The 70,255-nt window shown below is 45.7% G+C and overlaps 4 protein-coding genes across 5 annotated transcripts; 2 read left to right on the plus strand and 2 right to left on the minus strand.

Moving 5' to 3' along the window:
- Positions 1-8,639: 8,639 nt before the first annotated feature.
- Positions 8,640-15,945, minus strand: GCC1 (GRIP and coiled-coil domain containing 1). The gene is made up of 2 exons (XM_007526282.3): positions 14,462-15,945; positions 8,640-11,485 (listed from the first exon to the last, which is right to left on the minus strand). Exons 1-2 carry the CDS (start codon positions 15,491-15,493, stop codon positions 10,190-10,192), a joined length of 2,328 nt encoding a protein of 775 aa, XP_007526344.1. The 5' UTR covers positions 15,494-15,945; the 3' UTR covers positions 8,640-10,189.
- Positions 15,946-20,054: 4,109 nt separating this feature from the next.
- ARF5 (ADP ribosylation factor 5) lies at positions 20,055-24,101 on the plus strand. Its single transcript, XM_007526283.2, has 6 exons — positions 20,055-20,258; positions 20,807-20,887; positions 21,303-21,412; positions 21,884-21,955; positions 23,382-23,507; positions 23,610-24,101. The coding sequence occupies exons 1-6, from the start codon at positions 20,192-20,194 to the stop codon at positions 23,694-23,696; spliced, it is 543 nt and encodes a 180-aa protein (XP_007526345.1). The 5' UTR covers positions 20,055-20,191; the 3' UTR covers positions 23,697-24,101.
- Positions 24,102-27,244: 3,143 nt separating this feature from the next.
- FSCN3 (fascin actin-bundling protein 3) lies at positions 27,245-40,786 on the plus strand. 2 transcript variants are annotated; one of them, XM_060196525.1, is made up of 7 exons: positions 27,245-27,643; positions 29,701-30,397; positions 31,267-31,385; positions 34,668-34,827; positions 35,723-35,893; positions 36,411-36,616; positions 40,110-40,786. In XM_060196525.1, exons 1-6 carry the CDS (start codon positions 27,500-27,502, stop codon positions 36,614-36,616), a joined length of 1,497 nt encoding a protein of 498 aa, XP_060052508.1. In that variant the 5' UTR covers positions 27,245-27,499; the 3' UTR covers positions 40,110-40,786. The 2 variants fall into 2 exon arrangements, with proteins under 2 accessions (XP_060052508.1, XP_007526346.1); XM_007526284.2 differs by having other exon boundaries at positions 27,246-27,643; positions 40,035-40,786.
- Positions 38,058-52,708, minus strand: PAX4 (paired box 4). The gene is made up of 12 exons (XM_007526316.1): positions 52,696-52,708; positions 52,227-52,357; positions 50,975-51,190; positions 50,591-50,666; positions 47,937-48,059; positions 47,629-47,711; positions 47,296-47,365; positions 46,368-46,423; positions 45,916-46,101; positions 43,221-43,289; positions 40,029-40,154; positions 38,058-38,069 (listed from the first exon to the last, which is right to left on the minus strand). The coding sequence occupies exons 1-12, from the start codon at positions 52,706-52,708 to the stop codon at positions 38,058-38,060; spliced, it is 1,161 nt and encodes a 386-aa protein (XP_007526378.1).
- Between the last annotated feature and the right edge of the window lie 17,547 nt (positions 52,709-70,255).

Here is a 70,255-nt window from a genome sequence, read left to right on the forward strand (position 1 = left end):
GTTGGGAATCATATCCCTTTACCTGGATGTGAGGGACAGGAAGACACTGCCCCCTGCAGCTGAATGTCATTGCTAAAGTTCCAAGATGAGTTTTGCCTTCTTGTGATAATCACTGAAGGTCAGTATTTCTGGGCTCCCTCCACTATGGGTTGATTAGTCAGTATCTTTGTTAGCTAGGGGTTTTAGGCTTTCACTACTCACCCTTACATAAAACTGACTTGTAGCCAAAGAATCCATTTTATAATTTCCACTGTGAAAGAGCTCTTCAGGGCTGGGAAAACAACATAATAGTTATACAAAAGGCTTTCATAAATATCCATCAACAGATGGCTAGCTAGAGAAGTTATGGGATATATATTTCATGGGATAGCATTCCGCAATCAAAAAAAGATGATTGTGTTCTTTGGGACAAAATGGATGGAACTGGAGTTGACTATAATTATGGAAATAAGAGATGAAAGACAACCACTAGATAGTTTCACTCATATGTGTAATCTAGAGAACTGATATACATGAACTTGGAAAAACAACAGAAGCAAAGTGTTTCTAATACATTTAAAAACAATGGTGGTTATGTTTGGGAGGTGGGAGGGTGAGAACATAGAACTCTGGTGATGGGTGTGGTATAGAACCATTATATACTGTAATCTTACAATCTTGTGACCTACTATTCATCACAAATTAAAAAAAAAAAACTCTTAAGAAAAGGCTTTTATGCCTGTGACTCTGAAGTCTCAAATTCAAACCCAAGTACTACCATAAGCCAGAGCTAAGCAGAGCTCTCATCTCTCTGTCTCTATCATTAAAAATAGAAAAAAACAGACAATCGATAGTTAATGTTATCATCACATTATTTGGTAATTGGGTTAACTTTGAAAAGTCCTTTTGTTAGGGTTTGCTGTACAGTATCCAGTATCTTGTATATAGCTGTGCTATTGGATGCTTCTAATCTACTTGGTCTAGGCTTTTGAGAGAGTCCGCATATAAAATATACAGCCTATATATTAAAAAGATTCAGTTTGTGTTTTGAGAAACTTTGAGACAATTAATTTTCTCCCTCTCATATTAATTAACTACTGATTTATATGTCTACATTTTGCTAGGAGTGTACATAAACACCATTCCCACCACCAAAAGACTGTGACCCATCCCTCCCACCCACTCCCACCCCCCCCACTGGCCCAGGAAGCTGCATGTCTACCCCTCACCACAGGGTTTTTACTTTGGTGCCCTACTTACAATTTGATCAGGTCCTGCTTTTAGTTTCCCTTTCAGATCTTCTTACTCAACTTCTATTGATGAGTGGGATCATCCCATACTCATCTTTATCTTTCACAGGAACCTCACATCTCCACTATAGAGCCCCTACTTCCCCCAGTCCTGGAACCCTTGGATAGGGCCCACTTTCCCGTATGTGTCTCCCAATCCATACCAAATAATATTGCATCCACCGATCACAACCTAACCAACGCAACGATTGCCACCTCAACATGCTTCACCTCAGACTGTGTCCAGAGACTTCACGTGTGGAATGACAACCCTTCAGCTTCATTACTCAGGTGAGACCTTTCCTTTTATAGTACACTCTAATTTCATCTCAGGTGGTTCACTTTCTAACAAAGTCCCACAACCTAGATATACACCAGTTTCTGTGAGAGAGAGCTTATGTTCACACGTATCCATAAACTACTGCAAAATATATACCTGAAAGCAGAAGTACACTAGAGTTTGCAGTGAGTACCTCCCTAACACTTCCTCTCCACTATTCCAAGCTTTGGGTCCATGATTGCTCAACAATTTGTTTGGCTTCGTATGTTAACTCTCTTTTCAATCACCAGGTTCCAGATGCCACCAGGATGCTGGCCAGGCTTCCCTGGATTGAAGACCCCACCAATGTGTCCTGGAGCTCCGCTTCCCCAGAGACACACCCTACTGGGGAAAGAGAGAGGCAGACTGGGAGTATGGACCAACCAGTCAATGCCCATGCTCAGCAGGGAAGCAATTACAGAAGCCTGACCTTCTACCTTCTGCAACCTTCAATGACCCTGGGTCCATGCTCCCAGAGGGCTAGAGAATGGGAAAGCTATCAGGGGAGGGGGTGGGATATGGAGATTGGGTGGTGGGAATTGTGTGGAGTTGTACCCCTCCTACCTTATGGTTTTGTTAATTAATCCTTTCTTAAATAAAAAATTTTTAAAAAAATAGAAAAAAACATTTTTAAAAAGGAAAGAGCTCTTTGTTTCGGGGGGGGGGAAGCCTGTAAAAACTTATACAACCATCAGTTGCGACTGAAGAAAGGACCAGCTGGACAAAGGGTCCCTCTTTCCCAAACCCACCCCAGAAATACAGCCCCTCAAGTGTCTCAGCCACCTTCCAACAGGTTTTTCAGCATTCCACATTGCCCTCTGCTGGGGAACAACAAAGGAAGCACAGCAGGCCTGGGCCATCAGGTTGAATCCTGCTTGAATCCTGGTTCTGTTGCTACAACAATTCATCTTGCCTGGTCTTCATGTCCTTATCTGAAAAATTGAGAGGCTTCACATGATTGCTATGAGAAATTATTAAAGCAGGGAAGATGTTAGCAGTTTGCTTCCTAGCAGGCACTTAATGAAAGTATTCTCTAAATAATTTAAAAAGAAAAATTGCATTTCAACCCAGAAGAGTTCCATCTAACTTCTAATCCTGCCACTGAACATTCCTGGAGGAAATTAACGAGTGTTTGTTTTTAGTATTTATTTAGGTCAATGAGATTTTTCTCATTTGGAAGAGGCAGCTCCTTTTTTATACATGTGACTTGGTTCAAGCTGGGTCCCCAATGCATTAGGGAAGCATTGTGCCTGAAGCTGTGGTATCCCTATCTGGAAAAAGTTGGTGAATAGTGAAACTGACAATGAGCTTCCTCCCACCCCATCACCACCTTTTTTAAATTCTTTAATTAGTGATTTAATAATGATCGACAAGATTGTGAGACATAGGGGGTACAATTCCATGTAATTCCCACCATCACAGTTCCATGTTCCATCCCCTCCATTGGAAACTTTTCTATTTTTTACCCCTCTAGTAGCATGGACCCAGGATCTTATGGGGTGCAGAAAATAGGTCTTACTTCTGTGATTGCTTCTCTGCTGGACATGGGTGTTGGCAAGTTAATCCATACTCCCACTCTGCTTCTATCTTTTCCTAGTGGGGCGGGGCTCTGGAGAAGTGGGGTTCCAGAACACATTGGTGAGGTCATCTGCCCAGGGAAGATAGGTTGGCTTCATGGTAACATCTACAACTTGGTGGCTGAAAATGCATTAAGATGTGAAGCAGAACAAATTGATTATCAGGAACCTACAGGTAAGAATAAGCAGAAGATAGTTGGGGTCTTTGTGTTGGAAGAAGCTAGAAGCTACCTTAGGTATATTCCAAGGGGCCCCTGACTTTACTAATTTTTGCCTGTGCCCAACAGCTAATATGCAGGTGAACTAAAGGGAAGATGGTGTCAGATTTAGAAATAGGACTAGAAAACTGGATTAGGGCAGAGAGTAGCTCCCACATATGGGAAAAATATATATGGTCACAGCTGGGGACATTCTAGGCTCCACTCATTTCAAACCCATCTTCAAATGGTAGAGTGTTGACCCAGCCTCTCTACGGAGAATGGGGCAGTTTCTACCATTGTTATTCTACACTGAGGGCAAGTTCCTACAGAGGCCCACAAGAGGGTCTACTATATTGTTCCTGATGGAGATGACCAGTAATGGTGGAGAGAGGGATCTGTTAAGAGGTCTGGGCCCATCGTATCTATGTGGGAATCCCAGGATTCTGTGACTAGGGCCCCATATGATGGGGTGGCCTGGTAAGGACCAAAATGGCCATCATCCAGCTTTTGTAGTCCTTACTTTATCTGACAAAGTTAGAGTGATTGAGGGAAGTGAAATAAGAACTAGCTGAGGAGGATATCTAGGTCTAAGTAGAATGTGTTTAAGTATCTTAAGATGTCTTTTTTTATGTCTTTCTATGTGTCTGCTGCACTTAAGTCACTACAGATTATTTTTGCACTTTCATTGTATAGGTTTTCCCCTAACTTATAGAGACATGTGCACATGTGCCCTACCCCATGAACCCTGGCCTATATCTAGGTTCTATAATTTTGTTAGGAAGCGCACCACCCAAAATGGAACTAAGAAGCCCTATGAGCTAGGAAAGGTCTCACCAGAGTATTGGAGCTAAAGGGTTGACATCCCAGGCCTGGCATCTCTGGAAACAGTCCAAAGTGAAACATGTCAAGTTGGTACTGGTTTCATTGATTTGTTTGAGATCAGCAGATGCAGTATCAAATGGTATGGATCAAGAGAAGCATGAAGGAAAATGAGCAAAGCCCCAGAGGGTCTAGGACTGGAAGAAATACGGGGTTTACCAAGAATGAGGAAGGTTCCTTGCTGTCTTAGAGTTTAACAAGACAATAGATAATTATTGTTGTAACCAAGTTATTTGGGAACTTGGTTTACTTTGAAAATCCATGGTTAGGATTTACTGTACCATACAAGACCTTACCGTGATTTATGTCATTCAATGCTATTAACAAATAACTATATTTTATATCCTGACAAGACTGGTTGTTTCTGGTCTCCCTGGTATAAGATTATGGGTGACTTAATATTTTTTTTAAAAGTTATTAGAAATGCATTAACAATTTAAGCCTAGTGTTAAAATTCAATCAGTTTATTATTTGAAACCTTAAGTGCTTAGATTACTGAGACCAGAGTATGGCTCTAGCATTGTGGTGTTATGGATCAGACTCAGACTTTCACAAATTCCAGTCGTGTTCTATCTGATGATCCCCCTCTCCAGCTGCAAAACTAATGTGGTTTAGCACCCACTTTTTTTTTTTCTTCTAGATAACCTACTTGTTCTAAATGTACCTAATTTTTCTTTAACCGAAGACTATCACCCTGAAATAGTTATTATCATCATAAGGTTTGAGATTTAGGTTAAGCAATCTAAGTCACGTAGCCAGCAGGAGTTTGCACTGGGATTTCAATCCCCTATGCCTGCATCAAATTCCTTACATCAGAAACCATCTGAAATAACCAGCTGCCTATGAATATGCAGGACAGAACTGTAGGAGAGGGATTAATGATGGTCATACACTGGGCAAGGTGACCCATTCACTAAGGTTTGACAGTCACTCCCATTATCTACATTCCAAGCCCCCATAGGATGCCTGAAATCATGAATAATACCAAGCCCTATATATACTATGCATTTTCCTATCCACATATACTTAGGATAGAGTTTGACTCACTAATCAGACACAGTGATTAACAATAACTAATAGTAAAAATCAGAGGACAGGGCTAAGATGGCAGAATAAGAAGAACCCATGTTTAACCTTCTCCCATGATCACAGCAAAGTCACACTGGAAGGTGGACCTGTCTGCATAGAAACAGACCTGTGTCTCAGATGAACCAGCTTTCCTAGCACAGCAAGGGACAAAAAGACAGCATCCAGCTGAGGAGGAAACACTCAATATGTGGTATAAAAAGCACAGAAAGCAACAAGGTCAAATGAAAATAAGCCCTTAGGTTCTGCCTGCCGAGCTGGGCATACCAAGGGAGTGGAGGAAATGAGGTGAAAAGGAGGGAATCCAGTGGATTGTGGTACACAGGGCTATTGGTACTTCAGTGATAGGTATGGTGTGGTAACACACATCTTGAAAAAGTGTGAAACTGTACTTCTGAAACATATATAGGGGCCAGGCAGGGGCTCAGCCAGTAAAGCACACACATTACCATGCACAAGGACCCCAGTTCAAACCCTGGTCCTCACCTGCAGGGGGGAAGCTTCACAAGCAGTAAAGCAAGTGCTGTAAGTGTCTCTCTCTTCCTCTCATCTCCCTACTTCCTCTCATCTATATCATATCAAATAAAATTTTTAAAAGAAGCCTGAAAAATATGTACAGTCTTATAAGTCAACATCATCTCAAAAAGTAGAAGCCTTAGAACAATTTACTGGGGGTCGGGCGGTAGCGCAGGTTAAGCTCACGTGGCACAAAGCACAAGGACCGGCATAAGGATCCTGGTTCGAGCCCCGGCTCCCCACCTGCAGGGGAAGCCGCTTCATAGGCAGTGAAGTAGGTCTGCAGGTATCTATCTTTCTCTCCTCCTCTGTCTTTCCCTCCTCTCTCCATTTCTCTGTCCTATCCAACACCACCACCACCAACAGTAATAATAACTACAACAACAAAACGACAAGGGCAACAAAAGGGAAAATAATTTTTTAAATCTTTAAAAAAATTTACTAAGCCCTATTAAATGTGCGTTATGTCAAAAATTTCATTGTATATATTTTGGGGTTGTGGTTAACTGTTTGTTCTTCTAAGTGCAACTACGGGGAGAATTACTCAAGTTCCACTTCCCAATGCGGTTTCCCTAGCTTTACCAAAGATTAGAAATGGAGTACACTATGCGAACAGCTGGATACTCAGCTGTTTAATTTTGTCTATCCCATCAGCTCCAACCAGAGGAGGTGGGGCACATTCAGGGTGGAATGGCCATACACAGCCCTTCTATTTTATGAGAATAAAAATTCCCATTTCTAAAACACTGGGGGCGGGGGGCTGGGCAGTCATGCACACATTGGTCACATTATCACACATAAGGATCCAAGTTCATGCTGCTGGTCCCCACCTACAGAGTGGAAGTTTTGCAAGCAGTAGTGTTGCAGGTGTCTCTTTCTCTCTCCCTATCTCCCCCTCACCTTTCAATTTCTCACCGTCTTATCAAATAAACAAATAGAAATAAAATCAGCATGATTTAGACCTTGGAAACAGAACAGATTCAGGACTCTTATGAAAAATCCAATATTGCTTGTTCAATTCTCATGTTAGCAACTGTGATAGTATACAATAGCCAGACTTCTCCATTACAACCAACCCAGTTCCTCCTAAAAATGAGTCTCTCCATTCCCAGAAATCATTTATGAGGATTGTCATGAGAAGATAGGAGCACACTCAGATTAAAGGGGTCTCGGAGTTGTTCAGACTTGGTTCAGACATCTATGAGTTACATGGTCTTGAGTAAATTTAACAAATAAAGCCTCTGACTCATCTGTATAAAATTGCAGTAATGGCCATAAAAGGTTTAACTTGGTGAAGGTACATTCAGTTAAAGTTCACCAAAGGGGGCTGGGTGATGGTGCACCTGGTAGAACACAAACGTTACAATGTGCAAACCTGGGGTTCAAGCCCCCCAGTCTCCACCTGCAGGGGGAAAGAATCATGAATGGTAAAGCAGTGCTGCAGTGTTTTGTCTTGTTTTTTCTCTATCTCCCATTCCTCTGAATTTTTGCCCTACCAAATAATTTTGAAAAAAGACAAGGATAACAGCCTTAAGAGTTCTGGCTAATCGATGGGGACTTAACCACATGTGGAAAATGATAGATAGCCATATCTATTCCCCAGATCATGGGTCTCTAATAGGAAACTGGGAAGGAAAACAGAAAGCCTTTATAATTAACTAGCCTTCTGTCCACTTTCTCCCACTTAGCTTTTCTTAAAAAAACCCTCCTGTGATTTCTGTGGCAATGGTTTAAAATAAATTTAGTCATATTACTTTATTGACATACTTTATGCCGTTTTGGGCACCAAGACTCAAGGAAATTTTATTTTTCTGACTGCTTCTGATCTTAATTCTCTCTTCCTTTCCTTTCTCATCCTACCTGCACCCCCCACACACACCAAGAGACAGAAGTCAAGAGGGAAGAAGATGAAAGAGGAAAAGGGATACCTGCAGCACTGCTTCATGACTCATGAACCGTCCCCCCCCCCCCCAATGAGGACTGGGGGCTTAAATCCTGGTCCTTGCACATGGTAGCATTCAGTCAACCAGGTGTACTGCTACCCCACACCCTTATTTCTTAGAGGGGTCAAACCAGTCAAATATTTGGAAATTTCTTAGAGTACAAAGGAAAGGAACTTTGAATGTAAGCAGATCTTTTTGATAATATTTAGGGCTGTTAACTATCCTTTAGCATAGGAAGGGGTCAAGTCTATCAGTCTCACTTGAGAGCATTCAATCTTTATGTATTCTGATGCATGTAATTATTTAAAAAAAGAAATTTAACTGCTGCTTTGCTAAAGTGTTAGCTATCTTCTCAAGGTCATGGCAAACAATTGTGACTGTGGCTCTCTCTCTGTTCTGCCCCCAAACCACCAATAAACAACAATAACCACAGCATGTCCTGCATTTAAGGGGATCAAAGAATGACAGTTAAAGTATTACTCAGTTTAGTTGGATGCCAAGAGCATTTCGGAAATGCCGTAAGTTCTGATTTTAAAACTTTGAATTTTTTTAAAAAAATTCATGAGCATATATCACTTCTAGACCTTAAAGCAATTGTTATGAAAGTTTCAACATTCCCCTTAACAGATGAAACTTTCCTTCCCCATAGCTATCTATACATAAACACATAACCCTAGATGAAGAGAATTGTCTTGAGCTGCAATCAAGGCTACTGAAGCACTGCAGTATTCCTTCCTTGATTCAAGGTCATGGTATAACACAATAAAATAGTATTTCCACTGCTGTATCTATCACTTATACTCAGCATCTGTGTACAGATGTGCCTGTAAGGAATCACACTTCAACAAGGGTGAGTTGTTCAGCTTTAATGATCTCATGGTTTGTTATTATCATACGGACACATCACTTCTGTTCCATTAAGCCAGCTCAATGTTTGTAGGTAGTCTTCCAGCTTCACTCAGCCTCCCAATCACAATATTTATTTTGTCTCTGCAGCCCAAGCCCTCACAACAGATCTCTATGATGAAGTAAGGGAAAGATAAATTATTAGTCCAATTAGTGGCAAAGCATTGGTTTTGGGGTCCAAAGATCTCCAAAAGCATCAAGGGCAAGTTGGAGGGAGAGGTGGACAGGGAAACTAAGTTTGAACGTGACTTTTCTAAGTCCCTCCTATCTAGATTACCTGAACTATAAGCCTTTTTTCCCTAAGTGCAGAATGAATCTCGCTAATGCAAGACTGCTTTTTTTTTTTTACAAACCAGGGGAGAATGAAAATTAAGAGTGACACACTAAGGGAGGATGGCTGTGGACTGGAACCTATTACCTCCATAAAGGCTGAGTGTAGTACCTGGATGACAATAAACCATGAACACCCTGTGGCCAGAACGCCACAGGGCTAAAATCCCCCCAGCCCAGGTTCAGCTCAACTTCCACCACTTTCCTGAGAAAGTCTCAGCAATGGTCTGGAATATTCAGCAGAAAATTTTCTCTGCCCTGTCTCTGTAAAGGCTAAACCATCTTGGGAATATATAGGGAGTGGGGGATAGGGGTGACATATCTTAGAGTTAATGTCTTATATTCAGGTATGATTAGAGCTTCCCAATCAAAATGATTTTTTTTTCCCTTAATGGCAGTTCAACACTGAGGAAAAGATAGTGAGAGCATTCATTCACAATATCAGGCCAAGCTTAGGCAGGCAGGTTAAGGCACGACCAAGGGAAAGAGGTCTATTATAATCCTGTCCTCAGACCATTCAGGAAATCCCTAAGTCTAACTGGTACCCAACGTCCTCTCAAATGGTCCCAAGTGGTGTGCTTTGTTCTAATTAAGTCATGCCCAGACCCTAACTAGCTCAAGCTTCCCAGGTCCAGGATGAACTCATTATTCCTTGGTCTTTCAGACTAGTGGACAATTCAAAGTTTATGGTCCCTCTCTAGCCTGGATTTATGACCCCATAGAATTGGGGCAGCAGCAGACTAGACTCAAATTGTGATTCGGTGGAGAAAAGAGCCTGTCCTTTTGAATGTTTAGAAATGAACTGAACTCCCTTTGGAGTCACATTTATGCCCAGCTCTGAGCTAGGAACATAATACTCAAATAAAAATCTATTCTCACCACTTGCCCAACTTTCATATCTCTCAATTCTAACCTCCCCCTCCTCTCCCGCTGATTTAGACACAACAGAAGATGTTGTTCTAACACTTCAGGAACTTCTAGGGCCCAAGGAAAAAAGTGGCATTAATGGCATTTGGCAGAAAAACCCCAGCCCCACACTGGAGACTCCCTCCCGTCCCACACAGTGAAAAATTAAATGACAATGTAAGAAAAGAGGCAGCAGAAACCAGAGCCTGTCCCTTCCTACACACGAGGCACAGAAATCGTAGGAACAAGTGAAATGCCATCATCTCTTGCCAGAAGACCACCAACCCCCACTGCTTGGAAGCCGCATGATCACTTGCTTTTCCTCTGGACTGAAATGCAAGATAGTCAGGATGGCAGTGAGAGTCTGCTGGCGGCCCAGGGTGTCAGGCATGGTCAAGAAACGGTAGATGATGTTTTTGAGGTATTCGAGGTTGGCTCCCTCCCTGCTCTGGTCCCTGATGTTCTTCTCAATGTGGCTTTGTAGGACCCCCACCTCCTCACGGTGCCGTTCCCCCTCCTCCAGCAGCCGGTCCTGGAGCTGATGTACCTCCACCTCCAGCCTGTGTTTCTGCTTCCGCAGGGATGTGATCTCCACCTCCTTGCGAGCTAACTGCTCAGCGTACAGGAAGAAGGTGGGCTCATTGGTGGCGGCAAGGTGCAGCGCTTGGGTCAGGCTATCTGCAGAAGAAGTGTCAGCCAGGTCCACCGGAAGCCCGCCATCCACGGGGCTTCTGCGCCCCTGTAGCCCAGAAGACAAGGCCACAGAGCGCAGCTGCTCCAGCTCCAAGTCCTTCTCAGCCAGCACGGCCAGGGCCCGGTCCCGCTGCTTGTGCAGCTCCTCCTCCAGCTTCAGTGTGCGGTCCCTGAAATCCAGCTGGCTGCGCTCTAGCTCCTGTCGGTGGAGCTGCTGCAGCCGGGCCAGCTCCTGCTTCCAGTCCTCCGCCTCCTGCTGGTGCTGGCGGTCCAACTCCTCGCAGGAGAGCCGCAGGGAGATGTACTTCTCCTTCAGCTCCGCAAGCTGTTCCTGGGCTTCCTCAAACTCCTTGGCCAGATTGCCATCTTTGGTGTTCTTGCTCTTGAGGACAACCTGAGCCCTCATCTTGTACCTCTCAAACTCCTCCTTCAGCTGTTTCAGCTCCTGTTGGTAATACAGCGTGGTGGCCTTCTCCCCGTCGGCTGCCTCAGAGGTGGGCATTATCTCCAGGTGGCAGAGTTTTTCCACATCCAGGGTCACCTGGCTTTTCCTGGCTGCGACCTGCAGCAACCTCTTCAGCTTCTCCATTTTGTCCTTCAAGACATTGACATCCAGACCAGACTCCTCTGCAAGGTTGTCCAGAGGAGACCGGCTGGAGGCGGCGAGAGCCAGCGTCTTGTTCTCTAGGTCGAGCTGCAGAATCCGGTCCTTCAATTTTTGGATGGTCTGCTGGTCCTTCTGCTTGGCTTTCTCATAGGTGCCCAGCAGTTCGGACACTTCGGATATTTGATTCTCCAAAGCTGCCACTCTCTGCTCTTCCACCTGAGATTGCTGGCGCAGCTGATCCTCTGCAAGGGCTGTCTGTAAAACAAGGGGACATGGAAAAAGCATCCAGAGGGGCCAGGGCAGCAGTAGACCTAGTTAGTGCATGTTACTGTGCTCAAAGACTCGAGCTCAAGCCCTGGCTCCGCACCTTTAGGGGTAGTGGGGGAGCTTCACCAATGGTAAAATCCCTTCCCACCCCCTCTCTCTCTTTCCTTCTCTTTCTCCTTCTCTATCTCCCTCTCCCCTCTCAATTTCTCTCTGCCCTATCAAGTGGAGAAAAAAAAAAAGGTTAACAATAATATATACATATATATTATTAGAAAGAAAGAAAGAGGGAGTTGGGTGGCAGTGCAGCAGGTTAAGTGCAGGTGGCACAAAGCACAAGGACCAGCGTAAGGATACTGGTTCGAGCCCCCTGGCTCCCCACCTGCAGGGGAGTCACTTCACAAGAGGTGAAACAGGTCTGCAGGTGTCTATCTTTCTCTCCCCCTCTCTGTCTTCCCCTCCTCTCTCCATTTCTCTCTGTCCTATCCAACAATGACAATATCAATAACAATTACAACAACAACAAAGAATATTAGATGCCAGGCAAAGGCAAAAACTAGTAAAGTCATGTGCCCTCTGGAATATACCTAAAACAGACCTACTAGCTTTTACCAAAACAGAGATCCCAAATCTTCATCTGCAATATTCATGCCTTTAGGTTCATGATTAGTCAACAATTTGTTCTGCATTATATCTTAACTCTTTTTCAGCCACCAGGTTCCAGATGATACCATGATGCCAACCCGACTTCCTTGGGCAGAAGACCCCACTGTGTGTCCTGGAGCCCTGCCTCCTCCAGACCCCTGCCCCACTAGGGAAAAAGAGAGACAGGCTGAGAGTATGGATCCACCTGCCAATGCCCATGTTGAGTGGAGAAGCAGTTACAGAAGCCAGACCTTCCACCTTCTGCATCCCATAATGATCCTGGATCCATACTCCCAGATGGATAAAGAATAGGGAAGCTATCAAGCTATCAAAGAAGGGGATTGGATATGGAGCTCTGGGGGTGGACAATGTGTGGAAATGTACCCTTCAGCCTATGGTCTTGTAAATGTTTCCAGTTTATAAATAAATAAAAACAAAGAAAGAAAAGCATCCAGAAAAACCACAAAGCCCTTGGGCAAGCTCTGAGAAAAATAAGAGAGGAAAGTAAAGGATCACATGAATGGGATGGTCTGGCAAGAATAGAAACTGGGGGAGGGGGGGGCATCCTGTTGATTCTTATGGCAGCCATAAAAAGGTCACGTGATCTGCTTGGTTCTGCTCTCAGACATACACACCAAACAATATGAAGCATTTTGTTTAGCTGCTATTGCTCTGCTTTAGAGTTTCCAGTTTCTCCTGATATGGACCAGCTCACATATCAAGTGTTATCTTTGCTTATAATGTGATCCCCAAACCCTATTAAAAAATCATAGACATAGGGACAGCTCACTGGAGAATGTGACTGCTTTGTCAGGTGCTCCAGGCTGGAGGCCGGCCATTCCAGCACAGGGTGAAGCTGTGGTGCTGTAGTGTTTTTCCCTCTCTCCCTTTCTTTCTTTCTTTTTTAAATTGCCATCTGGGTTGTCACTAGGGCTTGGTGTCAGTACTACAAATACACTGCTCCTGGTGGCCATTTTCCCCCTTAATTTATTTATTTCTGTCTTATTTGAAAAGACAGATTAATTGAAAGGGAAGGAGATAAAGGAAGAGAGACAGACACTTGAAGACCTGCTTCGCCACTCGTAAAGCATCCTCCCTGCAGGTGGGGAGTAGGGGTTCGAACCCAAGTCCTTCCACTTAGCAACATGTGTTCTCTACAAGGTGCAACACCACCCAGCGCTGTTTCTCTCTTTCTACCTATAAGATCTGTAAGGGAGTTGGGCGGTAACGCAGCTGGTTAAGCGCAGGTGGCGCAAAGTGCAAAGACTGGCATAAGGATCCCAGTTTGAGCCCCCGGCTCCCCACCTGCAAGGGAGTCACTTGACAAGCGGTGAAGCAGGTCTGCAGGTGTCTATTTTTCTCTCCCCCCCCCCCACCCCCGTCTTCCACTCCTTTCTCCATTTCTCTCTGTCCTATCCAACAACAATGACATCAATAATAACTACAACAATAAAACAAGGGCAACAAAAGGGAATAAATGAATACTAAAAAAAAAAATCTGGCTTAGAGCAGGGAAGCCCTGGCAAAAACAGTAACATATGATATTCTTTTCCTCTTCCAATATTTCTGGAAGTTCAAAACTGAATTGGATCACTGTCCCTGTTAACAGGAGGCACTGTCAAATAGCATACCTTTGCAGAGCAGGCAGCTCTTGATGGAAAGCAAGTTTTGTACCGTGTCTTCGGAGGAAATTCCCTTCGCCTACTTCAGTCACCATACCTACAGGTATAAATGCCTCCCTTTGAAGAGGCGTATGCCTGTGAGAATAATTGCTACCTAGTTGTTTACTGTACAGCTGCCAATGCCCAGAAGCTGGAGTTGACTCCAACCCAGTGCACGCCCAGAAACTCCACATCCTGTTGGAAGCCGGCTCTGTAGATACACTGAATGCCACTCAAAACAGGATTTCCCAGAACTTGCAGGTGGAACTTAAAAAACAAAACAAAAAAATACCTGAGTACTAAGCAGCTCTGGCTTAGGTTGGTGCTGGGAATCAAATCTGGGGCCTTCAGTACCTCAAGCATTAAAGAGTTTTTCCATCACCACTATGCTGTCTCCCCAGGCCACACGTGGAACTGTTTATCATCATCAAACGTGGCTTTCAATCCACCAAAGGAGAAAAAAAAAGTCTCTTCTACTCCCAGAAGGATAAAAGAATAGGAAAGCTTTCAAGGGAGGGGATGGGATACCAAGTTCTGGTGATGAGAACATGGCCTTGTCAATATTTCCATCTTATAAATAAATTTTTCTTTAAACAAAAGTCTCTACTAGTTCCAGCTTCACATCAAATGGCTAATATGTGAAAGGGATGAAGATACTTACCTTCCTCATTTCCTGCTGCAACTGAGTCTGGAAATGGTTCTTAAGGCAGACAGTCTCTTCCTGAAGCTCCTCCAGCCGAGGGTCTGGGCGGCTCTTCTCATCCCGAAGGGCCTGCAGCTCACCTTTCAGCTCCTCCACCTCTCGGGTCAGTTGCTTGGTCTGCAGTTCAAACCCTCCCATCTGCTCAGCTGCATAGGCCCGGCCGGCGAGAGCCTCCCGTGTCTCTTCCAACCTGAGCTCCAAGTCCTGGCGCTGGGTCCTTTCCTCCTGCAGCAGTTTCTGGAGCTCCCGCAGCATCAATGCATGGTCGCTCTGCTCTTGGGCCCGATCGTGCTGCTGCGTGATAAGTCGGGCTTTGGTTTCTGCTATCTGCTCCTGCAGCCCCTTCAGTTCTCCCTCCAGACGGCCCCTCTCCTCCTCTGCCTTTTTACTGGCATCCTCTAAGTCCTGTTTCATCTTCCTCTTGTCAGCCAGGTAAGAAGCCTCCATGCGGGACTTCTCCTGGGTGACCGTGGCCAAAGAGCTGGTCAAAGTGGCCAACTGAGTCTTCAGCTGCTGTAGCCGTTTGTCCCCTTCCCCAGCCCCAGATGACCCATCCCCACTGCTACTGCTCACGCCACTCTCCGACCCGCTAACCTCTTCGGATTTTGGAGGTGGTGCTCCACGGGTCAGCCTGTCATCATCTATCCCAAACTCACCCTTCGTGCTGGTGAGGCTGGCGGCAGTATCCAAGCTGGTGGCGGTCCCGGTGCTGTCCTCGCTGTGTGTGGAGCACCGATCATCCACTGAGTCAGGAAACGGGAGACCTGGAGGCTGGACACCCGGGAGGCCCAAATCCGCCTCGTGGGAAACCGACAGCACCTTGATGCTGGCCTCCAGAGCCTCTTTCTCCTTTAGGAGGCTTTTATAGGCGCGGACCACATCCTTGAGACGTGTCTGGTACTGCAGGAGCTGTTTCTTCTGTGTCTCTATCGTCTCCAGCAGGTCTTTCTTGCTCGGGCCGCCCCCGAAATTCATCCCAAACTTCTCCATAGGGATTCAGAACAGGTTACTCCACGTCACTGGTTGGGCCGCCCTGGAGAGGGCCCAAAAGACGCTGGACGGAAGTTGTAAACGACACACAGAGAGAGGGGGCTGTCTGGTGCTGGGCTGCACACCAGCTTTTCCCAGCTGTCAGTGATCTGTGGCCAAGCGAATGGACTGCGGGCCCGGAGGGAGGCCAAACAAGCGACAGCCCAGCACCAGGTTCCAAGCGGAGGCGGGTCCTACGCTGGAGGCGGGGAGACGCCAGCCCGAGAGGCGCAAACGGCCGGGACTCGCCGGCACAGGCCCAGAAGCCTCTCGGTGCTAAGTGTTCACCCGGGCCACCGAAGACCCGGCCGGCCCGTCGGCCCCCGGTTGGCCAAAGATTTCAAGTGAGCAAAAACCATCGCAATTTCCTATCTCCGGAGGCCGCCCAGCCAACGACACTTCCGGGTCCGCCGGACGTGACGTAGCACGTCACCACAAGCCCGCCCCCGCCGACGTGAGATGGGCGGGGCCACACTTTGCCCCTGAGTGGGCGGGGCTCCTGCTGCGGGTGGGTGGTCGGCGTCCTGCAGAGAGCTGCGGTGCAGCGACCTGACCCCTCTTTTGAGGAGCCTAGAGAACTAAAACCGCCAACTGTATTGGTGTCGGTTTAGTGAGAGCGGTAGAGGGCGACATCGCACTGAGTCTTTACCAAAACACTTGAGCCACTGTTTGGGGGCTCAATTTGACCTTTTGTCTCTAAAGAGCAAAATTAAAGCTCCCGTTTTAACCACGGGAACCTCAGCCCTTCCTAGGAAGGTGCTTGGCATTTTATTTTACTTATTTTAATGAGAGAGACCCACCCCAGACCAGAGCACTGCTTGACTCTGGTTCATGGTGATGTTGGGGATTGAACATGGGACCTTAGATCCTCGGCGTGAAAGTCTTTATGCGGGCGGAGGGTAGATGACATAATGGTTATGCAAAGAGACTCTCGTGCCTGAGGCTCCAAAGTCCCAGGTTCTACCCCCCCCCCGCCCCCCCCCCCCCCCCCCGCCTCTCCACCCCCCCTGCACCACCATAAGCCAGAGTAGTGCTCTGGTAAGAAAAGGGGATAAAAGTCTTTATGCATAACCACTCTGCTATCTCCACAACCCCAGTGCTTGGCATTTAGTAAGCGTGTAGTGTAACAGAATAATAGTGACAGACTATCTGGCTGAGTTCTGCTGTGCAGGTGCAACAAATACATGTAGGAGGCACACTACAACCATGTATGTAGCTCATGATCCTAAAACCAACTACGTTCCAGCAGTTTCACAAATTTTGCTACTTAAATCTTTACAATGATTCTTTTCAGAGGGTATTAATGAACACTATTTAACAGGTACAGAGACATGAGGCACAGAGAGGTTATATAACATGCCCTAGGACACACAGTACGTTTAGGAATCCTGTCCAGATCAGTTCCATTTCCAATCACCAACAGCTACTGTAGGTGACCACCACGAGAAGACAAGACCCTGCTCTAAAGGAGCTCACATTTAATGATAAACACAAATCTTGCTATCATCACTCTAGTATATGTGGGTATATCTAGAGTGGCATGGAAATTAAGAAGTTTGTCTAGGAAAGACAGAGAAGGCTCACAGGGAAAACTCATAGGGACTTGAAAGAGTAATGGTTATCCATCAGATTACAAATGTAGGAAACAAGCTTTCCTGGCAGACAGAAAACACTGCAAGAACCCCGGGGAAACAGATAACTTTAAGCATTAAGAATCATTTCAGGGTCGGGCGGTGGCGCAGCAGGTTAAGCGCATGTGGCGCAAAGCGCAAGGACCAGCGAAAGGATCCCGGTTTGAGCCCCCGGCTCCCCACCTGCAGGGCAGTCACTTCATAGGCGGTGAAGCAGGTCTGCAGGTGTCTATCTTTCTCTCCCCCTCTCTGTCTTCCCCTTCTCTCTCCATTTCTCTCTGTCCTGTCCAACGGCGAACAACATCAACAATGGCAATAATAATAACCACAGTGAGGCTACAACAACAAGGGCAACAAAAGGGGGAAAAAATGGCCTCCAGGAGCGGTGGATTCATGGTGCAGGCACCGAACCCAGCAATAACCCTGGAGGGAAAAAAAAAAATCATTTCAAGGCAGTGGCTTAGGGTATGAGGAAGAGGTGGGGCTGTCCCAACAAGAAGAGATAAGAATTAAAATTTGCATTTATATTTCATCTTGTGTGATAAGAAAACACTAAAATGTTTTAATCTCAAGAGTGGCAACATGCACTACAATAGAGCACCATGGAAGGGCACTAGGGGAGACCTGGGAATACGCCACCCCAAGTCTCAGGAGCCATATTAAAAAAAAAAAAAAAAGTAGACTGGAAAATAGTTCACCTGGTAAGGCATGTGCTTTGCCATGTGAAGAACCCAGGTTTAAGCCCTGACACCATATGGGAGTACCACAACACCAAGGGAAAGCTCTAAGGATGGGTGAACAGTACTGTGGTGTCAAGAATTAGTGGAATTACAAATACCTGAGATGTTGGTAATGGGGAGGGGGAGTGCGAGTGGACAGTAAGACTGGAAGCTAGGCCACCCAGTAGAGCATGCACTTTATCATGCACAAGATCCTAGGTTCAAAGCCAGATGGAGGGACCACTGACAGTTTCAGGCACTCTATGAATAATGGAGCAGTACTGTGGTGCCTCTCCTCTCAGTCTCTCCATCTCCCCTTCCTCTTTAAAATAATGGGGGAAAATAGTTAAGGTAAGGATATCACACATGTGAGAGGTCCAGGGAAAGATCCTCAAAAACAAGCAAAACAAAGCAGTAGTATCAACAAGAGTTGAATGATGGGGTGAAACAACTAAGGGACAAGAGATCCATTTCAGTCATGAGGAAGAGAAGATAATGAAATGGGGCAGTGACTACAGGGATGGGGAGAGACAAACAGGAGAACTAAAACTGTAAAGCTGACCAGTTATACATGACTAGTCATGTTATTGTACTCTTTACAATGTACTCATCAACCTTGTAAAAGCTGAGGGGTGTAAGTCTAGGACTGAAGAGTAAGCAAAGATCATGCCTTCACTCATCCCTGGTGTTCAGCGTTTGTTCTTTAACAGACTTTGATGGTCACAATGGAGCAGACCCTAGAGGTCTGTTTTGACTTGGTTTCTTTGCAGCTCAGATAATATCCACTTATAGATGAGAAAAAGTCAGGTTGTAGAGATTATTTAAACTCTAAAAAAATAATAAAAAGATTTGAACTGAGACTTGTAATACCAACACATAGAAGACAATAATAAAATGAATGAGGAGTGAAGGTTCTCTGATTTCCCAACTTACCTATGTCTAGCCCGTAAGCAATCCGTTCTAGAAGTCCACAAGGAAAACAGAATAGGTAGAATGCCTCTCTTTGCTTTACTGAACAATCTTTTAAGGCAAATTCAAATCAGTGTTTGGTCTTTCCCCACAAACACACTTTGGGGGGGGTAATAATTTACAGTATAGTTTTTGACACACTGGTACAACTTCTCATATCACCATGATAGATCAAGACAGCCTTATCCCACCCAACCTAGGTCCTTTTCCTTCATCATGTCCCAGGACCCCAAAGCCCCTCATCCCTTTTCCTCCATTCCCAGAGTCCGTTGCTTTGGTACAGTATACCCCATACAAGTGTTACCCTATGCTTTCCCTTACTGTCCTTGCTTCTTAATTTCCATCTATGAATGAGATCATTTAGTATTCGTCCTTCTCCCGTATTTGTTAAACATAATTTACATTAGGTGCTTGGCATTAACCCAACCTCCACCATAGGAGTAATTTATTTTCTCTCTTGACAGGTCTCTGCAAGATGCTTTCCTTCAGATGCTAAACGGAGTGGTCAAATTACTCGTGAAACCCTTCGAATCTAGGTTGGCAAGAACATGACAAAAGCTTGGAGAGTTGTGCATTAAGAACCCAACTTTCTGGGGCTGTGACAGAGTGAGGAAGGAGTTTCAGCAAGGCTGCCTTGATCAATTAAATGGCATTGTTTCCAGGCCACTGTGGTGAATGAAGAGAGCATTCTCCAGCAAACAGAAGTGACCCCAGGGCTGGGCTGCCCAGAACTGGAAATCTTCCTGCTGGTTTTGTTTTTGTCACTATGAACAAGGCCAGCTGATACTCTCGCGCACTCCATCCTCCGTGCACACTCCTGCAGACCCAAACCACCCACTACATTCGAAGCTCCTTGCTGAGAGCCGAGGGACAGCAGGCAGAGGGAATGAGACACTGGCACCCAGGTGGTGCCCAGAGCTAAACCGGAGTCCACAGTAGATTGAAGAAAGCAACAAACCCAGCGGTCGATTAGTAAAGACGGAAGTAGAGATCCGTGGGGCTGGGGCTACAGGTTCAGCAGCCGCAGAGCTGGCAGGAGCGGCGGGCAGGCAGCATCCAGAGTCCTTTCTAGTTTAAAGCCCGCACGGGACGCAGCCTCCCACCCTTGGCTCGCAGAGCAGTTTCTCCGGAAGTCAGGCTCGGGGGCGGGCCCTCTCCGAGGGGCGTGGTCGTGGTGGGCGGGGCCTCGGTGACGTAGGGCGGGCCGGGACGCGCGGAGGCGGTGGTGGCGGCGGCACCTCCTCCTTCTGCTGCTGCGCCCCATTCCCCGCCCCCCGCGACCGGCCGGTTCCTGCCCGCACCCCGCGTCCGTGCCCGCGTCCCCTCCCCCGGGCCCCGCCATGGGCCTCACCGTGTCCGCGCTCTTTTCGCGGATCTTCGGGAAGAAGCAGATGCGGATCCTTATGGGTGAGGCAGCTCGAGCTCGCGGCCCTCCGCAGCGGAGCGCCGGCCCCCGCGCAGCCCTCCCGCCCCCGCGTCCCTCCCTCTCGGCTCTCGGGGGGCGTCTCTGTCCCGGAGTCGCCCACCTGCTCAGCCACCCACGCCCTGGCCCCTCGAGCCGCTGCCCTCGGGCAGGTGTCGGCCCGGAGCGTCGTCCCCGCGGCCTGAGCCCTGGAGCTGCGGGCCTGGTTTGGGTGACGCTCCCTCTGCCCCAGCCGAGGCGGTAAGAAGGGAGGATTCCGCCCTTACGGGCGATTTTGGAGGGGAGCGCGGCCCTCCTCCTCGCACCCCGGGTCCCCCAGCCCGCCCGCTCAGGGGTCCGCCGTGGGCGCTGGCCACCCACACTGCCCGCCAGGCCCGCAGGGTAGAGAACACCTGGAGGTGCCCGAGCTGGCCGCCCCCGTCGCCATCAGCTGTCCTGGCCGCTCCCCCTCCCCTGGCCTCTAGGGGCGCCCTGGCTCCCGTCGCCATCCGTCCGTGTCCCCTCCCTCCTTCGCGACCCCCCTCTGTTGCAGTTGGCTTGGATGCAGCCGGCAAGACCACGATCCTGTACAAACTGAAGTTAGGGGAGATTGTCACCACCATCCCCACCATAGGTGAGTGAGGCCCGGGGGTCGGAGGTGGTGGTCCTGAGGGACCTCTGGGGGCGCTGTCTGGCTGTCCCTTCCGTGCTTCCAAAGGCCGCCAGCTCAGTGCTGAGAGCCTGTCCCGACACCCGACACAGCCATTTGAGAAGTGGGTCACGGTAGCTCCGAGGGGACGACCCGGGCGGCCGTGGCCGCGGCCCCGTAGATGTGGTGTGGCCCGGCCCGGTCTGTCCACCCCGGATCCTCCGGATCCTCGGGGCTCCTGTTCCCTGGGCCCTGAGCGCTGCCAGCCTTCCGGTTTTGTGCCCGGAGTAGTTTCCGTGAGTTCTTCCTTTCTTGCAGGACTCTGTCCTCTTTTCTCTCTCTCCTGTCCATCTCTCTGTCTCCCCCCTCATATTTTTTTTCTTTACTCTCCATTATCTAGGCTTCAACGTGGAAACAGTGGAATACAAGAACATCTGTTTCACAGTCTGGGACGTGGGAGGCCAGGACAAGATTCGCCCTCTATGGCGGCACTACTTCCAGAACACTCAGGTGGGGTGGGCTTCCCCAAAGGAAGAGGCCTTAGGGACTAGGTAGACTTGAGATATAGGCCAGAGTTGGGCCCCAACTTCAGGCAGGAGCCCTGACCTCCTATCACACACCCTCCCCTTTGTTGGCAAGCCTCTCCTTGAGAACTGGACTTAGGCTGTACTTAACCCCTTTATTCTTCTCCAGAGATGCAAGGCTCTGAATGCCCTCCCTCTATTTGACTCTTGTCACGAGCCTTTTCTGTTCTTTTGACGTCCCTTTGCTAGTCTGCCTTCCTGGGCACAGAAGCTGTATCCTTTTCTGGGTCTTTTCCAGTTTGTGCCAGGAAACCCACAGTGCCTGAGTGGAGGTTTCCTAGATGAGAAGGTTTAAGAGACAAGAAGATGGGAAGAGAGAGAGGACTAGACTGGGGGATATCCCAGGCAAAAGTAATTTTCCATCCTTCCATTCCTTTTTTGCTTCCTTCCCACGTAGGGCCTCATCTTCGTGGTGGACAGTAATGACCGAGAGCGGGTCCAAGAATCAGCTGATGAGCTCCAGAAGATGGTAAGTACCCAAGACCCAGGGAACTGAGCTCTGGTTTTGGGATGAGGGAGATCTCTGTGCCTTGAAGACCAGGGACATGTGCATCTTTTTGTGAATACGTGTTTATTGTCATTGATGTTGTTGTGGGAGGGGATGGGGAGGTAGCATAATGATTATGAAAAAAAAATTTTTGTTGCATCAAGTCCCAGGTTCCCAGTGTCATGTACTGCGGGTTAAAAAACAACAACAACAACAAAATGTTCAGCGGGGAAGCAATTACAGAAGCCAGACCTTCTACCTTCTGCATCCCACAACGATCTTGGGTCCATATTCATAACTTGGGTTAAAGAATAGGAAAGTTATCAGGGGAGGGGATGGTATACGGAGGTTTGGTGGTGGGAATTGTGTGACGCTGTACCCCTCTTATTCTATGATTTTGTCAATATTTCCTTTTTATAAATAATGTTATTTTTAAAATTTAGGGGCCAGGTGGTGGCATGCCCAATTGAGTGCCCACATTACCATCCACAAAGGCCCAGCTTCAAGGCCCCCGTCTTATCTTCAGTTGGAAGTTTTACAAGAGGTGAAACAGTGCTGCAGGTGTCTTATCTCCCTCTTCCTTCTTAATTTCTCTCGTCTCTATCCAAAATAAATAAAATATTTTAAGGTATTATTACCATCAGGATTATTGCTGGCACTTGGTGTCTGCACCGATTCAGCCAATCCTGGTAGCTCCCTCTCTTTTTTTTTTAATTTTTTATTATATTTTATAGAAGGTAAGAGAATTAGGGAGAAAGAAGTAAGAGAGACACTTGCAGCATTGCTCCACCACTTGTGAAATATCCCCATTGTGGATAGGGACCAGGGGCTCATTCCCTGGTCTCCACAGGTGATAGCTGTGCTCTACTGATTGAGTCACCATCCACTCCCCATTGATGCTAATGTTATCTTGCCCTGTTTTGAAATAGTCTCAGGTACAAATTTGTATTGGCTTCCCCCCCCCCCCACCGCCTTAAATTCCCACATCTACATGTCTTAGAAATTGGTGAGAAGAGAGTTTTATGGGGTGGAAAGAGATCATTTTTAGTTTTTTCCATTCAGAAATTTGGTCAGTTGACTAAGACTGGCAGTCTGATTAGAAAAGCACCCTTTGGGCAAGGGAGATCACATAATGACTGTGCAGAACGTCTATGCCCGAGGCTCTGCACTTCCAGGTTTAACCCTCTGCACCACTATAAGCTGGAGCTGAGCAGTGCTCTGGTAGGAAGGAAGGGAGAAAAGCATTTTTCTCAACATAAGGCCATGGTGGCCTTAGACTTCACAGTGTTATGATTACCCCACACTAAGCTAGAAGGTAGAAAGAAGGGCTTCCGCCAACTCAGCAGAGAAGAGGAAACCTAGGAAACTCCCTGGAACCCCAAGACCCACCCTACCACTCCCCTCCCAGCTGCAGGAAGATGAGCTGCGGGATGCAGTACTGCTGGTGTTTGCCAACAAGCAGGACATGCCCAACGCCATGCCCGTGAGCGAGCTGACTGACAAGCTGGGGCTACAGCACCTACGCAGCCGCACGGTGAGGGGCCTGCTTCTCCCATCCATGGAAGCCCCAGGCTGGGGCAGGAAGTAAAGTGGGCTCCCCTCCTTCATGCTGACTTCTCTCTCTCCCCCCCCACAGTGGTATGTGCAGGCCACCTGTGCCACCCAAGGCACAGGCCTGTACGATGGGCTGGACTGGCTGTCCCATGAGCTGTCGAAGCGCTAATCAGCCAGGGGCCGGCCCCTGCTGCCCGGAAGCTCCCGCGTGCATCCCCGGGATGACCAGCCTCCCGGACTCCTCAGGCAGTGCCCTTCCTTCCTGCTCCTCCTCCCCCACAGACACGGCCTCCGCTCCTGCTCCTGCCTGCATGTTCTCTCTGATGTTGGGACCCAGAGCCTTGCTCTCTGGACACGGAGGGGTCCACTCTCCTGCCTGCCAGGACCTGCGGAAGGGGCTTCCAGGGCCATGGTCCCTTCTTCCAGAGGAGGAATGGGGACCTGGGTTTTCTTTTTGATTTTTTTCCATTTCGGGGGTACCCTTGGGGCCAGATGGGGAGGGAGAATTCGAGGGCTCCGGGTGGTGCTATGATGTGGCACTGGATATTGAGTAATAAATTTGCTGTGGTTTGTACACAGTGTGTTGTCTGTAGTTTGGAAGTGGGGGGTGTGCTTGGCTATTAGGTACAAAGAAATTGGGGGGGCAGGTAAGATAGTTAAGGCTACAGAGCCAGCTTCATCTCCCCTTACCATGCATACATATTGCTGTGGTCATCTAGCTCAGCTAATCCCTCAGTGAGAGAGAGAGAGAGAACGAACACACACCTCAGACATGTAAAGCACTTACACTGAATTACACCTCTGGCCTCCCCTCATTAACTTTGGAGGAAAGTACTTTACAGTGGAGGAAATTTCATTCTTCATGTAATTTCAAGGGGCTTTTGATGAGAAGAACCAGATCTAGCTTCATAGTCATGACTCATATAGCTACCAGTTCCTATCCACATCCTAACTATAACAAGAGTGGTTTTTTGTTGTTTGTTTGTTTTAGTTAGAGGAAGAGAGGGAAAGAGACCACAGCACTGAAGCTTCAGTCAGTGGAAGGCCAGGCTTAAACCTGGGTTGCACACAGCAAAGCAGCACACTAACCAAAGAGCTATTTTACTGGCCCTGTTTGGTTGTTTGGTTGGTTGGTGTTTGTTGTTCTTTGTCATGGTTGTCAGGGCCTCACCACTCTGGGCTGACTTTTTCAGATATGCAGCAGGAGAGAGGGAAAGACCCCACAGCACCTCTGCCTAACAGGTGGTGCAGTGGATCAAGTGTCAGACTCAGTGTGAGCTTGACCCCCAACATCACATATGCCAGATTGATGTGTTGGCACTCCACACTGCCCCCTATTAGTAGATTAGACATCTGTCTACACAAGAGTCTAATAAAGCTATAAACTTACAATAGGGTTTTTTGGGTAGTTTTTGTTGGTGTTACCATAGCCTCATGCATGGAAGTCTTGCATAACTATTGTGTTAACGTCCCCTACCCAGTTTAAAAAATAAAATAATTCTATCCAACAATGATAACAACAATAATAACTACAACAATAAAACAACAAGGGCAACAAAGGGAATAAATAAATATTAAAAAAAATAATTGTGATGAAAAATAAAATAAGACACCAGAGGGGCCAGGCTATGGTGCTTCAGGTTTAGGGTACATTGTATGAAACGCAGGGACCCACACAAGGATCCTGGTTCAAGCCCCTGTTTCCCTACTTGCAGGGGGGTCGCTTCACAAACGGTGAAGCAGCTCTGCATGTGTCTCTCTGTCTCCTCTATCTCCCCCTCCCCTCCCAATTTTTCTCTGTCCTATCCAAAAATAAGTAAATACATAGGGAGTCGGGCTGTGGCGCAGCGGGTTAAGCGCAGGTGGCACAAAGCACAAGGACCGGCATAAGGATCCCGGTTCGAACCCCGGCTCCCCACCTGCAGGAGAGTCGCTTCACAGGCGGTGAAGCAGGTCTGCAGGTGTCTATCTTTCTCTCCTCCTCTCTGTCTTCTCCTCTCTCCATTTCTCTCTGTCCTATCCAACAACGACAACAACAATAACTACAACAATAAAACAAGGGCGACACAAGGGAATAAATAAATAAAAATAAATATTAAAAAAATTTTTTAAAAAAGTAAATACATAAATAGATACCACACACCAAAGCACCAGAGAGCTGCTTCCAGTGTAGTAGGGACTAGGCTTGAACCTGGGCAAAGTCAGTGCACTACACTGCAAACTATCTAGTCAACTCTATCCTTATTTGTGTTCCAAATAAGGATCCTAAAGCCCACTTCAGGAAATGTGATTTAATTAATCTGGTCGGTGGCCCAAGAATACACATTTTCAAAAATTACCCAGGTTGGGAGCCGGGCAGTGACACAGCGGGTTAAGCGCACGTGGCATGAAGCGCAAGGACCAGCGTAAGAATCCCGCTTTGAGCCCACGGCTCCCCACCTGCTGGGGGGGTCGCTTCACAGGCAGTAAAGCAGGTCTGTAGGTATCTTTCTCTCCCCCTCTGTCCTCCCCTCCTCTCTCAATTTCTCGCTGTCCTATCCAACAACTACAGCAATAACTACATTAGTAATAACAACAATGACAAGGCAACATAAGGGGAAAATGAATAAAGTTTTAAGTTTTTTTTTAAAAAAATTACCCAGGTAACTCTTAGCAGTAGTAGTCTATTAACCTCATTTCTTAAAACATGAGTTAATGGTCAGGAGACAGCATAAAGGTTATGGAAAAGGCTTTCATGCCAGAGGTTCTGAGGTCCCAGTGTCAATCCCTGGTACTACCATAAACCAGAGCTGAGCAGTGCTCTGTTAGAATAAAAATAAACAAGGACCAGTGAAATAGCTCTTAATGCACTGCTTTGCCATGTGAATGACCCAGGTTTGAGCCTGGCCTCCACCACAATGAAGGAAGCTTTGGAGCTATGGTCTCTCTCTGCCTCTATCTAAAATACAAGTATTTAAATATATAAAACATTGGTATAGATTAGTTTCACATAACACACTGTCCCTTTGCCTACATGCAAAGACACCCCTTGGAGGGGACAGGACTGCAGTTGTGGTTCCCAGTGCCCAGTTCCTAGCAAGTCTTAACAAAACCTACCTAAGAGCACCACCACTAATTTCTCTTTACCCTTCTCCCTTTTCCTTTAGTCAGTTTCTCCAGGTTCTAGACTGGTTTTCATCATGTAATTTGTAGAAAGTGAGTCTCAGGGGCTACTAGACTGCAATTGTGGGAGCACTGGTAACCCTAGGGGCAGACCTGGCCATCAGCCCAGTGGGCAGGGCAGCTGGGAACTAGGAGCTAGGAAGAGGGTTCCATACTCTCCTCACAGTGAGCCAACCCTTCCTGATGAACTTGAGTAATTTCATTCTTGTTGAGTATCTCCTTACAATTTCCTCAGACTTCCTGAAAGTCACCTCTCAGACATTTTGGCCACATCCTTCCCAAGGGCCCTTAAGAGCTCATACTTTTTTTTTTTTTATCTTGAAATCCAAATACCCTGTACCCAAGGAAGCCATATCTAACCCACTTTCCAAGGAGGAGAGAGGTTTCATGATTTCTGGTATCATGAAAATGGAAATAGGGGTAAAGGAAGAGAGGAACTTACCTGAGGTCACAGGTGATCATAGCCTCAGACTGGAGTCCTGATTCCTAGTTTGTAAACTTTCGGTGCAGGGAGTGGCATGGGGATACTGAGTGCAGGAGCTGTGGGTACATTTCCTCTGTGTTGTCTATTAATGTTGCTGGCAAGTGGCTATTGCCCACTATGGTGGGATAAGGGGCAGCCCCCACAGTCACAATGCTCCCGGGTCACAGAGGTGCTCTGCCCTAGGCCAGCTCCTGCCTGGGAAGCTCCCTCTGGGTACGTTTTCTGGTGGGTACTTTTGGGCCTTCCCCCGGCCCTATGGCCTATGGAACCTCACCTCTGGGGGGTAGGCTGGGCCGGAGGGAGTCATCACCTGTGGTGCTGGCCCCATGGATGAGGTGGAGTGGACACAAAGACAACCCAAGCCCGAGGACCTAAGGGTTGGGCTCATCAGCTGGGCAGGAAGCTACTTGACTTTTGAGACATATAAGAACACAGTCAGTGCTACTGCAAAGGGCTTGGGCCGCAGACAGGTAAGCAGACTGCTGGAACCAGTGGAACCAGTTTCCCAGTGGTTAAGTTCCCATAAAACACACACACACTCTCTGTCTGTGTGTGTGTGTGTGTGTGTGTGTGTGTGAGAGAGAGAGAGAGAGAGAGAGAGAGAGAGGATGGGAGAGAGAGGGGTGGGGTGCACTTTCCCAACCTAAAGGCTTCCCAACATCTATCATTGCCAAGAGCCTCTTGTCCCAGGTTTTTGCTTTCCAGCCTTCATGACTCCATCTCTCCATCACTTGACCCACATGGTGAAACCTCAGCTGTGAGCTTGCTGCCTAGTTTTTCTCTGCTGCTCTTCACCCTCCAGCCTAATTCAGAGTGGCTTTGTCTGAGGAGAGTAGCAATGTGTGCAGCCAGGAGAAGTTGTACCAGGGGAGTTACTGAAAGCCTGTTTCTGTGCTGGTTGTTGTCTGTGAATGGGGCACTTGAAAAGTCCTAGGAGAGTTGGCCTTCATTTTAGTTTTTTTCTAATATATTTATCTATTTATTGGATAGAGAGAGAAATTGAGAAGGAAGGGGAAGACAGGATGAGAGACAGAGACAGAGAGATACACTGCTGCACTGCTCAGGAGCGTCCACACTGCAGGTGGGGACTGGAGGCTTGAACCCAGGTCCTTCCACATTATAGCGTGTGTGCTCAACTGGGTGCACCACCACTTGGTCCCTTTGTTTTATTCTTTTATTTTATTTAGACACAGAAAGGCAGAGAGTGAAAGAGATCATAGCACTGAAGCTAGCTTCAATGGGTTGAGGGCGGACTCTAACTTGGGTCATGCACATGGCAAAGTAGCACATTATCTCAGTGAGCTAGTTCACTGGCCCAATCTTCATTTTAGAGAGGGATGCTGCTATCTCTGGGATGGCACCATAGTGTGAAGCAGGAACAAAAGCCTCTAGCATGTAGCAGGCTCGATCACAGATGAACCAGACTGGCATCCCTGAGCCCTCACCACTTGCCTATTAGAGAACTTGCTTCTCTTGTCATGTTGGGAAGGGGACCTTTAAGAATGGAAAGACTGTGTTACTCAGGACCAACAGCAAAAGCTAAGATTTAAACCAGGGACCAGGTGGTGGCATGCATTGTAGAGTGCACATGTTGCCATGTGTGAGGACCCAGGTTCAAGTCCCCAGTCTCTACCTACAGAGTAGAAACTTCACAAGTGGTGGAACAGTGCTACGGTTAGCTCTCCCCCTCTGACTCTCCACGCTGTGTCTCTCTGCCTCTCACCACCTATCAAAGAAAAGGATAAAAAAAAAAAAAAGGCCAGCAGGAACAGTGGTACAGGCATCAAGACCCAGCAATAACCCTGGTGACAAAGAGAGAAAGGAAGAAAGAAGGAAAGGAAAAAAGGAAGGAAGGAAGGAAAAAAGGAAGGAAGGAAGGAAGGAAGGAAAAAAGGAAGGAAGGAAGGAAGGAAGGAAGGAAGGAAGGAAGGAAGGAGACAGACAGAAAGAAAAAGGTTAGACTTAATCCAAAACATTTCATGAGAAATTAGATATGAAATGTTTAGGGGGCTGGGTGGTAGCACACCCAGCTGAGTACGTACCATGCACAAAGACCTAGGTTCAAGTCCTCAGTCAATGACTACCTGTGGGGGGAAGCTTCACAGGCAGTGAAGCAGTACTGCAGCTGACTATTTTTCCTTCTCTGTCTTCCTCTCCCTCTCAATTTCTCTCTGTCCTATCAAATTAGATACAGACATTTTTTAAAATAAGGTATATATGAAAAGTGTCAAGGTAGAGAAAGAAGTCTGCCTTACGTTAGCAGGAGGTGGACGTCTAGAACTCTTTGGGGATCTTGAGAAGTCCCGTAGCTTAGAGGTAAAGGAGCCCTGAGCTCTTCTGGTTGCTCTTGGGCCAGAGGATTACTCTCACAGCATGGTGGCCAGTGCGGAGGAGCAGGTGGTCAGTCTCAAAGAAGGTGCTGGGTGATGCGGGGGGGGGGGGGGGCGGAGGATGGCTATAGGACCACTGAGCCTCACAAGTCACTTGGTAATACTGATGTCCTTCTTCTCCCTCCTGGTGGTTCCAGACCTGGGAGATCCTGGTGAGCAATGAACATGAGGCACAGGCTGTGGTGCGACTGAGGAGTGTACAAGGCCTGTACCTCTTGTGCGAGCCCAATGGGACGCTGTGTTATGGCCGGCCCAAGTCCAGCCACCACGGCTGTTTCCTCCTCCGCTTCCACCGCAACGGCAAGTGGACCCTTCAGTGTGTCATCAGTGGCCGCTACCTGGAGTCAGATGGCGAGGACGCGTTCTGCACCTCCCGGGTCCTCTCCGCTTACCACATGTGGACTCCACGGCCAGCCCTGCATGTCCATGTCATCCTCTACAGCCCTCTCACCCACTGCTATGCCCGGGCCGACCCCACCATGGGCCGAGTCTGGGTGGACGCGCCCATCCCCTGCCACCAGGAGTGCGGCTTCCTGTTGCATTTCCAAGATGGTTGCTACCACCTGGAGACCTCCAACCATTGCTTTGTGTCCCACATCGACCGCCTGGTCTCCCAGCCCTCCTCGCAGACGGCTTTCCATATGCAAGTGCGTCCAGGAGGCTTGGTGGCACTGAGTGATGGAGAAGGAGGCATGCTGTATCCCCAGGGGTCACGACTGCTCCTGGGCCTGGGTTCCAGTCCCCACAGGGGCGAGGAGTGGTTCATTCTGCGGCACTGCCCCACCTGGGTCACCCTCAGATCCAAGGCCCGGAAGTTCCTCTCCATCCTCTATGGCAAGTGCTGGGTCCCACAATCTGAGGGAAAATGTATATGAAATTAGCAAGGATTTTTTTTTTGATAGGACAGAGAGAAGTTGGGGGGGGATAGAGAAAAAGAGAAACACCTGCAGCCTTGCTTCACCATGTGTGAAGCTTCCTCTCTGTAAGTGGGAAAAAGAGACTTGAACTTGGGTCCTGCCTGGCCTCTTAGTACGAATTGTTTTTAAATATTTTATTCAGGGGCCAGGTGGTGGCTCACCTGATTGAGAGCACACATTACAATGCACAAGGATCCAGGTTCAAGCCCCTAGTCCCACCTACAGGGGAAACCTTTGTAAGTGGTGAAGCAGGACTGCAGGTCACACCCTTCTCTCTTGATTTCTGGCTCTCTATCCAATAAATAAAGATTTTTAAAAACTGTAAAAAAATAATTATAGATCATGCCAACTATCTTCAAGTAATAAATTATTTATAAAAATTTATTCATTTATTAATGAGAAAGATAGCAAAAGATAGAAAGAATCAGCTATTGCTCTGATACATGTGCTGCTGGGGACTAAACCCGAGACCTCATGCTTGAGAGTCCAATGCTTTATACACTGCACCACCTCTGGGACCACCTTTATAAGGATTTTTTACCATGCTGATAAGGATGCTCCAACGGCCCGAAGAAGCTCTGTGAAGAAAGAAGATAAAGCAGAGTTGAGGGTTTAGAGAAAATGACCACAAATGTATGAAGGTCTCCAATCCTCACTTCTTTCTCCAACCTACTCTGGACCTACAGAAAGTGCAGACTAAGGAAGGGGAGCAGAGAACCCCCAGCCTGCAAGTGCAGAGGAGAGGCTGAGACTATTCTGCTGACATGTTTATTCCCTTCTCTGCAGATTTTGAGGTGTATGCTGCCTCTGATCACATCACTCCAATGTCCCTGTTCCAGTTTGAATGTGACAATGAGAACCCCTCCTTGCAGCTTCGATCAGCCAATGGCTGCTACCTGGCTCAGGTAAGACCTTGGCTTTCAGAGCATGAGAACTATTAACCCAGTGTGCTTCCTTCCCAGAAAAGACTGTCCTCTTATAAGGTAGAAGACCAGATGGGGAGGCCCTTGGCACTCGTGTGGAGTATCTGGGATATAACTCAGGGCCTCACACATAAAAGGAATGTGCTCTATTCTCTCTCTCTCTCTCTCACACACACACACACACACGTAAAAAATTTTAAAAGAAGTTTATTTTGTTTACAAATATGAGAGTTTCACCTGAGACAGAGAGAGGGGAAAGAGAAGCCACTCAGGCATATGCAGTGCTGAGAACCAAACCAGCAGCCTTGGGCATGCAGATCCAACACTTTATTATTGGAGCCATTTTCCCAATCAGCTATTTATACTCATTCCTTTGGACCACTTTCATTGACAGGGACTGATCAACAAATCAAGACTATGAATCATGATTTACATCTTCATGCACCTTTTAAATTTTATTTTGAGATTTCTATTTTTATTCATGATTATAAAATTACAGGGTATAGTTCCAAACCACTCCTATCACCACAGCTCTGCACCCCCAGCCACCCCAAACCTCCCTTTGCCCAAAGGATAACCACCATAGTTCTCCCAAGGTCTTAGAGACAGGTTAGCTATTTTTTTTTTTTTTTTTGCAAGTTCATGTGTCTCAATTCTCTATATCCAACTGATGGGTGACACCATATGGTAGTTGTCTTTCACTTTCTCCCTTACTTCACTAAGCACAATCATTTCTAGTTCCATCCATTGTGTCCCAAAGACGCCAGGCGGTAGTACACCCAATTATGTGCACATATTACCATTGTGTCCCAAAGGAAACCATCATCTTTTTTTTTTAATTGCAGAGTATTACTTCATTGAGTATATGTCCCATAACTTCTTCACCCAGTCATATGTGGATGGGCATATAGGTTGTATCTAGTACTTTGGCTGTTGTGAATAATGCAGCTATGTACATGGAGGAAATGTGCACATTTGAAATGCACCATTATTAAGTTTTGATTAGGGCACTCACCCATGAAACCATGCAACAGCCATATCGGAAGTTAAAGACTATTTCCATCACCACTTTTGCAGAGCCTAAGGAGACAGCATACTGGCATGCAAAAACAAAACAAAACAAAACAAAACAAAAACAAAACTTTCATCCCTTAAGCTCCAAGGTCCCAAGTTCAGCCCTTCTTGGCACCACCAAAAGTCAGAACTGAATTTAGAAAATCCCTTTGTGGTGAGAGTCATAGCCTCACCACATACAGACCACCACTCATCACTATAGATTAGATTTGTCTGTTCTAGAATTTTATATAATGGGATTATATAGTCTGTACAGTATATATTCTTTCACCCAGCACCTTTTACAAATGCATCCATAATGTTGCATGTATTAGTAATTCATTCCTTTTTTATTGCACAATAGTATGTCATAATAACTGCACTATATATAAAAGTCTCTTGAAGCCCTATCTTTTCATTTATTTGTGGTCTAACTAGGTGTGGAATTGCTGGATCATACAATAAATGTGTTTAACTTTGCTGGAAATTTTCTAAAATTGCTGTGTAATTTGGAGTAGCAAATTCCAATTGCATTTTGAATTGTTCTCACAAATTATGTATGAAAGGTACTCCATATCCTCATCAACACTTGGTATCAGGTGTTTTTTTTTTTTCAGCCACACTAGTGGGTGTTCAGTAGCATCATATTGGGACTTTAATTTGTATTTCTCCTATAGTCAGTATTGTTAAATATTTTTTGTTTTTATTTGCCAGTTATTTATCTTCTCTGTTTGATGTCTACTTGATCATTTTGTTATGTGGTTGCTTTTCTTAGTCCTGAGTTATCAGTATGTGCTATGAAGTTGAGCTCTTGACAATCATGGCTTCCATTTTCATTTAATTATTAGTGTCTTTTGGGCAGTAAATATTTCTTTCTTGGTGAAATTCATTTGTTCATTGTATAAATGGCTAATGATTTTTGGTTCCAAGAAATCCTTGCCTACCTCAGAGTTGTAAAGACTTTATTCTATATGTTTTAATGTTTAACATTCATTTTTTTATGTCTGTGACCCATTTCAAAATATCTGGTGCAGTAATCCGGGTTCAAGTCTCTACTCCCTACCTGCAAGGGGAAGTTTCACAAGTGGAGAAGCAGTGCTATAGTTAGCTCTCCTTCTCTTTCCCTTTCTATCTCCCCTCGTCTCTTAATTTATCTCTGTATTATCAAATAAAAAGAGGTAAATAAATAAATAAATAATGACCTATATTGCACCAAATAAAGAACTCTGGGCCAGGGTAGGTGGTGGTGGGGGGAAGCGGGCAATGTTAAGGCCCTGGAACATGATATGGTGGAGGAGGATCTAAGTGAGGGGTTAAAGTGTTATGTGGAAAACTGAGAAATGTTACACATGTACCAAATACTGTATTTTACCAGCAACTGTAAACCATTAATCCCCCACCACCACCCAGGAAAGAAAGAAGGCCAACAACAACAACAACAAATGATCACCAGGCACCAGGCCCCAGAGATAACCCTGGTGTCAATAAAAATAAAATAAATAAACAAGTAAATATGGGAGAATCAGATCAAGGTTAATTTCTTTCCCTGTGAATATGCAGGTCCTTTTTAGACCTTGGTCTTTGGGATATAGCACAGCCTGTGCAAGTGGAAATGCTGAGGTCATATGCTTTCCACAAATAATCTAAAAGCATAAAGTATACTTTGGCAGGCTAGGAGATAGCACAGTAGCTAAAGCATTGAACTCTTCTCAAGCAAGAGGTCCCAAGTTCAATCTCCAGCATCACATGTACCAGAGTGATACTCTGGTGTTCTCTACCCCTCCTCCTTCCCTCCCCTCCCTCTCTCCCTCTCCTCCTTCTTCCTCTCCATCTTCACAATAAATAAATAAACCTTTGGGAACCAGGTGGTGGCACACCTGGTTACATGCACATTACCATGCTAAAGGGCCCATGTTAAAGCTTCTGGTCCCCACCTATAGGGTGAAAGCTTCATGAGCAGTGAAGCAGTACTGCAGGTGTCTGCTTCTCTGTCCCTTTTCCTCTCTATATGCCTTCCTGCTCGATTTCTCTCTTTTCTCTCAAATAAAATAAAGTTTAAGAAATAAATCTTTAAAAAGTTAAAAATGTTAACATACACTCTGAGGGAATACAAAAATAAACAAGTGGGTAGCAGGTGGGGAGGGAATCTAGGGATAAGAGTAATAGGAAGGAAACTAAGTTCCTCACCTCTATTCTGGATATGCTTACCAGAGACATCATAGGACTGTTATGGCTGATGGGCATCCACTGGAGTCTGACACCTTCTTCCGTGTTCACTGGAATTGTGGCAAGATCATCTTGCAGTCCCCCAATGGACGTTTCTTGGGCATTACAGCTGGTGGCCTACTGATGGCCAATGCCACCATTCCAGGTGAGCTGAGCAGCCCTCTTGCCCAGTGATTCCCATTCAGGGGTTATCAGAGCGGGGGCTGGGATGTGACTGAAAGAGCACTGGAATCAGGGGTGAGATTTGGGGCTGTATATTTGCTGGGTCAGTGAAAAAAAAATTTTTTGTCATCCTTTCAGTAAATGCCCTCTTTAATGCCCTCCATTTCATTGTAAGACTGCCTCTTAGAGATATGGAAAGATCAAACTGATCAACATACATTTCAGTGGAAGGAGGAATATTAAAATTTTCAGGAGGGTGTGCTGGGAGGTGGCACATCTGGTTAAACACACATGTTATTGTGTGCAAGGACCTGACTTCAAGCCCCTGGTCCCAACCTGCAGGGGGGAAGCTTCACAAGCAGTGAAATAGTGCTGCAGGTGTCTCTCTCTCTCCTTCCCTTCCTCTCAATTTCTGTCTTAACAAATTTAAAAAATGAGTAAATATTAAACAAAAAGAAAGAGAGAGAGAAAGGAAGGAAGGAAGCAAGCCGATATGGAGGAAGGTACTAAGCATTTGCCCCGCAAAAAAAAAAAAGTGGAGGGGCTGGGCAATGGTACCTCCAGTTGAGCACACCCAAAACCATGATCCAGGATCCAGGTTCAAGCCTCCACTCCACACCTGCAGACCAGCAAATCTGCAGGTCTCTCTCTCACTCTCTCTCTCCCCTTTCAATATCTCTCAGTTCTATCTAATTTAAAAAATAAGTACTTTCTTGAACATAGAACTTAGAGTTAGACCTGGTACCCAGTAGGTGTTCATTGAATGCTAAGATACTGACAACACCCTTCAGCGTTTACTGTTCTGCCCTGCTGCTTCCCATCTGGGAAAGCAGCTAGAGGCAAGCCATCCAGACAGCTGCTCCTTGTTTCCATTTCAGGCCCAAATGAAGAATTTGGGATCCGACTGGCCAACCGCCCCTTCATTGTGCTGCGGGGTCGTTACGGCTACATAGGCACCTCGTCGGAACACGACCTCATGCAGTGCAACATGGACCAGCCTGACTGTATTCACCTGCTGCCCTGCCGCCAGGGCATCTACCACTTCCAGGGTGAGTAGCTCCTCTCCTTCACTTCCAGACTATTCCACCCCCCAACAACAACCCAACTCAGACCTCAAGACTTGCCACAGAAGAGTCTGGCGGTAGTGCAGCGGGTTAAGCGCACATGGCGCAAAGCGCAAGGACCAGCTTAAGGATCCCGGTTTGAGCCCTGGCTCCCCACCTGCAGAGGAGACGCCTTCACAGGTGGTGGAGCAGATCTGCAGGTGTCTCTCTTCCTCTCTATCTCCCCCTTCTCTCTCAATTTCTCTCTGTCTCTAATTATAAATAAAAAGATTTAAAAAAAGACTTGCCCCAGAGGGTTTGCCCATCATCAAAGGCAGAGCCCTTGAAGCTTCCCCACTCCCAACCATCACCCAATATGGGTTGGCAGAACAGAAGCCAATGCAGTTCTGCTCATCTTCCTGAGTTATGGAGAGAAGAACTTGAGGACACAGGCCAGGGAGGGTGTCCTGCCTCCTGGGTCTCCCTAGAGGCAGCCCACCAATCCCAGCTCTTCCCCGTCCAGCACAGGGTGGATCCTTCTGGTCAATAACATCCTTTGGCACCTTTCGCCCTTGGGGGAAATTTGCCCTCAATTTCTGCATCGAGCTTCAGGGGAGCAACTTACTAACAGTGCTGGCGCCCAATGGCTTCTATATGCGATCCGACAGGAGTGGCACCCTGTTGGCAGACAGCGAAGACATTACCAAAGAATGTATTTGGGAGTTTTAGGTAAGGAGAAAAAAGGGTAGGGACCTGGGTGGGAGGGAGCAGGAGCTACAGGGCAAGAGGAGGTCAGAAGGTGGACTGGATGGGGAAGCACCTCTCTCTCTCTCTCTCTCTCTCTCTCACACACACACACACACACACACACACACACACACACACACACAAACACACACATCCAGACTACTGTCTATTCCACAACTTGATCAGCTGCAAATATTTATTTCAAATCTGGCCTGTCCTCTCTGGGTTGCTAAGCCCGGAGAGAGGAAGACAAATCAGATCTAGACTTCTCACCTCTGTGGCACACTGGCACATGTGTTTGCCAGCATCCCACAAGGGGCAGGATGGAGGTGCACTTGCCGTTTGAGGACTGCCAAAAGAGCTCACCTGGATAGTGTGCTTGCTTTATCATGCACATGACCCAGGTTCGAGCCTGTCCCCCTTCCCTTGCACTGAAGGAAGTTTCAGTGCTGTGCCTCTTTCTATCTCTGTCTCTGTCTTTCTGTCTGAAAAAGTTGGCCTGGAGCAGTAAACTTCAGTGATGGCAAACCAAAACAAAATGCAATCTGGTGTCGGCAAAACAGTTCACTTCAACAGCACACATGTCAGCCACTCCACTCCCACACTGGAGGAAGTTTGAGGGCTATGGTGTCTTCATTACTGCTACCACTCCCATTTATTTATTTATTTATTTATTTATTTGTTTATTTATTTATTTATTTATTTATTTATTTATTTTTGCCTCCAGGGTTATCTCTGGTGCCTGCACTTTCCTGGTGACCATTTTTTCCATTTTGTAGGATATGACAGAGAAATTGAGAGGGGGAGAAATAAAGAGTGAGAGAGACAGACACCTGCAGACCTTCTTCACACTTGTGAAGCAATGGCCCTACAGGTGGGGAATCAGGGGCTCTAATCTGGATTCTTGTGCTGGTCCTTGTACTTAATACAATGCAGTTAGCCTGGTGCACCACCACCTGGCTCCCCACCACTCCCATATTCATCTCCATATCTCTTTTTCTATTTTTTATTAGGATTTTTTAAATTTTTATTTATAAAATGGAAATACTGATAAGACTATAGGATAAGAGGGGTACATTTCCATACAATGCCTACCCCCCAGAGCTCCATATCTACTCCCCTCCCTTGATAGCTTCCCTATTCTTTATCCCTCTGGAAGTATGGACCCAGGGTCATTATGGGGTGCAGAAGGTGGAAGGTCTGGCTTCTGTAATTGCTTCCCCACTGAACATGGGCATTGACAGGTTGAGCCATACTCGCAGCCTGTCTATCTCTTTCCCTAGTAGGGGCAGGGCTCTGGGGAGGTAGGTCTCCAAGATATATGTGGGGTCATCTGCTCAGGGAAGTCAGGTTGGCATCATGGTAGCATCTGGAACCTGGTGGCTGAAAAAGAGTTAAGATATAAGGCAAAACAGATTTTTGACTAATCGTGAACCTAAAGGCAAGAATATTGCAGATGAGATTTGGGGTCTCATTTTGGGAAAAGCAAGTAGCTAGTAGGTCTATTTTAAGTATATTCCAAAGGGCCCATGACTTTTTTTTTTTTTTTTTTTTTTTGCCTGCACCTGACATATAATATGCAGGTGGACCTAGATTATTGTCTGGGGAGATTTTTTTTTTTTTTTTAACCAGAGCACTGCTTAGCTCTGGCTTATGATGGCCTCTTTGCATAACCATTATGCTATCTACCCCCACCCTTTTATTTGGATTTCAAGACTTGTCTAATTTTTATTTTTATTTGACAGGACAGAGAAATTAAGAGGGAGATAGGGTGTCAGAAAGAGAGAAACCTGCAACACTGTTTTACCACTGATCAAGCACCCTCTTGCAGGTGGGGATTGGAGACCTGAACCCAGGTCCTTGTGCATGGTAATATGTCCGTTTAACTGGGTACTCCACCACCCAGCCCTGAGACTAATTTATTTATGATAGAGAAAGAACATGCGATACCCAGGATCAAACTTGGGATCTCCTAATTAAGTTCACTGCTTTTACCACAGTGCCACCTCTCAGGCTATCTATTTCTGATTATTTAGCTCAGGCTTATGGTGGTGCAGTCGACTGAACCTGGGACCTTGGAGTCTCAGGCATCAGAGTCTCCTTGCATAACCATTATTCAATCTACCCCCACCCTTCTCCTCCTCCTTCTTCCTCTTCTCTCTGTCTCTCTCATTTCTTGATAAATTGTTAACTTGATGTACTCTTCCTTTCAAAATCAGTCTCCTCACCCTCCTCTCTAGAACTGAGTCTTGCTATCTTCCCCACAACCACCTAGGACATAGCTACCCTCCAGATGATCAGATTCAAAACCATCCCAACATTTCCTATTGACTACTTTTTGGAGCACTGTTCCTAGATTTCCTGTTTTGGGAAGTAGAGAAGTTTTAGAAAGAGGTTTGATTTTAATACCATACATGTACAGAATCAAAAGTCCTTAAGGTTTAGGTAAGTTGCCATAATAACTTTAGACTTTCATTTTCTTCTCTGAAAAATGCAATTACTATCTACTTCATAAGCTCTGGTAAGGCAAAATGACAAAAATGAGTATATATATATATATATATATATATATATATATATATATATATGCTCACACTATTCCTCCATGTTTTCTAAGTTTTCTTTACTGTTGCTCATCACTTTGGGCAAACTGGGAGGGGGGAAATAAGATGAAACCCTACTGAGATTGTTTTCGTGATCAGTTCATAAGGCTTGAATTGAAATAAATTTCTCAGGTTTCTCCCAAGCCCGGCATTCTGGTAGATATATTATAGTGGTTAAGAGCTTATTGCTGGACTCAGTCCTGGGTTATAATTAAATTTGTACCAGTTAGACTCAATGATTGACCTTCGGCAAATGAACCTCTCAAAGCTTGTTTCTTGTTGAGATGGGAATATAGTGTTTATCTCATGGGACTGTTACGTCACATGATGTTTACATGAGATGACTATAAAGTGCTTTAGCAGCAGCTTGGGACCCAGTACACTCTTACTATATCAGTTTTTTTCCCATTTCAGTTCAAATGCTTTTTTTTTTTTTTTGATAGGACAGAAAGAAATTGAGAGGGGAAAAGGAGATATAGAGAGTGAGAGAAGGGGCCATGAGGTGGCACACCTGATTAAGCACACATATCACCACGCACAAGGACCTGGGTCCCAGCCCTGGCTCCCCACCTGCAGTGGGAATGCTTCATGAGCAGTGAAGCAGGTCTTCAGGTGTCTTTCTTTCTCTCCCCTCTCTATCTCCCTTCCCCTCCAATTTCTCTCTGTCGTGTCAAATAAAAATAGAAAAAAGATAATAAATTTCTATTACCTTTCCTTGTAATTTCATGTGTCCACATTTGCTCCCTGTGTGAGGAAAGGACAAAATCATTCCCTCATTATTCTCCCTTTACCCACAGGATCTTATTGTTTCCTGAATACCAGATTTCAGCAAACGGCTGACCAAAGGTTTTTATTTCATCATCCATCCCCAGACCAAAAGGATGACACTTACCAAAATCCACATCCTCCAGGAGAAACTACTACAGTAAACAAGACAGGAACCCCAGAGTCAAGATCCATGAGAAGAATATCTGTTCCACAACTTTTTCAACCCAGTTTCACAAAAGTACCTCTTTCAAGCAATAATACAACTCAAAAGGCCACCCCCCAAGACTGTGGTGTGCATCTGACTCAGTACAGAGTAGAGGTCTGGACATGGGTAGACACTGAGGCCTCAGGAAACTCTGAGTTCTCTCCAGAAGAGGGGAGACCAAATGGTAACCAGGTCTTCTCTTGCTTCTCCTCATCCCTAGCAAAACCACTAGCTTCCCCTCTGACCTCATGAGGAGCTAGCCTTGCTCTGAAGGATTTAGAATCTAGATATGACTAGATGTCCTCCTGATTTAGAGAGAGTGAAGGATTATTCATTCTATGGGGGCAGGGTGTAAGAATAAAACCTTCTGTCATAGAGTCCACCCGCTCACCTCTGCCCCTGAAGTCTACCCAGTACCTCACCCTGCCATTCCCTTTGACTTAGTCATGTAGTTTACCCCGTTGTTGTTTACAAGAGGATGAAATGTTTTATGCAAGTCCTACAGCTGGGACCTGTGACTCAGTATTTACAACTCTGACATCTATTCTTTCTATCAAAACATGACTTCCAAAATGACTGCCATGCTTGCACTGAATTATTCATCATTTTGATCAACCTAAACTTTTTTTTTTCTTTAAATCCTATGCTAGCCTTACTCATGTATAATGATGCTAAACTGCCTTCCTGGCCCAAATTTTAATTCTCTATCAGTAGAAACAGGCAAAGAGAGGGAAAATGAAGTAGAGTATTTGGTGCTCCTGTGTGGTGCCAGAGAACAAAACCAGGGCTTTATGCAAGAAAGGTATGTGCTCTACCTGCTGACCCATGTACTGGGTCTGTGACACAGGCTGTTAACTATATTTATTGAAAATTGAATATTTTTTATGACACCAAAGCGAAAGGTACGAGCAAAGGAGAAGGGAAAGGGCGAAGAGGCCACTGAGGTCTTGGCATGTGATGGTGGGAAAGGATCCAAGTTGGGGGTGAGAGTGTTATGCGATATTTCAATCACTGTAATAAGGAATCACTTGCCATAAATAGGAAGTGACATAACAATAAATACAATGAAAACAGAGATGTTTTCAAGCCCCAGCTAAATTTTCCTCTTCCGCTCAAGGCTTAGAGCCTAAGACTCTCCTCCTCTCTGTCAAAAACAAAAAAACAGGCAGGGCAGTGGCACCCCTGGTTGAGCATAGACATTACCATAGACAAGGGCCCAGGTTGAAGCCCCCAGTCCTCACCTTCAGGGGAAAAGCTTCATAAGTAGTGAAACAGGGCTACAGGTGTCTCTCCTTCTCTTTCCTCCACTCCCCTCAATTTATCTCTGTCTTATTTTGTAAAAGAAATAAATATTAAAAAAATAATGGTGGGGGAGATAGCATAATGGTTATGTAAAGAGACTCTCATGCCTGAGGCACCAAAGTCCCAGGTTCAATACCCTAAACCACCAGAAGCCAAAGTTGGTAAAATAAAGTTGGTAAAGTAAAATAAAGTATAATATAAAAAACAAAAATAACAACAAAAAAGAAGTTGATGACCATTACAGAGATGCTAAACAACAGATGCAAAATGAAGTCATTCTCCTAGATGTAATCAGGATGGAAATGCACTTGAAAAATGAACATTTTTTTCACTTCTGACTCAAATTATTATATTTAAAGCAGGGTCTGTATGCCTCCTAAAATGTTCCAGACACCAACAGTGATGTCTGTCCCTGACTCTGGGAAGATTGCACCATTCCATAGTGAGTGCCTGGGTTCTAAGTCCATTGAGAAGACAGACTGAAAGCAGAAAATGAGAGATTTCATTTGGCCAGAGGGAGATAACCTCAGGTTTATGGGACTGTGTTTCTCTTCAAGAGATATAAATGAATTTTATGGAAATTTTAATCCAGTAGAGATTACACTAGAAATGAGTGTGCCACCAACTCATAAGGACCTGGGTTCAAGTCCCTGGTCCCCACTTACAGGGAAAAGCTTCATAAGTGGTGAAACTGTGCTGCAGATCTCTCTCTCTCTCTCTTTCCCTCTCTCTTCCTTTTTCTCTCTCTTCCTCTCCCTCTTTCTCCCCCTTCCCTCTCAACTTCTCTCTGTCTCTATCCAAATAAATAAAAATAAAATGTATTAAAAAAGAAATTTAAAAAGTAACATTAGAGGGGCCAGGCAAGAAACTATCATAACTAGTAAATACAGTTTTTAAATGTAGTCATACCTACTCTTTCAAAATAGAGTTTATAAATTGTTATTTGCCACTTGCAAATAACAATTTATAAACTCTTGCTACTAAATAGTCTACTTGCTCTAAATAGTCTCATACAGCTACTCACCAAGTGGTACAACTGTAGAGATAAAGAAACTTCTTGAAGCAGGGGGCAGTGGCACACCCGGTTAAGTGTACATATCACCGGGAGTCGGGCTGTAGTGTAGCGGGTTAAGCGCAGGTGGCGCAAAGCACAAGGACCGGCATAAGGATCCCGGTTCGAACCCCGGCTCCCCACCTGCAGGGGAGTTGCTTCACAAGTGGTGAAGCGGGTCTGCAGATGTCTATCTTTCTCTCCCCCTCTCTGTCTTCCCCTCCTCTCTCCATTTCTCTCTGTCCTATCCAACAACAACAACAACAATAATAACTACAACAATAAAAAAACAACAAGGACAACAAAAGGGAATAAATAAATAAAATAAATATTTTTTAAAAAAGTGTACATATCACCATTTGGAAGGACCCAAGTTCAAGCCTCCACTTTCCACCTGCAGGGGGGACACTTCACAAGCGGCAAAGCAGGTCTGCAGGTGTCTATCTTTCTCCCTCTCTATCTCCTCTCCCCTCTCAATTTTACTGTGTCCTGTCAAATAAAATGGAAGAAAAAAAAAAGGAAAAAGAAATGGCCACCAGGAGTGATGGATTCGTAGTGCCGGCACCAATAAAGCTGGCAGCAACACATAAATAAGTAAAAATTAAAATTATTAAAAAAAAAAAAAAACTTGTTGAAGGACAACTTCTGGACTCGCACCTGCTCCAGAGGTGAGTGAACAAACATGCCCCATCCCATATAGTGCACCACCAGCAATCCATTCCCACCCTTCAAAAGGAGAAGAATTTGGAGAGAGGAACCCCTCATCTGTTGTGTTTTCCACCACATTCCACCACACCCCAGAAGGGGCCTAGAGATTTCTCTGCAGGAGGACAACATTGAGAAGACTTGGGAAACATACCACCAAGAAGAAGATAAACAGGCCTCAAAAGTGAGGTCAAGGGGAAGGTGAGGGGTGGGGGTACAGGTCCAAAAAGGATGACAGAGGACCTAGTGGGGGTTGTATTGTTATATGGAAAACTGGGAAATGTTATGCACATAAAAACTATTGTATTTACTGTCAATTGTAAAACATTATTTCCCCAATAAAGAAATTTAAAAGAAAGAAAGAGAAAAAAGTGAGTTCAAAGGAACAAGCAAAACACAAAAATGGGCACTTCCTTGTTGGCTATAATTATGAAGGACAGTCTGTTCTTTCAGGAGAAGGAATTATTGTAAACTTTGTTAGATGTGATATTGGTGTTGTGATGTAAGAAAAATTCCTTCGTTTGTTTTGGTTTTTCAGGAGCCAGGAACTTGAGGGTGCATGCACATTTCACTGCTCTTGAGCTGACTTTTTCAACTAGAGAGAGAAAGGTGGGAGAGATACCACTCTACCAGAATTTTCCCCACCACATGACACCTCTCATATGAAGCTGGGGATCAAACCTGGATTGCACACATTCAGTGCAGGCACTCTACCTAGTACGCTGTCTCCAGCTTTCCTTTCCTTTCCTTTCCTTTCCTTTCCTTTCCTTTCCTTTCTTCCTTCTTTTCTTTTTCTCCTTCTTTTCTTTCTTTTTGCCTTCAAGATTGTCACTAGGACTCAGTGCTCGTAGTATGGTCCACTGATCCTGGCAGCCATTTTTTTCCCATTTTATTGGATAAGACAGAGAGAGGAGTGGGAGACAGGGAGAGAAAAAGACAGATACCTGCAGACTTGCTTTACCACTTGTGAAGACACCCCTCACTCCTGCAGGTGGGGAATATGGTGGGGGAGCTCCAACCCAGATCCTTGCTAAGGTCCTTGCACTTCATACCCAGTGCACCACCACCCAACCCCCTCTTCTTTTTTTCTCTCTCTCTCTCTTTCTTTCTTTCTTTCTTTCTTTCTTTCTTCCCTTCCTTATTTTTCTTTCTTTCTTCTTCTTGAGCTGCATGCTGATGTATTATGATGTGTATTGTCAAAGTGGGTAAGGACATCCAAAAATCAAGGCAGACATACATATGTAGACAGACAGCAGGCCAATGAACACATAGTTTACATACATACCCAACACACATATACAATTATATATACAGATGGATACATCAGGTAGATTCATTTATATGTACATGGTCACAGATAAGTTGACCAGTTACATAGACAGATACATGCATACAATAGATAATAGTTACACCACATGTCAGATCCCTCCTTGTGATAGATGGTAGGTAAGTAGGTAAGTTAGCAGACATATAAAGCAAGCCATATAGAATCATTAAGGTTATATAGACAAGAGTGGGAATCTGAGCCATCCCGGGAAAATTATGGTGAACAATAAAGTACAGTAATTTGGGGGCTGGGTGGTAACATATTTGGTTGAGTGCACATGTTGCCATGCACAAGGGTCCAGGTTCAAGCCTTCAGTCCTCACCTGCAGAGGGGTGGAAGCTTCAAGAGTGGTGAAACAGTGCTACAGATGCCTATCTTCCTCTCTCCCTCTCTCCCCCACCTCTCAGATTCTATCTCTATCTAATAAATTAAGTACATAAAAAAGAGACAACAGCACATTCTTGAAATGTTTTTATTACTGCCAAATTAAAGACAAATTTTGTGTGAGAGATAGATAGGCGGTGCTACTTCCCCAGCCCTTTCAATCAGGTGACAATAGGAGGGACAGTGAAGCAGGGCCAAACAGGGTCCACTGAGGAGCAGGAGAAGGCAGGAGAGAGGGGGTGGGATCTGTAGGTGCAGAAGGTGTTACACCCTTTTTAAAAAAATATTTTTATTATCTTTATTTATTGGATAGAGACAGTCAGAAATCGAGGTGGAAGGGAGGGGTAGAGAGGGTGAGAGACAAACAGACACCTGCAGCCCTGCTTCACCACTTGTGAAACTTTCCCCTGCAGGTGGGGACTGGGGGCTCGAACCTGGGTCCTTGCACATTGTAACATGTGCGCTCAACCAGGTGCGCCACCACCTGGCCCTGTTACACCCTTTCTAACCCCAGTCCTTCCCACTGAGGCCCTCTTCCCTCGTCCCAGGTCTTGCAGTAGTGGAGGGGCACCCAGACAGGGGAGGGAGGCAGCGGAAGCAAGGACAAGGGTGGCAAAGCAGTTCCAAATCCAGGGAACTCAGCTGTGGGAGACAGATAACCTATGGAAACAAAAAGTGGGTGAACTTGAACTTGTTGCTGCCACCATGCCCATCCAGGTCACTGATGGGGACAGAGGCAGGTCTCGGTTACTCTACCCTAGATAGCTACACTCGAACCCCAATCTTACCCTCTTTTCCTGCTACAACCATAAGAGAAACAATAGTCTCAGTAGTTTCCCCAACTTTATGGTCTGTGCAAGGAGTGAAGGAATTTTGCATCAGGGTTCCTTGAGTGAGCCCAGAGTTCTGTGCCCTCCTACAGGACAAGCAGCCAACCCTCCTCACACCTTGCGGAATGAAGGTCTGGACTAGATTCTCACCACAGCAGGACTTGAGACAGGCTTGAGGTGGGGCATCACCTGGACACCTGTCTGGGACTGTCCCCCAGCACAGCTGATAGCAGGAAGGACCCAAGGATTCCAAGGCAGGCAGGGCTGCTGTAGGCGCATTGCCAGGGGGCTGCTAGAAAAGGAAAGGGGAGACCCTCAGCTGCCAGCGATGCCTCTCGGTTAACATCACCGGGACCACAGCGCTACCCACCACCACACTGTACCATGTACAACCATAATGGGCACTATTCCCATGGTAAACTATAAAGGTGATGCTTTCTGGAAGCAGGCACTTTGAGGGGCCCAGAGCAGTTATGGGTCTAGTTCAGGCCTGGAAATGGGAGAGGCAGTGAGACCACTGCTCTTCCCAATCAATAAATACCCTGTCTTCCTGGATACCTGTGCAGAGATGATCCCTGGGGAAGCACCTGGTACAGTCAGACCCTGAGGAGCACCTACAAGATGAGGATGAATCCACTCAGAGGGAATAAAAAAAGTTGAGAGTAAGGAAAGGGAGGCATTGAGAGGCAGGGAGATTCTAGGATGTCAACTTTTACAAGAGTGGGGAAAGATAAATGTGATAACCCTGTACTGCCCTCATCCCCTGAAGAAGGTCACTGGGAGCCTGGAAAAGGACAGAATCCAAGCAAAGTAAATTGAAGGCAGTGCAGACTTGAAAGGTAGGGACTCATGTATGATCAAAATCTAATAACAGAGGGGCCCAGGCGGTAGCGCAGTAGGTTAAGTGCACACGGCGCGAAGCCCAAGGACTGGAGTAAGGATCCCGGTTCAAGCCCCCGGCTTCCCACCTGCAGGGGGGGTTGCCTCACAAGTGGTGAAGCAGGTCTGCAGGTGTATATCTAATGGATGATTAGATGAATGATAGCTGGGAAGATGAATAGATAGATAGATAGATAGATAGATAGATAGATAGATAGATAGATGGAAAACTGGGTAGAAATGCATGGATGGATTTATGTATACATGAATATATGGGTGTGTAGATAATAGATGAGAAGGTGAGTTGGATAAGTCCACAGATGCATGGCAGTATAGATGATGGATGGATAGGAGTGGCCGGGTGGATGCCTTCATACATGCACATGTGCATGAATGTATAGGTATAGAGATGGGAAGGTGAGGAGTTGAATGGGTAGATAGGTAAATGTACTCATGAATACATAGATGCATGGTCATACATCGATGATGGATGGACAGGTAAGTGGGTGGGTGGATGGATGGGCAGATATATGGATGGATGAGCAGGTGGGTGGGTGGGTGGCCGGATAGATGGTTGGGTGGGTAGATGAATGTGCAAAAAAATCACCTGTGAGCTGCATTTCCCACTTGAGCTTCTCTTGTCTGCGCCACTTGGCTCTTCGGTTGGAAAACCAGACCTGAGAGAGGGCAGAGATAACATTGCTGGCTTGCTATCTTCTGCTCAGCAACTACTGTTCCCACAATATCTTCCTGGCCTCAACTCAGAGCACAGATCTTTCATTAGAGATGACAACATCCCTCCTTGCTCTAGTCCTCGTTTTCTGCCCTCCTTGCTCAACTCAAAAACCTGGCATGAGGGAAGGAGGAGAGGGATCACCCAGACCCAGAGCAGACTCTCTCATTGTGGTTTGTGCAAAGCTTGGAACAGGAAGACACTCACCCTTACCGTGTCCTCAGGCAGAGAGGTGGCAGCAGCCAGCTTGCCACGAACTACTGAGTCAGGATACTGGCCACGCTGGAACTCTGCAGAGATGGGAGGCTCACATAGCCAGAGTGTGGAGAGACAAGCAAGGCAGTGTTCTCATCCTCAAGCCCTGCCTCCCCACTTGGCTACAGCCATCTGCTACCTTCCTCCCCAGAATCCCCAATAGGCTCCACCTCTCAGCCTTAGCCCACTGGCTTCAGGACTGCTGTCTCCCTCAGTCACACAAATGTCCCCTGCCCCACTGCCCAATTCAGCCTCAGCACCTTTCTCTAGTGCCTCAGCCTGTCCTGGAGAGAAGATAGTCCGATTCCGATGGCTGGTCCCTGGGTGAGGACCCCGGGGAGCCTCAGGGCCATGGGGAGGATGAGGAACTGGAGCCAAAATAGATGCAAGGGGGGACAAAGGCTTGTGGCGGTCTGTGATGGTGATTCTTCTGGTCAGATGAGGTCTGGGGTTCCCTGAGGCTGTGGGCAGGGACAGTATGGGTATAAGAATAGACTGTTGTTGCAAGTGTTCTCTCTCTTTCTCATCAGAGCACTGATCAGCTCTGGCTTATGGTGGCTCATTGGCTTGAACCTGGGACTTAGCAACTTCAGACATGAAAGTATTTTTGCATAACCATTATGCTGTCTCTCCTGCCTTCCATCTCTTTCCCTTTGTCCCTCACCCTCTATCCAGACAAAGCTAGCCACTGGGAATGGTGGAGTCATCCAGCATCAAACTCCAGCCACAAGCCTGATGGTAATAAAATAAAAGAAAGAGAGTGATGGTGGGGTATTTATAGTGACTTGAAGGTCACTGCAAAGGTGCTAGGTGGGAAGAATGCTCAGTGCCATGATGAGGTACAGGCTGGAGGGGAGGAGGAATCGGTAGCAGGGCTGTACCAGGTGTGCATGAGCCCATTGGACACAAAGGGTGTTTCTAAGTAGTTGTGCAAGAGGCAGAGGAAGCATGTGAAAGGCCCAGTTCTGCCTCCTACTCAGCAGATCCCTGGCCCTAGGGCCTAGGAAGCCTGGATTCTACCCTAATACCTGCCAACAACTAGCTGGTAACCTTGGAGAACCCACATCCCTTCTCTGAGCCAGGAGAGAATTGAGCAACCTGCCAAAATGACCATAATAGTTCTGTAGACCAACATTCCTCAATAGAATAATAAAAAAATGAGAAAAGTTTCTTCTTTCCATTCTTCTTCTTTTCAATTTTTGGAAAAGGAATGCAGAATTGACATTAAAAACAAACTAGCCCAGGAGGTAGTATAGTGGCTAAGGCATTGGACTCTCAAGCATGAGGTACTAAATTCAGTCCCTGGCATTCCAAGTACCGGAGTGATACTTTGGTCCTCTGTCTCCTCTTCCTTTCTTTCATTCATAAATAAATAAATAAATGCATGTTAAAAGATCTTGGGTGGGGAGGATAGATTGTAAGTAGAGTAGTTTGTCGTGCATGAAGACCCAGGTTTAAGTTCTAGGACACCACATGGGAGCATCTGTGTGGGGGAAGCTTCGCCAGTAGTTCAGCAGTTCTGTGATTGTTGTCTTTTTTTCTCTCTCTCCTTCTTTCTCTCAGTCTCTTACCCTCTATATTAAAGATCAAAAGAAGAAATAGGAGGAGGTGGACAGGGAGGAGAAGGAGGAGGAGGAGGAGGAGAAGGATATAGCCAAGGGTGGTGCACTTGGTTGAGAACATACCCAACAGTATGCAAGGTACTGGGTTCAAGCCCCTGGTCCCCACCTGCAGGGGGGAAGCATCATAAACAGTGAAGCAGTACACAGATGCCTCTACCTGTCCCTTTCTCTTTCACCTTTCTTTCCCCTCTCAACTTCTCTCTGTCTCTATATAAAAATAAATAAAATTTAAAAACAAAGTCTTCTGTGAGTGGAAGAATTATGCAGACCCAGAGTCCCAGCAATATCCTTCGAGGGGGGGAGCTGTTGGAAGAATTCACAAGTGAAGCTAACAAAGCCTAGAATTTATTTTCCTGCAGAAATTTTTCTAACAACAAATAATTTGCTTTTCTGGGGTATTTAGCTCATAATTTTCTTCTGGGTGCTTGAGAAATTTTGTATGTATTTTTTCTATGTCCATATACAGAATCAATTTGGGGGCATAAATTAGCCCATAGTACATCATTACTCATTTTATATATGTAGGATCTAGAGTGATGTCATCTTGTCAATGCCCAAAGCAGCATTTTGCGCCTTCTCATGTACCCCAGTTGGTTTGAGGTACAGATAAGTCAATTATATTTACCTTCTAAAGACTCTGGGGGAGGGAATAAAAACTTGCAGTCCAGGTGGGGCACAGTGGATAGATAAAGTCTTGGACTCTCAAGCATGAGTTCCCAAGTTCAATCCCTGGAAATATATGTACTAGAGTGATACGCTGATTCTCACTTTCGTTCTCTCACTCCTCCTATCGCTCCACACAATAAATAAATATATTGATTAGTTAATCAATTAAAAGTTCACTGTGAGGCACTCTTTTCTGTCTTGGGAGGGCCAGCCAATGTTGGGCATTACGCCAGCTCCCCCCTGCTCCATGCTGCATTGCTTGATGCTGTGGTCTATTTACATAATCATTGTTTTGCCTGAGACCTGCCCTGCCTGCAGGCTATTGTTTAATCCCACTGGTTAGAACCTTTGCAACAGCTGCTATGGAAGCTTTCTGCCTTCGCCCTCTTTTCTTTTCTCCACCCCCTCTCCTAGCCATTTCCTTTTCCAATCTGCCACTTCCGGTTTCTAAGATATAAAGGCGTTGTCTCTAATCAATAAAGGATTGCATTGCATTCCTGCTCCACCACGAGTTCCTTGTCTCTCTCTCCCTCTGGGGAAGCTAGCCCAGCAAGCCAAGAAATGAACAAACTGTTTCATGTGTAGATTTGGCTCCCATGACCCCTGGGGGCAGCTCTGAGACCCACCTGGAGGCCTGCACAGTGCCCAGGGCAGTCTGTGGTCCTTCTGTAGTGCCCGCAGGACTCGGTTGATGGAGGATACCTGGGGGTGTCAGGGTGTTGAGTGGGAAGACAGTGCACAAACCCCAGGGTTGTATCTGGAGTATATTTCCTGAAGATCCTCCCTCCCTTCCCATCCCTGTCCATATTTCATGCCCCAAGGCAGGCTCCTATCGCTCCCCATTCTTCTTCTCACCCCTCCCATCATCACCTCGTCTCTGATGAGAGCACCCCCCTACACACACACATATACACCCTGGGGTGTGGCCTTGGCCAAAGCAAGGAAAGATCTTACTCTCCCCAGAAGTCTTGCTTGCCAACCCCAGGGCACAAGGAGAGAAGGGCACTTACACTGGGCTTCTTGTCCTGGGTGCAAAGCCCTTCAGCACAGAGTTGGCGCTGGATCTCCCAGGCAAACAGGGCTGGGCGTTCACCCTTCAGCTGGGCGATTCTGGCCACCACAGGAGGTGTGGCCAGGCGTGGCTTGCTCCCCCCTATCCCCTTGGGCTCCAAAATCCCTGTGCGGTAATAACGGCCTAGGATCTTGCTCACACAACCATTAGATACCTGGGTCAGGCAAGAAGCACGGACAAGGAACACATTATAGTCAGGAAGGCTGGGGAGACAGCCCCCAGCTAAGGTGCCTGCATAACTACACAAAGCAAAAAAAGCATCACGGGAAAAGAGTCAGTGTCGCAAGCTACAGGCAAAAGTGAGACTGCCTGGAGCAGCCCACAAAGTCAAGAGTCCAGCCTCACCTTTGGGAGCCTCCAGCCCCACAGCCTTCTAGAAGAGGTTCATCTAGGAGGCCAAGCAGTGGCACACCTAGTTAAGCACACATGTTACCATTTGCAAGGACCCAAGTTTGAGCCCCCTGCTCCCCACCTTCAGGAGGAATGCTTCACAAGTAGTTAAGCAGGCATGCAGGTGTCTCTCTTTCTCTCTCCCTCTCCACCTCTCCCTCCCCATCTCTCTTTTTTGTTTCACCATTTTTAAAATTTTTTTGTTATTAAGAGTTTGTTAGAATATTGTAAGATTACAATTTACAGTTTCACACCACACCCACCACCAAAGTTCTGTATTCCCACCCTCCTATCTCCCAAAGCTAACCACCATAGTTCTCAGATGTTTTACAGTTTGTTTACTTCTGTTTTGTTTGGATTTTTTTTGCAAGTTCATGTAAATCAGATCTCTAGATTCCACATATGACTAAAATTATCTGGTAGTTGTCTTTTAGCCATTATTATTCTGCTAAGCATAATCATAAGCTAGTTCCATCCATTCTGTCCCAAAGACACAATATAATTTTTTTTTACTGCAGAGTAGTATTTCATCGAATATGTTCTCCCTTTCCTCTCAATTTCTCTCTCTGTTCTATCATATAAAATAGAAAGGGAAAAAAAGAAAGAAAATAGCTGTTGGGAGCAGTGAGTTCGCATGCAAGTGCCAAGCCCCAGTAATAACCCTGGTGGCAATAAGAAAATAATAATAAAATAAAAGAGGGTAATCCAAGAGGTATCCCAAGTCCCAAGGGCCTCCAGATACAAGCCCCTTCTCAATGTGTCTTTTCCATCTTGATGTGGTGCAGGGCCCAGCACGCTACCTTGAGGCTCCGAGAGATGTCACAGGGCCGCATCCCATTGACCGCTAGGCGAACGATCTGCTGCCGGGTGTCCAGGGGCAGAGGCCGGCCATTCACAAAGAGCCCACCCAGCTGATTCACACTGCTTAGCCCTGGGCAGGAGAAGGAAGCATCTTCACACTATGTCCCTCCCCTTCCTGATCCACCCACGGAGTGGAGAGTGTGTCTGGGTAAGGTATTCTGTTCTCAAGGCCCCTCCCCACAAGCATGCCACTGTCTTTGGATGCTGGTTTGAGGATAGGTCTTTACTCCACAGCCATATGCACTGATCTTTGTGAGCTAAGAGACGCAAGATAGAGAACAGAACAGGGAAGAGGTGAGAGAACAGAACACACCTTCAGAACAATGGCCAAGGGCAGACAAACACCATGGAATGAAGGAGAGTTCTCTTTAGCTTCCCTATGCTTCCCACCTCTCCCAGGTGTCTCACCTTCCTGCTGCATGCTCCAGGCCGAACCTCCTCAGAGGGGAGCAGGGGCTGGGAGGAGCGAGGAAGGAGGGGTTCTTCCTGGGAGTTCCCCTTTTGGTCCTGAACTGGACCTGCAGTAATGAAAGGTGATTTGGGTGAAGTCTCTGGACTTGCCTGGAATGGTCTTGAGTTGTGGTATTTTGTGACAGAGGGTCAGGTTTCTAAAATTTACAAGTAGGTTGACTAATAAAAGCATTTTCTTTCTGCTTAAGCCCTTCTGTGATGAATGAATAGTGCAGAGGGCTGGGCCCAGGAGAAGATTCCGTGGGTAACATGCACCACATTTGAGGTCAGGGGTCCAACCCCAGCACCATGGACAGCGCCAAGGAAACTCCATGGATAACAGAGTGGTGATTTGGTCTCTCAAAATATAGTGGGGGGAATAATTTCACATTAGTTAGCAGAGCTGTTTCCGGGAGGTCACCTGTGGAACACACACTTTGACATGCATGAGGACCTCAGTTCAACATATAAGCACCTGCACCAGAAGACACTGTATGAACTGTGGAATAGTACTATGGCCTCTCCTCCCCTCCCCTCCCCTCCCCTCCCCTCCCTTCCCTTCTCTTCTCTTCTCTTCTCTTCTCTTCTCTTCTCTTCTCTTCTCTCTCTCTCTCTTCCCTCCCTCCTTCCCTCTCTTATCTCTGTTCCGCTCTGAAATTAAAAAAAAAAAAAAAAGGAATCTTCTGGGAGTGGTGCAGTCACAATGGTGCAAAGCCCCAGTGGACAAAAAACACAAAAGACAAAGTGTAGTGTGAAAATTGGGCCAGGGAACAGCTCTGAGGTATCACAATACATTAACCCCTTAGTTTGTTCTCAAACACCACATGAAGAAATAAAGTCAGAACTGCCTAAAGGCTGGGCATTTCAGGATGTCCTGATAAGGGCCTGGGAGGGCTCCTACTTCTCAAACATTCACTTTTTTTTTCATTTCATTCCATTCCATTTCATGCCAGAGTTATTGCTGGCACTAGGTGCCTACACAAACCTACCATTCCTGGCAGCCTTTTTTCTTTGTTTTTCTGTTTTTAATAAAGACAGAGAGAAATGGGAAGGAGAGACAGAGAGGGAGAGAGACAACTGCAGCAAAGCTTCACCACCCGTGATGCTTCCCTCCTATAGATATGGACTAGCTGCTTAACCCTGAATCTTCACACATGGTAAAAAATGTGCTACCACCCTGCCCCTCATTATTTGAGGTCAGCTAGGGAGAAAGGAGTGTTGCTTCTAAGTACTCAGGCTTTTTTTTTCTTTCTTTCCCCAAACAGACACCAGTCAACTCTGCCCTCTCCAAGCCTTCTTAGCAATGGGCTTTGCACTTGGAGTTCCTACTGCCTAAGCTCAGACTCAACAGGGTCAAAATATAAAACTTAAAGGGTAATATCTTTAAGGGGAGAGCATCTGTGACCAGAGCTCCCAATTGTCCTGGTCCAAGGCTGGAAACCCTGAGGTCCCCAAGTCCAAGACTCTCAGTCACTATCAGGCAACTTCTGAGGTCAGACTGTGCTAACCACTAACCCAAAAGCTGCTTTTAAAGCATTGAAGAGATTGGCCTGGAAGGTGGTATAGTGGCTGAGACACTGAATTTAAGGATGAGGTCCTGAGGTTAATACCTGCCAGGCATGTGTCAGAGTGATGCTCTGGTTCTCTCTCCATCTCTATCTCTTTTTATCTCTCATAAATAAATATTTAAAAGGAGAAAGAACACTACATGGCAAGGTCTTGCTCCTATTCTATAGTCCCCAAGAAGTTCTGGAGTAACATGGGACTCAGCTCTGTCCCCACGCACCAGGTTGCACATAACATAAGTGGAGAAGCAGAAACCTGATTCCTTGGCTTCTCCTGGACTTCTAACCTACTGGGGTTATTGGCTCCTGTTAACTCTACAGAATTCTAGATCCCTCTGTGAAGTTTTATCCCAGGATCCATCTCCCCAGAATCAGGCAATTATTCTTTGAACTAACACTATAGACATGTGGAAGGGAGGGAGTCAAGGGACATGGAAGCCATTCTGAGCACAAGAGAGTCTCTGAGCTCCAGGGAACATGGGTCCTATGTCACCATGTCCCTTCTGCTTGCATCAGCAAGAAAAAGGAGTTGAATTTGCTTCCTTTCATGCCTGATGAGGCTGGAAGTCACCCCAAGAATATTATGCATAGAATTTAGGAATGTAGGGAGTCGGGTAGTAGCGCAGTGGGTTAAGCGCATGTGGTACGAAGCTCAAGGACTGGCGTAAGGATCCTAGTTCGAGCCCCTGACCCCCACCTGCAGGGGAGTCGCTTCACAGGTGGTGAAGCAGGTCTGCAGGTGTCTGTCTTTCTCTCCCCTTCTCTGTCTTCCCTTCCTCTCTCCATTTCTCTCTGTCCTATTGAACAATGAAGACATCAGTAACTACAACAATAATAACTACAATAGCAATAAAAAGGGCAAAATAAATAAATAAATATTTTTAAAATATTTTTAAAAAGAATCTAGGTGTAATAACTATGTCATCTTGCACAGTGGATAAAGCACTGTATTCTCAAGCTGTATTCTCCAATCAAATTGGAGGAGGTCCTCAATTTGATCCCCAGCATTGTATGTGCCAGAGTGATGCTCTGGTTTCTCTACTTTCTCTCTCTCTCTCTCTCTCTCTTTCTCTTCCTCTCTCTTTCTCTATCTCTCTCCTCTTATTTGTAAATAACAAATATTTAAAAAAGTTTATACTGGGGGTTGGCAGTAATGCAGTGGGTTAAGCGCACATGGCACAAAGCACAAGGTCCGGCATAAAGATCCCAGCTCACGTCCCCGGCTCTCCACCTGCAGGGGAGTCACTTCACAAGCAGTGAAGCAGGTCTGCAGGTGTCTATCTTTCTCTCCCCTCTCTGTCTTCCCCTCCTTTCTCCATTTCTCTCTGTCCTATCCAACAACAATCACATCAACAACAATAATAACCATAACAATGATGAAACAACAAGGGCAACAAAAGGGGAAAAAATGGCCTCCAGGAGCAGTGAATTCGTGGTGCAGGCATGAAGCCCCAGCTATAAGCCCGGAGGCAAAAAAAATTATACTATCTTGGCTCAACTAATGATTCTGTAATTATTCACTGAATCAGATACTAATCATGAGCACACTGCTGATCGTTCAGGATAAAGGGAATATAGAGAAAAAGGATGAGAATTTTGCTCTGCAAGAGATTACAATGCAGCCAAGAAGAGGAGTCTAGGACAGGTGAAGAAAAAATTTACAAAACTGGTCTTTCTTCCTTTCTCCTCTCCAGGCAGCCAGAGACATTCTCCTTCAAGATCTCATTTTTCCCCCAGAAAGTCAGAAAGGAGGAGAGAGATCTTGCCAAAAAAGAAAACACAGGTTGAAGTTCTCACAATCTGTCAGGGGTCATCCAGAGAGTAAAACTCATTTGGATATTCAGAAGTCCATATGCTATCAGAAGCTCAATTCCTTCAAACCCTGAGGCTTTCTTCCTCTGCCACTTCTCCTGCTTAGGTGTGTGTGTTATTGTCACCAAAGCAATGGAGGAGAGTCAAGCTGAGAAGGCAAAGGACTCCCCAGGGCAGGAAGGGTGAAGGTTCAGACAGTCAGTCAGACTTTGAATCCTTAATATTGATTGTATCCCACTAAAAGACCAGAGCTCAGAGATTGTGGAGACTGGTTCAATATCCAACCTTAAAGTATTTCCAGGTATAAAATCATCAATCTCCAACTCACAAACAGAACACATCTTTCCAATAGCCTCATCACACAGACTCCACAACATTCACATTTACATATCTGATGAAAGAGTTGGTGTTCAGGAGATGAGGAACCTGGAGAAAGAGGCTGGAGGAGCAGGAAAATGGGTGCTGCAAAGACAGAGGAGGAGAGAGGTTGGCTTGGCCACACAAAGAAGCATGAGAGGCAGAACAGGCAATGAGCCTGCAGGAAAGCTACCTGTTTGGAGTTCAGTGGGAGGGTCTCGGTCTCCCTGGCTGGGTTCCTGAGACCCCTGCTGGCGTCAGGGGTGGGGATGGTCTGGTCTTGGTTAACAGCTTCCACTCTGCCTCTGCTTCAGTCTTGCTAGGGGGTCCAGAACTCCAGAGAGCCTGTGCTCAGGAGCAGAGGGCAGCCTTCTGGGAGCTGCCAGTGATGTCACAGGACATGAGCAGAGGAGAGAGGAGGAGGGAGGTGTACATGGGGCTGACTGGCCCTGGGGCAGGGCAAACCCCAGCCAATGACCAATGTGTCCTCCCTTCTATGGGGATCTTCAGAGCCCACCTCATGGCCACCTGGCACTGAAGCAGAGACGGAAACACTCTTCTGTGTCCATGCAGGGACCCATAATCCTGAAGGGAACAGAGGTCATGGAAGCTGGAGCATTTTAGACTATGTCTCCAAAGATTGGAGAAGACAGAAGCCCAGAGATGACTCCCAGAATCACAGACACAGCTTCCCAAGCAGAATGAGCATGTCTGGGTGTGACAGTCAACTCCTAGGCCACCTGAGACTTACTATGAAAGAGAAGTGGGTATATAAACTAACACCTTGAGTCTGATCCAAGGGTCTCCAGAATCTCTGAAAGAATTGTAGTGAATGTCAATGAGTGTGTGTTGGCTATTGTGCTTTCTCTCCATACAGAGTCTACCTCACCAATTTATCAATTGGTCCCTTGGCCAAGGTTAATTCTTGCCTAGAAATGATGGTGGTGGGGGGGAGAATCAATCCTTGGACTTGAGAACAATGAAAACAGAGGTGGTGGTGGAAGTGCTGATGTTGGAAATGAGCCTCCAATTGGTAGAGGATTCAGTTGGTGTTTTCTGAGATGTTCCATGCTTCCTTCATTCTTCCATATGTGGATGTTACCAGGCTGCTCCACTGGGAATTGGGTGGTCTAGACTCTCAATTATGAATGGCATTGTTATTCACCCCACTCCCACAGAGGAAACCACAGGTTAGCTGGAGTATTCCCTATATCTGCGAAGGTCGGTTGCATGGAAAAGAGGTGCTGAAAGTGTCACTGAGTCAGCAGTGCATGGAGCTATAGTCTTGGGCAGATCCACTGTAGGTAGGAACAAGCCAATATGGAGGGAAAAAGTCCTTTGGGTTCATTCTATGCCTGGGTTCTATGGAATCCCCCCCCCCCAAATTTCATACAGGCTGTGGAGCAGTAAGAGGAGACCCAGAAAGAAAGGAATGGATTTCACTGGCAAGTGTTTTGGAAAGAAACTGAGGTAACTGCTGTGCATTCAGCTGGCTCCTGGGGTTGGAGATTCTTGTTCCCCTAACAAGGTCAAATGCTTCACAGAAGTGGGGCTTCTACCTCATTCCCATATGCACTCCCCTTCTCTTCCAGATTCCTCCAGCCTTCTGGGGCTGACCCAGAGCCCTAGGGAACCAGCGAGGTTATAGCAGGTGGTTTCAGCACCTTGGGCAGCACAGCAAAAGCCAAGAACCTACAGAGTCCTGGCAACCCCAGAGCAGCTGAGGACTATTCAGTCCTGGCTGGCTGAGAGCAGATCCCAAGGAAGACATGAGGTAACCCTGCTCTTGGTCCTCCTTTCCTGCCTCAACTCTTATCACTGGGTCTGCCCCCTGCATCTGGGGCTCAAGGTTCCAAGTGCTGACCTGCTTTCCCCTTAGACAGATGCTTGAGGCTGGATATGGGGGTGTCAGGGGGACAAGGGACAAGCCTTAGCAGATGGTGGTAGCAGCTATTTCCCCCATAAACTACCCTCACCACCCCCTTTACGATGCACTCCTGGGTCTGAACAAACAGAGGTTTTCTACCCAGGGGTGATAGGGGGAGGGAAAAGAGAGAAAGGGGCCTGGCAAGGGGGGGCCCAACCAACCCAAAGGCTCAGCCACTCAACCCTCTGGCTGGCGCACAGACTGTTTGAGAAGCAAATAGCTACCTTCACTGGCTGACTCTCTCAACCACCCCCACCAGGTTTGGGGCTAATTGTCCCTCATTACCTGAGCCCAGGTCCCAGGCTGTCACCAGCCCCCGCCATCTGCTCACAATTACACATTAACTCAGAGGTCCTGCCACCCGCCAGAGCGGCTGTGCGCCCCTCTCCAAGGGTCAGCTGTGGCCATTCCAGCCTGTCCTTCTACCCTGAGTTAGAGCCCTAGTCGCTGGCTTTTTCTGCCCTTGGGAGGGCATGATGGAAAGCCCCTAGGCTATGGAGAACAGCACATCCTCAGAAGAGGCAGCTGGAGTTCCTCCGCCCCCCTCACCTGGCCTGAGAAACAAAGGAGCCAGTGCGTAAAGCTGGAGAGGGCGCAGCCCTAGCTGAGCCCGGTGCTTTGAGTCAGTCTCCTCATCTGGGGCTTTTGCCATTCACAGGGAGGAAGGTGACAGCAGTTCCAGGCTGTTTCCAAGCCCTCGCTGTGGCACCTTTGGGTAGGTTCTGGCCACCATCTTTCCACTCTGCAGAATCCCCAGTACAGACCAACCCTAAGCTTTCCTGAGCAAGAGCCACCTTTCAGAAACCAGTCTCCTATTTGAACATTATGCTGTAGTCTTCTGGCTATAAAAACATGGGGAGGAATCTCCAAATTCCCTGGAAGTTCCTAAACTTGGCATTCAAATTGCAAACCACCACTCCATCCCCCACCCCACACCCCAGCACCAAGGCTTTATGCAATCACCCTACTTTGCCCACCCAGGCTGTTGAGATGCCTGCAAAACCCTGCACATTTCTCTGGGACTCTTCTAGAAAGCTGGCTGCCCACTCCTTTATCCAGACTCACTTTGGGATGGAGGGAATAAAGATCACATCCTCCCAACCATGGCTTTAAATGGGTGGGGGGTACAGAAGAAGCCCCCACTGCCCCCTTCTCCTTTCTACCAAGAGTCCCTAACCTCTGACCTCAGTCCTGCTCCATCTCTCTTCCCACTAAGCTGTGCCACTGGGACTAGGAGTCTGCACTTTCCTAGACAATTCCCAATAGAGCTGGGGTTGCAGGGACCAGAGTCAGGGATCCTAGGAGTCCAGGAGAGGAAATTCACAAGGATGTGAAGAAAACTGCCAGGTCACAGCATTGTGTGTTGACATCACTTGGAACAGGGAAAACAGGGTGCCACCTGACAGACACCTGTGGAGAGTGCCTCCTTGGGTCCCCAGGGGCACAGATCCTGCCTGTAGGGGCAGGACAGGTGCCCTGTTCTGGTGGGCATTCAGACCTACCCAACTGCCTGAAGTCCAATCTGTTTTCTGAGGACTACTAGCTCTGCAGCTCCCCTGAACTCCCCCATGTACCACTTCACTCCATTTTATCTGGTGGAGGATCTGAAGAGATAGGTAGTGGTCTATTCATATATACACTTTGTTTTTTATTTGATAGGACAGAGAGAAGTTGAGAGGATTGATAGGGAGATAGACAGAGAGACACCTGCAGCACTGCTTCTCTACTTGGAAAGCTTCTTTTTACAGGTGGGGACCAGGAGTTTGAACCTGGGTCCTTGCACCTGGCACCCTCCCACTCATCTACTCCCACCATTTTTTAACCCCCTATACTAGAGATCTTCTCATATCTGGCTTATATTGGTACTGGGGATTGAACCTGGGACTTTGGAGCATCAGGCATGAAGGTCTTTTGCAGAATCACCATGCTATCTCCCCATCCCTGTGGTTCACTTATAGAATTTTATTTTAACAAACTTTATTTCTAGTGCCCTTTTAGATTTACAGAGATATTTCAGCACACCCCACCAGATTCCCTGTTTAACATCATACATCAATATGGTGCATTTCCTGTAACTGATGAATCAATATTGATACATTATTATTAATGAAAATGTATTATTATACAGATTTCTCCACTTTCCTACCATTCCCCTACCCATCTCCTTTCTGTTCCAGGACACCATACAAGATGTCACTTCCCATTTAGCCATCTTGTCTCCTTGGGTCCCTCCTGGCTGAGACAGTTTCTTTTACTGTTCTTGGTTTTGATCATTTTTTAAATTTTTGAATGTGCTGCCACTGGGATTTGTTTGAGGTTTTTCTCAAGATAAGACTAGACTTTGAGATTCAGGGGCAAGAAGAGCAGAGAAGGCAAAATGTCATTTCCATCATGTCATATTAAGGATAGGTGCTGTCAACATGGCTTATCACTAATGTTTACCCAGATGACCCAGATGAGGTGGTACTCAGGATTAATAGTCACCCTTATACACACACACACACACACACACACACACACACACACACACACACACACACACACACACACACACACACAGAGTTTTGCCAGCCCATATATAAATAGTTCTATATGTAAGTATTACTGTCTGTATTAAATGAATCATGAGTTCAGATTGATGTTTCCAGCTCTAATTCATTGTTACATAAATCATTCTAGTTTCCTCCTTTGTGGATCATGAACTCCCACACCAGCCTGTGAAACCGGGAAACCACAAGCCAATATCCACTTAGTTGTTCGACACCAGCACACTGAGACTCGGGGTGGGGGGAGCAGTATCAGAATTGTTAGCACAGTAGCTCCATGGAAAACAAGTTATTAACAAGTAATGGTGGAGTTGTGCTTTGGTGTTTCTTCCTCTATCTTTCCTTCCCTTTCTCCTTCTCTTCCTCTCCAAAATATATATTATGGAGCCAGGTGGTGGCTCATCTAGTTGTGCACATACTTTCCTTTTAAATAATATTTTTCATTTTTAAATTATCTTTATCTATTTACTGGATAGAGACAGCCAGAAATTGAGAGAGGAGAGGGAGGGGCAAGTGAGAGAGAGACACTTGCAGCAGCACTGCTGCACCACTCACAAAGCTTTCCCCCTGCAGGTGGGGACTGGGGGGTTCAAACCCAGTTTCTTATGCATTATAACATGTGCACTCAACCAGGTGTTCCCCCACCAGCCCATGAGCACACACCTTACATTGCATAAGGACCTCAATTCAAGCCCCCAGTCCCCCACCTGTAGGGGAGAAGCTTTCTTCATAATCAGTAAAGCAGGTCTGCAGGTGTCTCTCTATCTTTCTCCCTCTTTATTTCCCCATTGTCTCTCAGTTTCTCTTTGTCTCTATCCAAAATAAGTAAATAAATCAAAATATTTAAGAAATAAAAATAGATGATAAAATTAGGCCGGGGTGGTGGCACAGTAGTATTTCCTTTACTAGAAGTCAGCTCATTCTCCAACATTGCATTCATTTTGTTATTTATTTATTTGATAGAGACAGACAGAAATTAAGAGGGAAGGGGAAGATAGAGAGAGAGAGAGAAAGACACCTGCAGCATGGCTTTACCTCTCTTAAGTCTACCCTTCCCTGCAGGTGGGCAACAGGGACTTGAACCCATTTTTTTTCCTCATTGGGGGAATTAAAGGTTTATAGTTGATAGTAAAATACAGTGATAGTACATGTGTAACATCTCTCAGCTTTCTTTTTTTTTAAATTTCTTCATTGGGTGATTAATGGATTACAGTCAACAGTAAATACAATAGTTTGTACATGCAAAACATTTCCCAGTTTTCCACATAGCAATACAACCCCCACCTAGGTCCTCCTCTGCCATCATGTTTCAGGACCACAATACTTTCCACTGCCCCAGTGAACTCTAGTTCTTGTGCATTGCATCCTGTGTGCTCTGCGAAGAGCACCACCACCCAGCCCTTCATTTAATTCTTTTTTCATTTGAAGATTTTTTTTAAATGAAAGTCCAGAGCATCATTTCAGCATGTGTAATGCCAAAAATTAAACTCAGAACTTTACTGTGAAAGTCCTGAGCTCTACTCACTGGGCAACTTCCCTCACTGAAACTTTTAAAATTGAGCAGAGCAGGGAGAAGGAGTGAGATAGCTCACCTGGGAAAGTATTTGTTCTGCTATGCATGTGGCCCAGGTTTGAGCCCAGTCTCTATTACACTGGGAAAAGCTTCAATACTGTGTCGGACTAGCTTCGCGAGTGGAGACAGAGGACCAGGGACTCATGGTTGAGCTGTACGCAATATCTCTTTATTCATGCAGGATGCAGCACAATCTAAGCCGAGCTAGACTAAAACTAAAACTAAAAGCTGAACTAAAACAAACAATCCTGTCCTTATATATATACTTTCCAAATAGGGTGTGAATAGGATGTGACGTAGAGAGGGTGGAGAGAAAAGTGACTGGTGCAAATCAGGGTGTGACAAGGAGAGGGGGCGGAGCAGGCAAGAATTCTACCACTGAACCACCAATGCCCTGGAGGGAGGGTGGTGATTTATGTAAATAGACCGCAGCTTTGAGTGGGATCAAACCAATCCCTATACAGGCATACTGGTGCTTTGTTAAGCAGAAGCCAGGGGGAGCTGGCATACTACCCAACAATACTGTGGTCTCTCTCTCTTTCTCTCTCTCTCTATCTCCCTGTCCTTCTCCCTTTCCCTCTCCCTCTCCTTCTACCTCTGCCTTTATCTATCTGAAAAAAGTTGGTCCAGAGTGAAGCCCTAGAAACTGAAAAACAAAACAAAACAAAACAAATAAACAAACAAAGAACAAGAAAACACACACATATTGGCCAGAACACTGTTGAGTTGTGGCTTCCAGTAGCAACAGAGCCTCAGGCATTTCAACTGTTTTACATAACCATTATGCTATCTCAGCTATCACACCCATAAAAAAATTTTTTTGCTCCATTTTTGCTTTTTACATTTACAAAATGGGACTCTAATGCTATTTACTTTGTGGGGCTGCTATATAAGTGACTATATGTAAAGAACATGCTATTAAGTATTGAATCATCATTGTTCTTACTGCTATTACTACTACTATTATTTGTCAATAGTTATTACTGGTTTTTTATTGGGGGGCTTGATGCTTTACAGTGCAGTCATTGGTATATGAGTACAATGTCATTATGTACCAGGACCCCATAGATCTCTTCCACCCCTCCTACCCCTTCTTTCTTCCAATCCTTTCATAGGATTTAAGCCCCTGCTCCCCACCCGGAGGGGTAACACTTTATAAGCAGTAAAGCAGGTTTGAAGGTGTCTCTCTTTCTCCCTTTCTCCCTTTCTACCTCTCCCCTCTCAAATTCCAGGAGCAGTGGATTTGTCGTGTAGGCAATGGGGATCAGCAATAACCCTTATGACAATAAAGTTTTGAATAAATTAATTAAATAGTCAAATATCAATGAATTGTACTCATCATCCTTTCACCATTCAAAACATACAAGTTTGGGATAATTTCAATACTAGCAAAAACACATTCCACTCATCCACCAGGCAGAAGAATTCTAGGCCAGAGGATGACTTTTATACATAGATTTAATCACCCCAGAGATCCAGAAAAGTCAACTGAAGAAACAGAGAGACAAAGTTGACCAGGAATGAAGATCTAAGGACCAGGAATTTTCTAGACAGGAACTAAATTCAGTGATTAGATAATACTACCTAGTACTGGAACCAAAGTCGACCCATATATGAGTGGAATAGAATTGAAAGCCCAGAAATAACATGCAAACAAATGAAATTAGACCACCACATATCACCATGCACAAAAGTCAACTCCAAGTGGATCAAGTGGACATGGACACTAGATCAGAAACTATCAGATGTGTAGAAGAAAACATTGGCAGAACCCTTTACAATCTATACTTCAAAAAATGCTCCAAAGACTCAAATCTATTAAAAAAGAAAACAAAAATAAAATAAAATAATGGGACTACATCAAACTGAAAAGCTTCTTCACAGCAAGGATACCACCCCCTTAACAGAAAGACACCCTACAGTGTGATGAAAGATCTTGATATAACACACTTCGGATAAAGGACTTATAACCAAAATATATAAAGAGCTCAGAAAACTTAACACTAAAAACAAACAAATAATCCTATTAGAAAATGGGCCAAGAACATGGACAAAAACTTGACTGAGGAAGTGATCCTAGAAGTCCAACAAACATGAAAAAGTACTTAAAGTCATTGATCATCAGAGAAACACAAATAAAGACAACAATGAGATATCACTATACACCTGTGAGAATGTCATATGTTAGAAAGGAATGTAACCAAGACATTTGGAAATTTGGTTGACTTTGAAAATCCCATTGTTAAGACTGGCTGTATCATATAAGACCTCACCATAATTTATGTCCTTTAATGCTATTTACATATAGCTGTATCTTATATAGTGACATGACCAGTTGCTTCTGTTCTCCTTAGTCTAAGATTATAGGTGATTTAATATTTCAAAGAAGAGATGAGGTGGCCTGGTAGTAACCAAAAGAGCCATCACTGAAGTATGCTGATCTCTTGTCCTTATCCAGCTTTTGTAATCCTTACTTTGTCCAACAAGGTTAGACTTGGAGTGATTGAGGGAAGTGAAATAGAAAGTAGGTGAGGAGGGTATCTAGGTCTATGTAGAAACTATTTGATTAGGTACTTGATGGTGTCTTTTTTAGGTCTTTCTATTTGCTTGCTGCACTTATTGAGACACTGCAAACTATTGTGAACTTTGGCTTTAAGGTGTATGTTTTCTCCTAATTTATGGATACATGTATCCATGTGTTCTGTTTCTTAGGCCTTGGTTCATATTTGGTATTGGGGCTTTATTAGGAAGTGCAATACTCGAAATGGAATTAAGGAGTCCTATGAGTTAGGAAAGGTCTCAACAGAGTACTGGAGCTGAGGGGTTGACACCACCGGCCTGTTGTCTGTGGACACAATTCAAAGTGAAACATGTCGAGGTGGGCCTGGTTTCACTGATTTGGTTGAGATCAGCAGATGCACCTATCAATTGGTATGGATCCAAAGAAGCACTCAGGAAAGTGAGCCCTACCCCAGAGATTCCATGACTGGGAGAAATATGGGTTTTATAGAGAGTGAGAAAAATTCCTGCTGTCTTAGGGTTTAAGAAGACAATAATTATTATAACCCATGCAAGGATCCCAGTTGGAACCCCTGGCTCCCCACCTGCAGAGGGGTCGCTTCACAAGACACCTGAAGCAGGTCTGCAGGTGTCTGTCTTCCTATCTTCCCCTCCTCTCTCAGTTTCTCTGTCCTAAAAAATGGGGGGTAAAAATGGCCATAGGAGCAGTGGATTCATAGTACTGACACTGAGCCCTAGCAATAACCCGGGGGGGGGGGGGGAAATCCTTTGAGTGTTGGCATTTTTAGAAGAGGCTGAGTTTCAGAATGGAATCCCTTTACTCACTCTCTCTCCCCCCCCCCAAGAAAAACACATTGTTTTAAAATAAAAATATCAGTAAGCATTGTTTTGTCATTGGATACAACCCAGGTTTGAACCTAGTCTCACATCACTGAAAGAAGCTTTAGTGCTATGGTTTCCCATTTTAATTTAACTAATTAATTTATTTTGGAGTAGAGAGAGAAATTCAAAAATAAGGGGTAAGTAGAGAAGTGAGGACCCTGCAAGTGAGAATCAAGAACTTAAACCTGGGACCCTGCACAAGATAACATGTGCACTCAATTCGGTGCACCACCACCCAGCCCCTACAAAGGATTATTTTGCCCCTTTCTCCTTTTGTCTCTCTGTCTCTAAACAATCAGTAAATCATCTAACATAGTTGCCTTGTTTCACCACTTGTGAAACTTTTCTCCTGCAGGTAGGGGTCAGGGGCTCAAACCTGGGTATTTGTACACTGTAGTATGTGCACTTACCAGGTTGGTCACACCCTGGACCCTCCTTCTAAACTATATACCCATAAAGCAATAACTCTAAATTGAATGGATGGAGTCCTAAGGCAATTAAGACTTCTACTTTTTTTTTTTTTAGTTTTTTTTCCTATTTAAAAAAGGAGACATTAACAAAACCATAGGATAGGGAGTCGGGCAGTAGCACAGCGGGTTAAGCACATGTGGCACAAAACGCAAGGACCGGCTTAAGGATTCCAGCTTGAGCCCTTGGCTCCCTACATGCAGAGGAGTCGCTTCACAAGCAGTGAAGCAGGTCTGCAGGTGTCTATTTTTCTCTCCCCCTCTCTGTCTTCCCCTCTTCTCACCATTTCTCTCTGTCCTATCTAACAATGACATCAATAACAACAACAATAATAACTACAACAATAAAAAAACACAAGGGCAACAAAAGGGAAAATAAATATTAAAAAAAAATAGGATAAGAGGGGTACAACTCCACACAATTCCCACCACCAGATCTCCCTATCCCATCCCATCCCCTGATAGCTTTCCTATTCTTTATCACTCTGGGAGTATGGACCAAAGGTCATTTTGGGATGCAGAAGATGGAAGGTCTGGCTTCTGTAACTGCTTCCCACTGAACATAGGAGTTGACTGGTCGATCCATACTCCCAGCCTGTCTCTCTGTTTCCCTAGTAGGGTAGGGCTCTGGGGAAGCAGAGCTCAAGGATACATTGGTGGGGTCATCTGTCCAGGGAAGTCTGGTGAGCATCCTGCTAGCATCTGGAAGCTGGTGGCTGAAAAGAGACTTAACATACAAAGCCAAACTGTTGACCAATCATGGACCTAAAGGCTGGAATTGTGCAGATGAGGTGTTGGGGGGTCCTCCATTTTGTAGATAGCTAGTAGGCATATTTTAGTTATATTTCAGATGTCCTGTAGATATACTAGGTTTTTTTTTCTTTGAACCTGAAATCTGATACACAGGTAGATCCAAGTTATTGTCTGGGGAGGTGATGTCATGGCTGGAAAAAGAACCAGAAAGCTGGATCAGGGAAGGAGTAGCTCCTTAATATGGGAAAAGGGTATAAATATTATTGACTGTAGACCCCATCGATTTGATTTGGTCTAGGGCCCATATTCAGCTTAGGAGCCTATGTGACCTCTGCATCCCTGTAGATCTGAGCACACATTCTTTGGTCACGAGTGGGAACATTCCAAGTTGCCCCAATGTCAGGACCCATCTTCTTCAGGTGTAGTATAGAGGATGTTGTCCATCCTCCCTTCAGAGGATGGAACATTCTCTACTGTTGTTGATCCAAGTTGAGGGCAAGGTTCTATAAGGGGGCCCACAAAGGGGTCTACTTTGTTGTTCCTGATAGAGATTACCTTTGACAACGGAGAGAGGGATTTATTTGAGGACTAGGCCCATCATGTCTGTTTGGGAATCTGAGGACTCTCCAGATAGGGCCCCAGTTGATGGGGTGACCTGATAGTCATCATTAAAGTATGCCAGTCTCTTGCCCTTATTCAGCTTTTGCAGTCCTTGCTTTGCTAATGTTAGCTTTGAAGTGAGTGAGAGAACTGTAATAGGAAGTAGGTGAGGAGTATCTAAGTCTAATTAGATACTATTTCATTGGGAACTTTATACTGACTCACTGCAGACTATTGTGTACTTTTGCTTTCAGGTATATATTTTGCCCTAGTTTATGGATATGTGTAAACATAAGACTTCTACTTTTTTGTCTCTATCAATTTGTCTCTTCTAGGTATCATATATACATGAAATAATTTATGTGGCTTTTCTGTGACTTATTTCACTTGGTTTTTTTTTTAAGTTCTCAATTATCTTTTACTTACTGGATAGAGACAGCCAGAAATTGAGAGAAAGGGATATATATATATATATATATATAGAGAGAGAGAGAGAGAGAGACCTGTATCATTGCTTCATTACTTTTGAAGCTTCCCCTCTGCAGGTAGGGGCTGGGGGTTTGAACCTGGGTCCTTGTGCACTGTAATATATGCACTTATCCAGGTGTGCCATCACTGGGACCCATTTATTTCACTTCTTATACTGTCTGAGAATAAAGTTCTTATGCATAATTCCACTGAATTTTTCTTTATCACCCTGATCTCAAAAGATTAAAGTATAAATAAAAATGGAAGTACTTCATTATACTGCAATAGCACTCCTAGGCATATAGCTAAAGGTCATGAAATTTACTAAATCAAAAGGTTATTTGCACCCCTTTGTTCATAGCTGTACTATTTACAGTGGTCAAAATGTGGGAGCAATTCAAATACCTAATGACAGACAACTGCATAAAGAAGTTGTAGAACAGAGGCCAGGTGGTGGCATACCTGGTTGAGTGCACATGTTACAGTTCTCAAGGACACAGGTTCAGGCACATTTCTCTCCCTATTACCCCATTCCCTCTCAATCTCTGATGGTCTCTATCAAATAAATAAAGATAATAAAGAAAATTTTAAAAAGGAGGAAACAGAGGGGGGCTATGGAGCAGCAGCATCTGTATTTCTCTCCTCTCCTCTCCTGGGTCAACTAGGAATACCATAGGATATCACCTGGGACTGCAACAAGATAGGACTAGAATGACCTCAGGAACCCACCAAATCACCAGTGAGTGAAAACACATGTAGCTCGTGGACAGAGAGGAGCCTAAGAAGAGAATAAGCGGCTGGTAATAGTCCCGTAGTTTACTGGTTGAGGCACCACGTCCAGTCTGTTCTGCCAACAAAAAGACTGCTGAAGGTAGGAGAGAACTCCCCTAAGACTCACAAAATACAACTATGAGTCTCCATTGCTACTTTCTTAGAGGCTGGAGCAGAGGGATAGGCCCTGTGCTGATATAGGGGGACAGAGAACTGACCAGGAAACTCAGGAGAAGATCGACACCTAGGTGGCCTAACAGTGGGGCTGTATAGTGAGAGTCTTTCCACATTGTTCTTCTGATGAGAACATGGTGAATACTTGCCTCAGAAACTACAAACTATAAGCGGAATTAGTTTAGAATTCACAGGACCCAGCAGTGCTGCCTAGCTTGGCAGAGATGCTGAATTGAGCCTGGATATTTGGATCCTTGTGGTGTAAGAGTCTCTTTGCATAACCACTGTTGTCTCTCCACCACATACTTTATATTTTAGTCAGGAGTGAATGATTAAGCTAAGAATCCTACTTATAGATAAAAAGCCCTCAGACTCCCATAGCCTACAGGGAAGAAAAAGAACAAAAGAAGCTTTAACAGCCACTGTGCTTCAACTCAGGGATTGACATAATATTGAAACAACTGTTAATTACCACAACTGCAAACTCTTTAAGTACCTTACTTAGACACAAATCAATCCATTTAAGGGTGATTACTAATTTGAAAATTACTGAAAGAGGGACCTCATAACATTCTATATAGAATGGTTAAACCAACAAGAAGAAATACTGGAGAATTGACCCAGTACAAAACTCCAGCTAAAAGTCCCCCAAGGGTTGAAGCATATGAACAGAATAATGAAGCATGAACAGAATAATGAGGTCAACATCCAAATGCTAGTTAAGGAAATAGTCACAGGAGTGAGTGAAGAGTTTGAAAGAATTGTCATCAGAAATACAGAAACAACAAATGAGACTCTGGAAAAAAACGCTAATTATCTCAAGGTTATTAGATATCTGAAAGATGAAATAGCTGAGTTAAGAACACATCTAGCAGGAGTCGGGCAGTAGTGCAGCAGGTTAAGGGCAGGTGGCACAAAACACAAGGACTGGTGTAAGAATCCCAGTTTGAGCTCCTGGCTCAACCACCTGCAGGAGGAGTCACTTCACAGGCTGTGAAGCAGATCTGCAGGTGTCTATCTTTCTCTCCCCCTTTCTGTCTTCCGTTCCTCTCTCGATTTCTCTCTGCCCTATCCAAGAATGATGACATCAATAACAATAACTA

The sequence above is a fragment of the Erinaceus europaeus genome, chromosome 8 (genome assembly GCF_950295315.1).
Source record: "Erinaceus europaeus chromosome 8, mEriEur2.1, whole genome shotgun sequence".
Lineage (NCBI taxonomy): Eukaryota > Metazoa > Chordata > Mammalia > Eulipotyphla > Erinaceidae > Erinaceus > Erinaceus europaeus.

What these genes read in the sequence shown, in the direction of transcription:
- PAX4 (XM_007526316.1), bottom strand. An exon ending in CCCAGGACAAGAAGCCCAGT is followed by an intron (nt 50,667 to 50,974) that starts GTAAGTGCCCTT and finishes TGACACCCCCAG; the next exon opens with GTATCCTCCATCAACCGAGT. An exon ending in GGCACTGTGCAGGCCTCCAG is followed by an intron (nt 48,060 to 50,590) that starts GTGGGTCTCAGA and finishes CCCCCCTTGCAT; the next exon opens with CTATTTTGGCTCCAGTTCCT.
- ARF5 (XM_007526283.2), top strand. Translation starts at nt 20,192, where the DNA reads ATGGGCCTCACCGTGTCCGCGCTCTTTTCGCGGATCTTCGGGAAGAAG. An exon ending in GCAGATGCGGATCCTTATGG is followed by an intron (nt 20,259 to 20,806) that starts GTGAGGCAGCTC and finishes CCTCTGTTGCAG; the next exon opens with TTGGCTTGGATGCAGCCGGC. An exon ending in AGCACCTACGCAGCCGCACG is followed by an intron (nt 23,508 to 23,609) that starts GTGAGGGGCCTG and finishes CCCCCCCCACAG; the next exon opens with TGGTATGTGCAGGCCACCTG.
- FSCN3 (XM_060196525.1), top strand. Translation starts at nt 27,500, where the DNA reads ATGGATGAGGTGGAGTGGACACAAAGACAACCCAAGCCCGAGGACCTA. An exon ending in GGCCAATGCCACCATTCCAG is followed by an intron (nt 34,828 to 35,722) that starts GTGAGCTGAGCA and finishes TTTCCATTTCAG; the next exon opens with GCCCAAATGAAGAATTTGGG. An exon ending in GGGCATCTACCACTTCCAGG is followed by an intron (nt 35,894 to 36,410) that starts GTGAGTAGCTCC and finishes TTCCCCGTCCAG; the next exon opens with CACAGGGTGGATCCTTCTGG.
- GCC1 (XM_007526282.3), bottom strand. Translation starts at nt 15,493, where the DNA reads ATGGAGAAGTTTGGGATGAATTTCGGGGGCGGCCCGAGCAAGAAAGAC. An exon ending in TGCAGCAGGAAATGAGGAAG is followed by an intron (nt 11,486 to 14,461) that starts GTAAGTATCTTC and finishes CTTGTTTTACAG; the next exon opens with ACAGCCCTTGCAGAGGATCA.